The sequence below is a fragment of the Diceros bicornis genome, chromosome 12 (genome assembly GCF_020826845.1).
Source record: "Diceros bicornis minor isolate mBicDic1 chromosome 12, mDicBic1.mat.cur, whole genome shotgun sequence".
NCBI lineage: Eukaryota > Metazoa > Chordata > Mammalia > Perissodactyla > Rhinocerotidae > Diceros > Diceros bicornis.
Window position 1 is genome coordinate 63,515,615 of NC_080751.1, and position 72,089 is coordinate 63,587,703.

Below are 72,089 nucleotides of genomic sequence, written 5' to 3' on the forward strand. Positions count from 1 at the left end.
ACTGAGGCCCCACCCTCACAACCTCATCTAAACCTAATAACCTCCCAAAGGCCCCACCTCCAAGTACCATCACATTGCTGGGGGTTAGGTTTTCAACATATGAATGTTGGAGGAACACAAACATTCAGACCATAACAGGGCTCAACACATTTAATCCACAAAGTGGCAAAAATTATTTTTGTCATCAAAAAAAGTTCTGATGGGGGGGTGGGGTCCGGTGGCGTAGCATTTAAGTTCGCGAGCTCCACTTCCGCCGCCTGGGGTTTGCAGGTTCGTTTCCCGGGCACAGACCAACACACGGCTTGTTAAGCCATGCTGTGGCGGCGTCCCATATAAAGTAGAGGAAGATGGGCATGGATGTTAGCCAGGGCCAATCTCCCTCAGCAAAACAGGGAGGATTGGCAATGAATGTTAGCACAGGGATAATTTTCCTCACAAAAAAAGAAAAAGAAAAAATTCTGATCATTTCGAACAGAAAAGAGGCATTGTACTAATTTTGATTCTTTAAAATGCTTTCAGTTGAGATTGTAAAAGAAGAGAAAAAATCATTTTGAGAAAAGCACATGATTAACCTGAGTCCAAACATCCAGCAGCTGGAGTCAGTGAGTCCCTGGAGAGGCGTCCCGGCAGCTGCACGGTCCTGTCCTCCCAGGCATGGTGTTCTGATCTGCCTTCAGATCTGTGGGTCTCCCTAGTGTTTTCTAATGAACCCCCCCTCCCCATTTTGCTTAAGTTAGCTAGAAACTGTTCCTGTTGTTTGCAACCAAAAGAGTCTTAATAGACACAGGGAGTTTCTAATTCAAGTCCACTAAGGCTGCTGAACCTAAGGAATTCAGCAGAACTGGGGGGAAAAAGCAAGACAGAAACAAGCTCTTATCCCAAGAATGGCAAGTTCAGGTTCTTGCTTTTCCCTTAGAAGTTATGTGATTTTATGGGCTATCCCTTTGTGAGCCTCAATTTCCCCACCTGTAAAATGCTAAATAGTCTCCAAAATGCCTTCCAATTCTGACAGCCTATGAATTTTTGAGAGCCCAGAATGAGCCAATGGACATATCTCTCTGTTTAAAGGCCCCTTACTCATCATTCCACCAATAGCCTGCAATATTGGCAAAGCTTAGTGCCAGCCCCAAGATCCTGCCAGAAACATAGCACAGTGAAACAGGTCAGACATGTTCATTTGTTTATCTGTAAACCAAAATGTCTGGGCTTCCTTGAGACAGGCCTCTGCATCTTGACCCACATAATAAGACAATCTAACTGCAAAGACCTTCAAGAATAACACTGAACTTTAGTGAAGGCTTTTGAAGGAACTTAGAAGAATTACTCTAATAATACACATAGGATGATTTCTTTAAAATCTTTTATAACGCCGTCACTACCAAATGCCCCCCTGTCTCTTCTCTTCTGTATGACACCCCTTGCACCCATGCACCCCAGTATTCCCTCCAGCTCCTCACATATGATTAGGATTTTCACCAGCATGCCCTACGTCCTTTTGTCATCTACTTGCTGCTCTGAGGTTCTTGCAAGATGAGGCTTCCTAGAATTTGGGTGAATAGATTGCCCCTTCATTCTACAAATATTTACTGAGCTCCTCCCACATCCATTTGACTGGGAAGGAAGAGTGCCACAGGAAAAATGAGAGATACATTTCACACTCTGATTCCAGCTCTATTTCACATTTCAGTTCTAAAGTTTAATGATTAAAATTAATTAATTTAGAGACACTAGCCCACTTAGCAGTTAAAAGTGGCCTCATGTAACCCAGGCTGCTCGTGACCCCCAGCTGGGCCACGCATGGAGGTATCAAAGCCTCCATGCAAATAGGACAGCTGCCTCAGGCAGAGGTCTGCCAAGACCAAAGAGGGAGGAGGCCGCCACCACTCCCCAGGGTGCTGGCACTATCTGGCCGCCTTGGCCACAGCGGGTAGGCACTGCTGATCCCCTCTGGACAGAGATCTGAGGGTGCTGCTGATGAGTGACGTCAGCCCCCTGGCTCAGGCAGTCTGTGTGATGGGGGTTCAGCACCCATGGAGGAATCGCTGGGAAACAGCCTTATGTGGCAGCAAAGCAGCTTCCTCGGGAGGATTCAAGTTAAATCATATCAATAAAGTCCCTTGATCTGAGGAGGAAATGGGCCTCACATAACTGAACAGTCAGGTTACACCCCACAGAGAAATGAATTGAGTTATTTCGAGCCAAATTGATAGACTTTTTGTAAAATGACCTATAGCTCTCTGTTCTTGGCAGTTATCATCATACTAACAAGCCACCATCATCTTGCGCCTCTTAACTAGCATCTCCACATCCACACTTTCTCCTCTTGTGTCCATTCTCTTCACTTTAAGACAAAATTTTTAAATGATTATGTCATTGTTATGCTTAAAATCATTAAACAACTTCCCATGTACTTGTAGGATAAAGACCAGAACCCTTGGCTGACCCACCAGACCCTGCGTGGTCAGCTCTGCCAGCTCCCAGCCTCACTCATGACCTGCTGTCTCCTGTGGCAGCCACTCCAGACTGTCTCAGTTCCTTCAGTGCACCAGCTTCATCTCACCAGGGCCTCTGCACCTGCTGTTCCCTCTGCTAACACTCCTGTCCTCTATCCTTTAACTAGTTAGTGTATATTCTTCCTTCAGTATCAATTTAAATCTCACTTCCTATGGGAAAGATTCTTGTTTTATGATCTCATGCCAACTTTTATCCCAAATGCAATGTTCCGTTTATTTTTACAGTTTTTTGATGAAAGTCAGTCTTTCCCACTAGAGTATAAGCTCACGAGAGCACAGGCTGGGACTTCGTTTTTTTGCTTACTTTTTTTTCCCACTAACTAGCACAGGACAGGGGAAATATGGAAAGGAAGGAAGGAAGGAAGGAAGGAAGGAAGGAAGGGGGGAGGGAGGGAGGGAGGGTCATATAATATATGATATATATATATCATATATATCATATATGATGATATGATCTATCATATAAGAAAGATCTGACTTGGGCAGCTCTGGGAGGTGACTTCCAGGCCCCTGGCCGAAGTGACTGGGTGGATGGCACTGCCATTCCCTGAAACAGACAGGACAGAAGGATCATCATCTTGGGAAGACGCTGAGTTCAGTTTGGGACTTGCAGTGGGATATCCTAATGGTGGTGTTCCACAGGAGGCTTCTTTATCTATCCGAAGCTCAGAGGAATGAGTAAATACTGAAATCTATATGTCTGCCTTAGCCTCCTGAGTGGATGGGATCACACAAGGAAGAACGCACAGGGGAAGGAGAGCAGTGGGCCAAAGGGAAGCTCACACAGAACCCACCTTTAAGTACTAGGCAGGGAGTGAACTATCTCTAAAGAAAACAGAAAAAGAAAGGTCAGAATATTACACAAATCCAGGACACCAAGGATAGTTTCCAGAATGAGGAAGGGACCAAAGCTGTCCAATGTGGCTGCGAGGCCCAGTAAGGTGTGGACTAAGAGGTGTGCAGTGGAGGGACTTTGGTAAGGGTAGTTCCAGGAGAATGATGGGGGCAGAAGAAGGGGGTAGCCAGACCGCAGGGATTGGAAGTAAATGTGCAGAAGGGAAGGGAAGGCTGGAATCGTAGCAATTCTTTAGAATCTGGGCTCAGAAGAGGAGAACTAAGGTAATAAAAAGAAGGGAGTGGAAGAGGATGGGGAAGATTCCAGCATTTGTATAGGTTGACTTGGAATGAACCAGCAGGAGAAAGACGGGGCATTAGTGACAGAAAGGGGGCAATGGATGGATGGAAGTCCTGAAGGAAGGCAGAGGGACCAGCGTCAAAGGACAAGCAAGTGTTCTTCCCAATGCCTGGCGCCGTGTCTGGCACCCGGTGGATGATCAATTAACATTAAGCGGATGAATGTTGAATGAATAATCAAATGGATAGACAAAGGTGAAGACTCTGGCTTTGAGAAAGACTGACTTCCTTCGACTGGAAAGCAGGCAGAATGGGTGCAGATATAAATAAATTGCCATGGATTATAACTAGTATTGCAGCAAAAGCTTTCACTTTGAATGAACACTTCCCTCAGTAGCTATTTGGAGGTAGAAGAGTGTCAAGAGGTTGAGGTACCTGTCACCCAGGCACCCCAGATGAGACTCCTCCAATTTTTCCAGGCAGCTGTCCCTTGGCTGCAGTGGATGCTGCTGAGTGAACCAGAAGGTGCAGTGGCATGGGGAAAGCTGGCCTTCGGAGTCAGGAAGACACAGTTTTTAATCCTGTTTAAAAATTAGTACTTATTTGACCTTGGGAAAATCCTCTAACCTCTGTGTACCTAAGTTTGATCTCTGTAGAATAGTACTAAAAATTATTCTTAACTCATGGGACTCTTTGAGAATGCGTGCAAAGAGTCTAAAGTGCCCAAAACAGAAGTGCCCAAAAATTGAAGATGTTATTGTTGTTATTGTTGCTTGTGTTGTTATGTTGCTGTTGTTTTGCAGCTGAGAAGCAAGCCCTCCTGCACCTAAATATTTTATTTAGCAGAAACCTGAGAATTCTTTTATAAGTGAGTGCTCTGAGTATGCTTGCACAGTGTCCCATCAGCAAATTGACAAGCCAGTCAGTGACTTACGGAAACCACCAACCGTGCACAAAGTAGTCCAAGGCCTGATACACAGCCAGGAGAGGTGAAAGGCCCCAAGTCCAGGCTCCACACCAGAGGCAGCTGAGTGGGTGAAACAGACACTTTGCAAATGAAACAGCCAGACAGGATAGTCAATTAGCATGGATGTGGGACCAACAGCTGGTGCAGTGTGTCCCATTCTCCCAGACAGCACTTGTCCATATGGGGATCGGGATTCCACAAACCCAAGATGGGGCAGCCAGGAACAGAGTGCCAGAGGGATCCTGAGCCAAAGTTGTGAGAGACATTTTGCTGAGGTCTAGAGGGGAGGACAGGGTTTGGGTCATAAGCCAGAGGGCAGGAGCAGAACTAGAAAGAAGAATCAAAGCCGAGAGTCAGGACAGAGGCAGAGGGGAGCTGATCGGAAGCAAAGCAGGGCAAGCCAGATGATTGCAGAAAACCATGTTCAAGGTCTCAAGTTTGCCCTCACTAGCATTCGTGCACGTGAGATAAAGGGTTAGGATGGATACTAGGGCCCACTCACTGCACGCAGAACCCAGATGCTCAGCATCTCAATTCTATTCAATTTTTCTTCTGCTAACTCATTTTTGTTCTTTTCTATTTTCATTAATTTCCTGGAATTTGTTTGTTTTAAGTTTAAAACCTTTGGGGAAGCCATCAGGGCATGAAGGCATATACTGTAGTTATTTTCATTCTATCATGTCGGATGGGCATATCTTCGCAAACTAGTTTAAAACCCTCCTCCAACAGGTTAGAGTACAGGTAATTAAATAATACATATTTTTTAAGTGGATAGCTATGCATACTTTCCAATTTATTTTACATTTGCCACCTTTTTGTCATCTAATTCATTCTTCTTGTTTCTCTTCTCTCTATTCCAGAGTCCTGATCAGAGTTGGTAGCTAGGTTTGGAGCATGTTTGGGGAACTAATGCTTTTTAACTATCTGTAAGCTACCCCCTTTTTTTTTTGCAATGAGTTGGAGTGTTAGCAAGTAAGTAAACAAACAAATAAATACAGCCTGTTCCTATAGTAACAATTGATACCATTTACTGAGCACTTGCTATTTGCTAAGTACTATGCCAAGTGCTCTTCATATTTTATTTCACAAAACCCTCACGATAACTAAATTGTATGGATTTCTCCACTTTACTGATAGGGAAACTGAATGTGGAAGTAGTTGCATAGATCACTCAGCTAGTAAGAGATCTGAATCCAAGATTATTGGACCGCTGTATTCTGGCTCTTTCCTCTAACATGCACACACATATGAAAATGTGCACACAGGCACACACAGACACCCCACAGAACATCAAATAGTGGAAAGGGCTGGAATGTGCCGCCAAAGGCAACCAGTTATCCTGACTTGTCCAAGGATGTCCCCAAGGTCTAAGTCTCCCTCCTGGAATTCATACATGGAGAAATGGCTTTCTGCTGCTCTGTGGTCCATCTCAAGGCCATTCCCCAACTCAGACCCACCAATGCACTGAATTGCTTATCTCTTGAGAATTCACAGACACTAGTGATAAAGGCCCATTATTCCCTCATGCACACTTCCTGCCTCAGAAAGGGGTGGTAGTCACAGCTCATGTTCTCTCTGTCTTCAAATTCGTGGAAGCTGGGCCCCAAACTGCTATTAAGAAGCCAAAGGAAAATGAACTTGTCTGTAGCTTTCCCTGGTAATGTTTGTTCTCTCAAAATTGACTCTAAGCTTGCATACATGGATATTTTCCTTCACTGGGGCCGTGAAAGCTGGATGGGAGTAACAGAGAGCAGAGCCCCATTTTCATTCCTGTGGACAGACCAGAGAGAGATGGAGCTGCAACATAAAGAGACTATGTTCTTCTCTGGCCCACTGCCTGGAATTCCACCATTCAGGATTCTTTCAAGGGAGGAAGTCTAAAGACTCTTGCATCTTTATGAGGCCTCTCTGTAAACCAAAATGCCCTTGGAAAGAGGGAGGGTTAGACTAAATGGGTCTTAGTTCCCTCAAATTCCTTCTAATCCTGATTTTCAGCTTTGAATAGTCTCCTATGAGAGAGGGATAGGTAACAGGAATGGAAGTGTAAGGGGTAAGAAAGTGAGGAAGAGCTGGAGAGGAAGACAGGCTGTGCCCAGAGTCAGCCCTGCCCTCTGCCTTCCTATTCAAGCCCACTTGCAGTAAAAGCTATGAGGCCACGATTTGTTGTGAACTTACCATGAAGATCTTGACTTAGAGATAGAGAACATTCGTGTTTGTTCACAAAACCATTCCATTGTTTTCACTCACTCATTGGACAAATATCTACTGAGGACCTATTATCCACTCTTTAAAAGCCCACAGTCTAATGAAGAAAGAGACACTTGTATACTTATTTTATAATACAGTGGAAGTAAATACATCAAGATAGAGGTAAATGATGGGTGGATGGCTGGATGGATGGGAGGGAGGGAAGGAGGGGGGGAAATTATTTAGCATTAAGTTTAGTTGTTTTATTTACAAGGGAGGAAGAGGTATTCTTGAGCTGATTTATAAAGGATGAATAGGGGTGAGCTCATGAGACAGTAGGGGAGAAAGCTTTCCAGAGAGAGAGATCAGTATAAGCAAAGGCATGAAAAATCAGTATTATGTGTGTGTGTGCATGTGTGTGCAAACAACGCCACTTTCAGTATGGCTGGTTAGTAGAGTATAAGGGGCAGGGAGGGCAAGTGAAGCAGAAGTGGCAGTTCTGAGCTGGTTCACAGAGGCTGTGTAAGCAGAGCTATGGAGTCACACCTTCACCCCCAGATAGTGGGTACGATTGGTGGATTGAGAGCAATAGTGACATGACCAGAGAGAGAAAAGTCAGCGTGGGCTAGGATAATTAAAGAAAACTTCCTGGAGAAGGCAGATCATGTGCCTGTGTCTTGGTGGTAAAGATAGGCGGAATCAACAATTATTCAAAGAATTTGGTTAAGTTGGGGCCATATCACTAATTTTCCTCAATAAGAAGAAAATCCAACTCATTTTCTCAACTCTCCATTAAGGGTGTAGATAAGAAAAGATCTTGCCATTTTTTCACTATGATATTGACCAAAATTCTGATGTCTATATCTGCAGGCAATAAATATTCGTATCCTGTGGAAAAAGAAGGAAAAAGTCAATAAACAACAACCAGAAGGTTCAGAGAGGTTGCCTAGGGCACATACCTAATAAAGAACTGAGCCATGATTGGAACCCAAGTCTGATCCCGCGTCAAACTGAGTAGCTAGCCTCGGCTGTGACACAACATAAAATGTTCACCTTTTTTTCACTTTCTGATTTCTTCTGACTTAGTGAAATCTCTCCTCATCGAAGAACACTTCTACACCCACCCTAGCTCACAATGACTTTTCCCTCCAAGAAGTCCTTTTTATTTGCAGTATAGGTGATACAATCCGCATAGATTAGTCTGATATTGTTTCATGTCTACACATTGAAATTCTAGATTCTTGGGAGTAGAAGGACCTATTGGGATATGATTCATGCTCACAAGAGGGGAAGAAAGACAAGAGACCCATGAACTGCCTTTGCTCTGATCTACTTTTTCAAGAATATTTGTAGAACAGCCTCAGAAGATAGACGGAGTGTCTCCAGATAACGCCGTCCAGAACAAAGGGCAAGGTTGCTTACTGTCCAGAACAACAAAGGTAATGTCACCTCTAGAGCAAAGGACAGACATGCTTACTTCCCATTATAAAAGATTTGAGTTGCCTCAGCTCAAGTGACCTCTTCAACCCCACTTTGCATCACCCTAAGGAAAGGGGCTCAGGGAACAGACATAAACGCTGATACCTGGTTACTGCCATTGCTGTGACTAATGAACTGCCTTTTGTCTCTGACCCAGGAATTGTGTGTCCACTGCCAGCATCCATGAAGCTATGGCAGACTAACTTGTTCATGCAAGCAGGGAGAAATTTCAGACTCTTCACAATTCTCGACAGGATCGTGTCTAACAATCCTCCAGTCTTCTCCTCCATAGCCAAGAAAGTCTTCGTTACATGGCAGGGCCTCAACAATAACAGAAATGACAAGAATAATGAGCAATGAATTCTCAGCATTCAAATTTGGAAGTTGTACTACTAGTAAATTTTAAAAACTCAGCCTCTTGTGATAGCCAAAATCCTCTCAATTAAATTTCTAAACAACCATTAGTCATATGACTTAAATCAGTATTAAGCCAGTATATTGTAGTGGTTGAGAGTGAATTCTAAGGTCAAACCAGGTGCCTGGGTTCAAATCCCAGCTCCCTAATTACTAGCTGCATGACTTTGGGCAGGTATTATAATCCCCCTGCTCTTTAGTTTTCTCAATGGTAAAATGAGGATAATAGCAGTACCTTACTTCGTGGGGTTGTTGTAAGGATTAAATAAGTTAATTTATACAAAGCACTTAAACTATCCGAGCACATATGTAATATTATTGTTGTATAGCTGCCATTCCAAATGCAGCAGAATATTTCAGTGGCGACAAAACTATTTTAAAAACTCCAGCTGTATTAGATCTGCTGACTGTAGATGATTTTCTGAGATGGATTGAAACATTTAACTATCAGAAATGAAGGATGCTTGTCCTAGGACAAACCCGTGCAGCTTTATTGTAGAAATCTGGTGCTCAGTAAGGGATGGAAACACTTGCCAAAACTTTTATGGACCATAGATACTATTGTCAGCACTCAAACACCATGTTCACAAGGCAGTTATTTCGGGCCCACGCTGTTTTTAGAATCCCTCATTGTTTGACAAGGCAATATTGGATTCACAAATGTCAGCGAGTCTATGGCTGCTCAAGGAAGCTCCCAGGGCTCGGGATCTCCTGTCTCATGATGCAAGTGATCATCAGGGGAAGAGGGAAAGGTCTGCACCAGCAATCAGTCAGAGCAGAGGAGGCTGCTCTTGACCTCAGAGCACACTGGCATTCATACCACATTGATGAAGCAACAGGAGTTTATCAGCCAAAGGATGAGGTGGAGAGTAAGGAGATTGTAAGTCTGAAGCATCCGGCTTACTGTCCACGCTATTCAGATTCGCGAAATACACGTCAAGGCTTCAGTTCACCTTATGAAATCTTAGCCAAGAGTGCAATATTAGCTAACAAAAAGAGGAGGAAAGTCATGTTTACTGAGGACCCGCTACGTGTCCTTAATGTGCATTACCTAAACCTTGTAAGATGGGCTGTATTAGCCCCTGTTGAATAGTTGAACAGGCTTCAGAGAGCTAAAGTACTCTGACCATGATCGCAGAGAATTAAGTGGTGAAGCCAGACCCTGAATCAAGCTCTACACTCCAAGGCCTGTGTTCTTTTCCTGCTCTGCCTCAGGCACCACAGCCCCAGATGCCCATTCCATCACACCACAAGCTTCTTGTAAGCAGGAGCTGTGTCCTTTTCACCAGTATATCAACATCAGTGTCAGAGTATATATATATATGTGTGTGTATATATGTATATATATGAAGTGGAGCATAACATACAGTAGCCTTTAATAAGTGTTTATGGAACAAATCAAATTGGATATCAGGGAAAATCATAATAAATAATCCAAGTCCTTGAAGGCAATCACCTAGAATAAGAGCTCTTGGGTCCTTTCCTATCACCCTGGGAAGCTGCCACAAATAACCACACAACTCTACAAAGTCCCTTATAGACAACCATCAAGAGCCACTGGGGCTGGCTGGTTAGAAGAGGGGACAATTCTACTGGAGGTCCTAGGAATATGTGAGAGAAGAGTGGTCCATTTACAATCCTATTAGAAATCATGCAATATCTTAGGTTCGATCCTGGTCTCCCAGTATTAGTTGATAACTCTTGCCATGAAATCTGGAGTAAAGTCTGACCAGGCCTGTATCAGGCAGATGAGCTCATGGACACCAAGAGGCTGAAATATCTGGGTGTCTCCCTGCAGGGCTGTCAGCAGACTGGGCTGAACCCTGGCTGGTTGGGGCTTGGAGTTTTCCTCAGAGGCTGGCTGGAGTAGGCTCATATTGAAAATGGTCTGAAATGAGGAGACAAATAGACTGAGGATGTGGGGGCAAACTGAAGCAAGCAACAGAGAAATCATTTGCCAAGACCCAAGGGCAGATGGTAAACAAAAGTCAAAGCTGAGAGTCAGGAGCCACATCACACCTGGATCCATCGGAAGCTGGAGGGGACCAGTGAAGAGGGCCTGGGTCTATTGCTGCAGCTTGCAAGCTCAATTCCATGGACCAGGCAGTCAGGTTGGCCCAGAGGCAGAGACATAACAAAAATGAACCACTCTTTCCCTCCAGCCCTAACAAAGCCAACCCCCTTGAGAGCCTGGAAAGGATTCAGAAGTCCTGGTCTATACAGAACCCCCCAGCAGCTGGGATGAGATGTATCTGAGATGGCTCTGAAAGCTTTTTCTTGCTAGGCAGTGGGAGAGATGAAGGTGAGGACTGTGAATGCGCTGACCTCCCATGATTCATCTCCTCTATGACACCAGGGACTGTACACCATGACTCTTTCCTCACTCCTGGAATCTGTTGGGGTTTGGCCCAGGGAAGGATGGGAGAAGTGTCTGACTTGGGCCTTACACTCTATTCAGTCCACAATTAGATCTGCACATTTTGGAGTCATCATCATCTGTGGAGAGAAACCCTTGCAGCAATAGATTTGCTGACAGATTTTATGAATCCATCATTAGCTCTTCAGAAACAATGAGGCTATTTCTCGCCAGTGCTCAGGGATGAATGCATGTGCTGTGCATGCTGACAAACATCTTTTACAGTTTATAAATACCATGGCACGTGCTCCCTACTCCAATGGGAATATATCCAGTTTGCCTGCTGCAGACAAGGCACAATTTCATCAGATAATTGCTCTTGGAAAAAGAGCTCTGCATGTGCTTCGTACATCTGGCCTTACAGCACCATGGAACTTTTCGATAAAATGTATGCTTGCATTGGTAGCTGGTAGCGGGATTCATTTGGAAAGAAAGCTGTGTTCAAATAAAGCTACAATGCTTTAGGAACCAAATGTTCTGTTCATTGATTTTTTTTTTTTAATGATGCAACAAAGTCCATCATAGACACACGTGTAGTTGCTTGTGTAGTTGCTGCTTCTCTTTGTTTTACTTATCAGGGAAAGAGGGCCTCATGGTAGCTTCTAACTATGAAATGTTTGTAGAACGTAATGAAGCATTTTTAAATCCTCATTACCATGATATTGTTTTTCCCCTTTCATACATTAAGATGCTGAGAGGTGAAGCGGCTTCCCCAAGCCTATTCAGAGAGAAATAAACAGACCGGAGTGCAAACAAAAGGTATTTGACTCCAGGTCCAGTGTTCTTTCCCATCTTCAAATCCATTGCAGCTCAGTGGCATTTTCTGTTTTCCAAAAACCCTTACAATCCACTTAAGTGTTGCTCTAACATTAAATGTGATTGATTCTTTTACTTTAGATTTATATTTCTTAATTTTAAATTAGCTTCAGTGTCTTTTCACACAATAATATTTCAAAAATAACATTTCTATTGACACCTGTAAATGTCTTACAGTCAAATTGTGTTTTAGTTCATTAATGTACTACAATCAGAGAGAAAGTACCCAATCCTGCATGGGTACCACTTGAGATGAGCCAAAAGAAGTCTTGCATTAAAATAATATGGAAGACCATTTATGGAGTACATACTATATGCCAAGCACTACACCCAATATGTTATATTGACTAGCCAATTTAATCCTTACATTATCCCTGTGAGAAGGTTGGTATCAACCCCATCCACAGATGAGAAGACTGAGACTCCAAGAGATTAAAGAGCTTGTCTGTGATTACACACAAAGCCAGGACTAGAACTCAAGTTTGTCTGACACCAAAACCCATGCTCTGATCCACTGTTCCTTTTTCCCAATCAATAAGATGCATTATATTAGCACACCATTAAAATTAGGCTTCTTAGTAGCTGTGTAACCTTGGTGTAGTAGGCTGAGTATCAGCCCCCAAAGCTATCCAGGTCCTAATCCCTGGAACCTGTGAATGTTGCCTTATACGGCAAAGGGACTTTGCAGATGTGATTAAATTGGGGAGCTTGACATGCGGAGATTACCCTGGATTATTCGAGTGGATCATAAATGTAATCACAAGTGTCCTTATAAGAGGGAGGCAGAGAGAAGTGTGACACAGAAGAGGAGAAGGCAACGTGACCACAGAGGCAGAGATTGGAATGATGCATTCACAAGGTAAGGAGCACCAGCAGCCATCAGAAACTGGAAGAAGCACAAAAATGACTCTCATCCTAGAGCTTCCAGAAAGAACCAGCCCTGCCAACATGTTAATTTTAGCCCCTAAGACTCAGTTCAAACTTCTGGCCTCCAAAACTGAGAGAAATAATTTTTGGGTTTTTTTTTGGTTTTGTTTTTGTTTTTTGAGGACGATTGGCCCTGAGCTAACATCTGTTGCCAATCCTCCTCTTTTTCTCTCCCCAAAGCCCCAGTACACAGTTGTGTATCATAGCTGTAGAGTTGTAGCTCTTCTATATGGGATGCTACCTCAGCATGGCTTGATGAGTGGTGAGTAGGTCCACGCCCAGGATCCAAATTGGTGAACCCTGGGCCGCTGAAGCAGAATGTGCAAACTTAACCACTAAGCCACTGGGCCGGCCCCCAATTTCTGTTGTTTGAAGCCACCAAGTTTGTAATAACGTCACAGTACCCATAGGAAACTAATGATCTTAGAAAAGATTTTAAGCTCTCTACTAAAACACACACCCCATTTGGATGTTGGTCAAATTGGGTAACACCTAATAAATATTTCTCTTCTCTTACCTTCCTGAAAGAAAAAGCAAGTAAAGCTTTCAAAACTGAGATTCTTTGTAGCAGGAGAAGATAGCTCAGGATGGAAACTGAATAGCTTGAGACACAAGGGCCATTGTAGTTGGTTCCACCTTCAGTGAGTGAGAAACGAGGACAGATAAACTTTCACTGCTGTTGGCAACACTGAGGTTAAGTGTAAGCTGTGCGATGTGTTCTCTCAGCCTCTGGAGATCTTTAAAAACTGAGAAAATAGTTATCCATCTCAGATAATTTGGGGGTCTAAGCAGAAATCATTTGAATGATCTCTTGAGGATCCCTGCTTTCCTGTGACTCTTGAACACACGATTCATAGAAATTCTTACCTAAACTGGGTGTTCAGAAATGCCAAGTAACTGGAAATTGATGGTTCTGCAGTACCTTCTAAGACTGGATATTTGACAGTACAAAGAAATTATTGTTAATTTTTAGTTCTATTAATGGCATTGCAATCCTGTTTAGAAAAAGATTACGCTTTGAAAGATACTTACAGAAATACTTACAGATTAAATGATGTGACTGAGACTTGCTTCCAAATAAACTGGGGAGTAGAGGAAGTGAGTCAGGGAGATGAAAGATGTTTCTCACGAGTTGATAATTGTTGAAACTGGGTGATAGGCCCAGGGAGGTATCTCATACTATTGTTGCAACTTTCATTTATCTTTGAAATGTTTCATAATAAAAAGCAGGTAGGGGGCAGGCCTGTGGCTTAGTGGTTAAGTGCACGCGCTCTGCTACTGGCGGCCCGGGTTCGGATCCCGGGCGCGCACCGAGGCACCGCTTCTCCGGCCATGCTAAGGCCGCGTCCCACATACAGCAACTAGAAGGATGTGCAACTATGACGGACAACTATCTACTGGGGCTTTGGGGGTGGGGGAGGAAGGAGGAGGATTGGCAATAGATGTTAGCTCAGAGCCGGTCTTCCTCAGCAAAAAGAGGAGGATTAGCATGGATGTTAGCTCAGGGCTGATCTTCCTCACAAAAAAAAAAAAAAAAAAGCAGGTAGGAAAGAGGGAGAGAGGAATGAATGCACTGTGGTTGTGTTCCAGCCCAGATCTAGTCTCTAGGGAGCTGCATGGCCTTGGGTGAGTGGCTCCTTTTCCTCATCTGTAAACTAGGGAGGTGGGCCAGATGACCTCTCAGGTCCCTCTGAGCTGTCGCATCTCACGGCTTTAAGCAGTGCTTAGCCATCCTGTGTGCCCTCTCTTTCTCAGCTCACCCCTCCTCTCCACTGTGTTCCTAAATGCTTTGGCATTCTTCCTGGGAAGGACAAAGTAACAGATGCTGAAAATGACCAAAGGTTAAACCACTGAGTGATTTTCAAGCACATCAAAATCACATATCTATTGAGGTTCAAGAGACCTTGTACCCACATCGCCCACCAGCATTTGAGGGGCCTTCACTCCTCACTGCCAGACAAAGGGAAAAAAATAAGTCTTTGCAAATGTTTTTAGTAACCTAAGTTTTAAGGCAAGCCAATTCCCTGTGCCCCCAATAACAAGAAATAAAACCTCATTAGTTAGGACTCTACTAAGAGAGAATAAAAAAAAATTAGATGGCAGGTTAAAATCGGTTTTTGCTATGCAAATTTATAACATAAAGCCAGAGGAGAACTACCTAATTTGTAGAAAGAAAGTAGATTACGTAAGTGTCAGAGATAGAAAGGATTCTGGCGATTATTACACTCATCTCTAACTGGAGAAAACAAGCTCAGAGAGGGGCCTCCTGGCCTCCTGATCACACAGCTAGTGAGCCCCGGTGCTCATATTAAATCCCCAGGCTTCCCAATGCCCACTTCTTCCTTAAACTAGACACGCAGACGGGATCAGTCCCAAGTTTGTCTAAGAACTTGAGAAACACCTTTCTGCTAACATGAGGCAAACCCTTAACACTAAATGGAACCATATTGAAACTGCTGTTATTCTGGGTCAAAAACGATAGAATGATGACAATTTCATATGATGCAAATCAACCTTTTCTGAATGTTAAAAAAGCTCCTTCAGTAACATTAATCAACCTCTATAAAATGGAACAGGGGGTCTCAAAGCATAGAAGTCTCAAAGCAATGGCCCTCCATGATCCTCTAGATGGGACAATACAAGTGCTCCCAAAACTCTAAGTTATATTTAATTCTAAGTTAAATATAAAATCAACACATGGGGATGACCTCAGGCATGTACAAAAGCAACTGCAACCAAACTTTCTGGCAAGAAAAAAACAGTAAGAACAAGCAAAGTCACAAAATCTACCTGTATGGGCAAAGCTAAACCTCCACAGGAAACAAATGGGATCAGCACATCTAAAGGTGGAAGATCCTTTAGTAAAGAAGGGTGGTTAGCAGAGAAGGAGAAAAGAGAAGCCCAAAAGGCAGAGATTAGCAGTGTCTGTGGCTGGGACCAGTGTCATTGAAGGTTTTATTCCTAAAACTGAGCTGAACTCACCAGGATCTCAGACACTAATGTTACCAAATAGCTCAGGTGTCACTTCCTCCAGGAAGCCTTCTGGCACTCACACACACACACACACACACACACACAGATAAGTCAGTAGACTGATCTATCTCCCGTTAGCCTAAGGGCTCTCTGAGGGCAAGGACCGTATCTCATTCTTTGATTCCCAGTGCCTGCCCTGAGCAAACACCACAATAAGCACTCAGGAAATGCTGGGTGGAAACAGGGGCAAGCTGCAACAACCTCGGGCGGAGGAGGACTGGGAAGGAGGAAATCAAGCCTGGCGGGATAGGTCCTCGGGTGATTCAATGGCCTTCCAAACCACCATAAAGAACTGCTGCTGAAGAAGAGACAATAAATCTGAGGAAATGGAAGAAGTCACAGGCTAGGGACAAGGAATTTGAAATAATTAAAAGACAAAATCCCCCGAAGTGGCCTGGTCTCACTCGAATGGACTCCAGTGCCCAGGACTGCTCAACACGGAAAAAGGTAGTGCCAGGGTAAAGTCGAGTTGCCTGGCTCCCTCCTCTGCCCCTCAGTGCCCCACTCCACCGCCAGCGTCCCCATGCAGGGTATGACTAGCCATGGACTCAACCCTTCCCGCAAGAAGGAACCCACCTTCTGGATTGTGGACTATGGGAAAGCTGAGAGCAGCATAAACACAAGAAGCCACTGCAGCTTTGTGTCCCCAAAGGCTTAACGATGCAGCAGGGATTCTGACTGAAGATCAGCAGGGACTGAGGTGAGAAGATTCTGGGGTCGGGGGGAGATTTCCAGCCGCCCAAGCCCAGAGTGAGGCTGCCACCACCACTCACTCCAAACGCTGCTGAGCGCTCTGGCAAGCTACCTCCGGGAATTAACACACACGATACAGACAGAAACACGATTCCTATAGGGCTCTGATCATAAAAACTCACAGGAAAAGGATCTAGGTGTGGAAACTCTCCTTCAAGACCCACCAACTGAGAGACACTCCTGAATTCTTGTAGAACCACAGGTTTCCCACTGCGTCTGCCACTCAGGGTCAAGGAAGAACCTGAGAGACTGCTCCAGCTTCAAGGGCAACCTAGAAAACTCTGCTCTGTAAACAAATGTGTCTGCTTTGTGGGTCAGAAGAGGAAAGGTACATAAGCCAGCATTTTCCTCTTTCAACTCACGTACTGGAAAAATCAAAGTCTGACAGAGTTTCTTGCTCTTTGTCTCTTCAGATGATGTATCCTTAAATTCACTCCCAAACACAGCAGAGCAGGAGGCAGTGCGATGCAGTGTTCAAAGCACAGGCTCTGGAATCTGGGTCCTGGGGTTCTAAGCCCAATTCCATTACTCACTGTGTGAACATAAGCAAGTCACTTTTCCCATGAGCCTCAGTTTCCTCACCTTAGAACGGAGACAGTAATAAGCCCTTGCTGCCAGGGATGTTGTAAGGAATAAATGAGATTGTATAGGTAAAGCACTTACATAGTAGCTTATTAGTATTATTGTTGCTATTACTACTACTGCTACCATCACCATTACTATTACTACATAAGCAGTCTTCAGTTACTTCACTACGAAGTGGGAAATCTTTAATAAAACCAGATCCCAAATTCTACCATTATACTTCAAAGCTATATTTATGCCAACATCAAAGGCACTTTGGGGAAGAGAAAGATTTTTTTAAATGGGCAGGGGATGATATATGCATGTAATAAACCTCCAGATTTAAAAGTGACTATAAACCCTGTTTAGTTATATCCATCTCAGAAATCATGGAAATGTTAAGAGGAGTGATGACTCGAAGAGTTACCTTCATCAAACAACCTACAGACAATGTCCTTCTTTCAATGAAATGCATCTGCAAACATAAAAAGTTGGATAATAAATCCATGTGGCTCTTCCATTCAAAAGATCTCAGGGAGAGAACCCCGCCTGACAGCATGAGTTAGAGCTGCTGAACATCTCTAAAATCAAGATTTTAGCTAAATTCTCTCTGCATGGGATAGAATTGGTCTGTCACTGCTCTGGAAATGGGTATGTATGTCTTCTTTTGTTGTGAGAGCTTTCTACATAAGATGCAGACATTACTGTCTCTGAGGCGATTTAAAAATACTGGCTCATTTTATAGCTGCTGGCACAGCTTTTCTCAGTGATTTAAGTTTCGCTCCTCTGGCATAATGAATCACAGCTGTCTGTACATTTCTCCTTGCTTCCATTCACTGAGTGTATCTCTGCCTGCAAGTGTGTAGGTTTACTCTACTCTGCATGATTTTCAGGTGATGAGGTTTTATCTTAGTAGTAGAAATTATAAAATACATCATATATACTGGAAACATATCTGTAAGGGCACATGTTTCGTTGATATACTTCAATCTGAGTATGTCCTAAACATGTACGTGTTTAATCAGTGTACACTGGACAGTATGGTTAAACCATGAACATGATTTTTCTACCTGCCAACCACTACCAAGTCTACTGGACAAAAGAACTAACCCATTGTTGGTATATATCCAAAATTTGAAAACATAGAAAGGACTCTCAATCCTCCAAAAGGAGCATTTCCCTTCCAAGCCAATTTTGAACATATTGAAATGTACTTACTTGACATAAAACACACAACTAAGACATTTTCCATACTGAAGTAGGCAGTTTATTAGGCTCCTAGTTTCCATGTAACATGAACATGGATTTACATGCATTGTCTCATTTTGTGGATCTTACATGCATGTAGTCTTCAGTCAGCTGGGCCTTTGATTCTACTTGTCAGTAATTTATAGTTAGCTCAATGTGAGTAAATGACAAATACAGAATGATATATAAGCCGTAGCAAGAAATCCCACCCATTACCATTCACTATTTTTTCCAAAATCATATCACAACTCTGTCTTATAAAAAATAAATTTCAGAACAAGGCATTTTATTCACCTCACTGAAAAAAATAAAGACGATTCTATCATTTCAGAGCAATGACTGTCCAACTATGGCTGAAAGGTACACCCTGAGAATTAAATGATTTTAACGAATCCGTTGAAGTTTATAAAGCTGTGTTAACCTAACATCGGGAAGGGACACAAGACACAGGCACAAACATCCCTGCTCATTTTGCTGTGCAATTCTCCAAGGATGCCATGTTATAAACATCCTCGTTGTCTTCAATGCTTGAAGCGTCTGTGGAATCGGGATTGCTCACCACAGTTCCCACAGAAGATAGACTGGTAATGAAGGCGTGCATCCGCTGTGCATAAATGTCCCTAATGTTAAAGTAAGGTAGCTCATGACACTTCTCTGGTGGGTCCTCACTGCACTGGTCCACATCAATGTCCTTTTGCTTCTGGTAGTACTTGGAAAACTTGTTGAAGATAATGGTGATGGGAAGGGCCACCACCAAGATGCCACAGATGATGCACGTGCTGGCGATAAGCTTCCCAGCCAAGGTGACGGGGTGAGTGTCTCCATAGCCCACAGTCGTCATGCTGATGGTGGCCCACCACCAGCAGACCGGGATGCTGGTGAGGCTGGATGTGCGTTCATCTTTCTCCACAGAGTAGATAAGCACAGAAAAGATAGAAACGCCCACAGACAGGAAGAGAAGGAGCAGTCCAACTTCATGGTAGCTGTGTCTCAGTGTGGCACCTAGAGACCGAAGTCCTACCGAGTGCCGGGCAAGCTTGAGAATTCGGAAAATCCTCATGAGCCTGAGGATCTGGACCACTTTTCCCATGTTCTCAATGTCCTCACTCTCTTCCTCCTTGGTGTCTACAGCCAACGTGGCATAGAAGGGAATAATGGAGACAAAGTCGATTATGTTCAGAGGGTTCTTCCAGAACTTCTTTTGACAGGGAGCAGCAACCAGCCGGATGACAAGCTCGCCAGTGAACCAAGCAATGCACGCGATCTCCACACCTTCCAGCACAGGGTCATCCACGTCTCCATCCTCATTCTGGAACTCCGACATGCTGTGAACACACATGGCCACAATGGAGGCCAGTACCACACTCAAGGAAGAGATGGCGATGAGCTTGGCAGACAGGCAGTAGGCTGGGTTTTCCATTCGAATCCAGATCTTCTTCCGGAGCTGACCAAATCGCAGCTTGTCAAACTTCTCCAGCTCCTTCTCAAACAGAGATGACTCTTCAAAGGAGGAGTCGCTACTCACATCATTGCTTTTCTGGTCCCAGTCCTTCTCGTGGTTTTCCTCCTTGCGTTCCTGGTAGCGATTACTGCAGCAGGAATCGATGAAGAGCTCGTTGATGCCCCAGTACTCAATCTCCTGGCAGAATGAGAACACGCACAGCTCCTCCATGACATGCAGCTTCCCCGTGTAATAAAAATTCAAAACATATCTGAACAAGGAGGGGTTCCGATCAAAATAGTACTCTTTATCAGCCACACTGTAGTCATCGCACAGCTCCAGAATGGCCTCTTCTGAGTGGCAGGTGAGCAGCTTCCCGAGTCTGGTGTGGGGAAAGCGCAGGAGGGTGCTTTGGTCGACGGACTGCTTAAAGCCCCCCACATTCAAGTTGACAAGTTCCTCGTCTTGTCCAGGGCGATGGAAAAACTCACCAAACACCATGGTGGATACACGGGGCAGAGAGCTGGCTGGGAAGGGAGACGAGGAAGTTCACGCTGCACCTGGAAAGAGCACAAGACGGCATTAGCACTGTCCCATTGTGCCTTGCCAAGCTTATTTTTAATCTGCCCTTTCCAGGATGATCGACTACATTAAAAGCAAAGCAGGAAATGGAATAAAAAGGAATACAGTACTGCACATTTTGACTAAAAGAAAATCAACACAAAACAGATGTTTTTTTTCAAAAACTGGGGTCGATAGAGCCATTTTTTAGGAAAAAGAAAAGACTGCCATATAATTTTTATGAACACTAATTCCTATTTCTCTATTTATTAAGCATCCAAAATTCACTTCCCACTTCCCAAAAAACAAGGCATTTTGTATCACTTACACAATACTCCAGTCTCAACCATAAGGCTCTGGCATTTGGAAATGCTCCATTCAGACATGACAGGTTAGTTGCTGCCTGGCTTGTAGCTCATCCCTCCCTGTTCCCAGGGCTCGGTCATGCACCCTCAGAAACAGCTCTCTCCTCTGCTCTGCACCTTGCCCCCAACCCACACATCACTGGGGGCTCAGCTCAGCTCTTACAAAAGATGTGGGTTTCTCCTTATGCTCTAGTGTTTCACTCCTTCAAGAGAAAGCCCTATTCCCTATGTCTGCTGTGGACAATCAAGAGAATATAATTATCTCCCTGGCCTTCAGTACCGTATATCTTCAAGATACAGTTACACTTCATGGGATGGGGTTTCAGGCACATCCACAAGGGGAGAAACTGACTTGGGGAAACCTTTTTAAGTTAATCGCACTATCAGTTTCCTGACACAAAAACGCTCCTCTCCCACCTCCTCTCTCCCCTCATAGACAGTCTCCCAACACACGCCCAAGTCTATACTGGCCCAGCACATATACCCTGTTCTTAGTCCTAACACTAACCAGGATGTACCAGACCCATTTCTCAGAGAGAAAATAACAAATTTTGACTATCATCCAATAGAATGATGCTTCCTCAGAGCAGATGGTGTAGATAAAAGAAGGATAGGAGACTGTCACATACTGAGTTCCTACTAGGTACTATTAGATACTTTGTACATATTATGTCATTTAATCCTTCCAACACTGTGAAGTAGGTGTATAGGACAATGGATACTCAGAGAGGCTAAATCCAAGATCACAGGATAGATAAATGGTAGAGCCAGAATTTAAACTCAAGTGGGATTAACTCCAAAGCCTGTGCTATTTCCACTACATACCACCCCCTGCCATTTTCTTCCTTATTACAATCCAATAATTCAATGTGGGAAACACTATAACAGAGGTGAGTCAGGCATCTTTGGGATTATTGAGAAAAGAACAATGACCTCTGTCTGGAGAAGCTTCATAGCAGAGGTTTTACCTTCAGCTCAAACATTAAAGGTTCAAGCAGAGCTGACCAAGCAAGGGAAATAGGCCATCCCAACAGTGGGCATCAAAGGGTGTGCAGAAGCAAGATTGTGAAGAACCTTGTATATCAGTCTAAAGGGTCTGGACTTTATCCTGTAGGCAAGACCACTAAACGATCTTAATCAGTGAGTGGACATGGTTGTAACTGTGACTTAGAAAGACTCCACTGACAGCAGGGTGGAAGACTGCTGGGAGGAAAGGCTGGGGCCAAGAGACAGGGCTGCAATAGAGCAAGTGAGAGAAGGTGAGAGGACCCAACTTCATACAGCAGTGGTGTGTAGAAGAGGAAGTGACAAATTCAAGGGCAGTTTATAAAGCAGAATTAACAGTACTTGACGATTGACTGGAAAGAAGGGACAAGTAAGCAGAAAGGCTGAAGGAGGATATGTGTTCTACTTTGCATAAGTGGGTGGATGGTGACATCATTAAAGGAGGCAGAAATGTCAGAAAGGAATTTCTTTCTCCTTGTGTTTATGGAAAGCCAAGGCTGTCAGTGAGACAGAGATTCTTCCTCTGAAAAGGACACACCAGATGACACAGCCTTAAAGTGCAGCCCCTGCCATCCACCCCAGGAGGAAGCCTGTGGTCATAAAGAATGCATGGGCATTTGCTCTCAAGACATCAACGCTGAATGTGTTCTCATGAAACCAGAGGGCACATTATGGCTTGACACACCATTTAATAGATTTGTTGACCTCTTCAAAAGGTTTGATTTTTTCTGCCTCTGCTTTCTACTTTTAGTTAGATATCTTCTTTGAAGGGCCTAAATCAGAGCTCATAGCTTGGTCCAAATAGTTATGGAACTTCAGATCTCTGAAAGCAGGCTAATGCTCACAGCAAGTGTAGTAGTAAAACGTTCCAAGGAGTTAGTTTCAGCTAAGCTGGCACTAAGACTTTAATGGAAGTTATCTTCTGGTGGCTTATTTTTCATCTCCTTGGCTGTCCTGGAAAGCCACATGATAGAAAGCCAGTGTCTGTCTTCATGATACTATCTGCATAAGTCAGTCTCATAATAAGAGGGTATGTATCCATTTCCCAACAGTTCTGCAGTCATTTCTCTGAAGAATACTGTTATCACCCATAATATCAGTCTTTCCGCTCTGTTCTCCTTGCTTTTTACTCATTCTGTGCCAGTGAAAGAGCCCATTATGAGGTCCAGTCATCCCACAAGGTCTAATCATAAAAGCAACACACATCATAAAATAGAGGCTTCTTGTTGTGGAGCTTTCATAAAAGAGAAAAGAGAAAGCATCTCTGGATCAGATCAAATGCCTGATGTCAAAGTATATACCTATATATAGGTATACACATGTGTGTGTATAAAGTCAACCATACACATACTAAATAAAAATGAGTCAATTCCTCTATAAGTGGGAAAAACTTTCCTAATTCTGACACAAAATATATAAAAAATAATAAAATAAATAAATTTTATTGCATAAAAGTAAAATTTTTTTGTATGAAAAAAACATGCCATAAGCAACATTAAAAAGAGAATATGGGAAAAAATATTTGCCACTAATATCACAGACTAGAAGTTAATATACCTAACATATAAAGAACTTTAGATAGAAAGAATGAGAGCAACAACAATAAAAATGGACAATAGAAACAATAACAACAATAGGAAAATGGACAATAGATATGAACAGACAGTTCACAGGAAAAAAATTAAATGGGCCTTAAAAAAGGAAAAAAATAATGCTCTACCTTGCTCATAATAAGATAAATGCATATTAAAATTACGCTGAAGCATCATATCTAATCTGTCTAATCAGAAAAATATCCAAAACTTGGACTACGTACTCTATTAATGAGTCTGTGGGGAAGCAGGCACTCTCGCACATGGCAGGGGGGAATGCAAAATAAAGGACAACCCTTTTGGAGGGGAATTTGTCAAGATCTAGCAAACCTGCACAGGCATTTACTCTTTGACCCAGCAATCCTTCTTCTAGAAATTTCTCCCAAAGAGAAACAAGTAAAAATTGAAAACATTTGGATAACTGGAAACAACCCAAAAATCCATCAGTAGAGGATTGGCTGAATAAACTATGGTCTATCTCTCTACGTATATGCAATAGAGTGATTTCTAGAATATATTAGTTAAGTAGGAGGGAAAAAGTTAGTTAGAGAAAAATGTACACAGCATGCTATAATTTATCTAAGAAGGGAGAGTTATGACTATACACACATATATACATACATACATGTACACATGCATATGCACATATATGTATGTAAATGTACATATATGTGCATATATATAAATACACACACATCTGCTTATGTAAAGAAAAAGAAACAGTGAAAGGATAAACCAAAAATGAATAAAATGCTTCCCTATATGGGGAGAGAGGGAATGGGTATACGGGACAGTGTTGGAAGCTGGACTTGAGAACCATGTAAATGTTTTACATAATTATGACAGAAAATTAAATAAAAATGAAAAAGACAATCCCTAAAATTTAACCTTACTGTGTATCAAGTTTGTCATTAACCTCAGAGAGATGAAGTATTTCAAGGTTTTTTATTTATTTATTTATTTATTTATTTATTTATTTTGTGTGAGGAAGATCAGCCCTGAGCTAACATCCATGCTAATCCTCCTCTTTTTGCTGAGGAAGACCGGCTCTGAGCTAACATCTATTGTCAATCCTCCTCCTTTTTTTTTCCCCAAAGCCCCAGGAGATAGTTGTATGTCATAGTTGCACACCCTTCTAGTTGCTGTATGTGGGACGCCGCCTCAGCACGGCCGGAGAAGCGGTGCGTCGGTGCGCGCCCGGGATCCAAACCCCGGGCCGCCAGTAGCAGAGCGCGCGCATTTACCACTAAGCCACGGGCCGGCCTTCAAGGTTTTTTAAAACATAATAATTTGACTGTACATCGCTAGTGGTATACACCCTAGGACAAATAAACTGTAGAAACATTAAAATCTTTTTAGTATTCATATTCATATAATTATTCTGAAACTTTCATACACACAAAGAAAGGGTAAAGCAAGTAAGTGATTATGTTAATGTCACTAGGAACCACCAAGATTTTGGGTGCAGAGTGAAAGAAGCACAAATATAAAAATCAAAGAAATTAAGTAAAAATCCAATGATGCTAAATTTGAATTGGAAATATCAGTATGAACTCATGATTGATCTTCTGTTAAAAGAAAATCTTATTTCCAATGAAAAAGCCTAGAAGAAAATGACCAACTATCGTGGTTGCTGTGAAGCATCACCCCTATCTCCTGATAGGAGCTGAGGAACGCATTCTCTCACCTGCTGGGAGTGTTAATAGCTAAGGGCTCTCAGCTAAGTCCCTCTTTGGGAATCATTCTCAGCCAAGGAGAACTGCCCAAGGTCACACTCCCTCCCTAGACCAGCTCACATCCAATGACTTATCTATGAGGGGCTATAATGACCCAGCATCCTTTTCTCAAGGTAAGCAACCCAGCTCCCGAGCTCCCCGTAGGATCAGCTGAGGTTTCTGTCGCAACATCATCACAGTTCAACTCCTCCCTTTGCCCAATCCTCCTTCCTTCACTTCCCACAGATATTTATCCCAAAGGTACCTCCCGACAAACTTCCTGCACACAACTCTCTGTCTCATTCTATTTCTTGGAGAACCCAACTGAAGACACTACTTCAGAAGCAACGAACATCCCGAGTTTGTGCAGGTTGAGGCATCAAAATACAATTTCTCACCAAAAGAACAAGAGCTCCTTGAAGAAATAGCTAATCCCTGGTCTAGGGCAAGAAATGTATAAGATAAGCCTGGAATATCTTGTTATATCAGAAAGCAAGGAAGCTATCAACAAGGACAGGCAAAGAGTCAAAAGGACTCAGGCCCGACTGAAGGAGACTCCCACTGGTCAAAGACGGGAAATTTGTGCATCAAAAAGAAAAAAGTCTCCAGTGGACTGAAACACACCAAATGTGTTAAAATTCTTGAGTTCATAATATTTTTTAAAAGGAAAGAAATGCATTGGTCACCTTTAGAAGGTGCTAGAGTACTAACCCATTATTTTGGAACGTGAGAAATTAAGAGAAAAATCAAACATTTATCCAACCTTCCTGAATGAATCATATTTTAGAAGAACTATATAGCAGTTAATGAGGAAAATTTTTTCCCTTTACAAATATTCCAATAACTCAAAAACAATAGTAACAGAAACAATTAAAATGATACACTAGAAAATATTTATTTAGATTTAAAAACACAAACAGGTTGAAAGTAAAAGGATGACAATAGTAACTGAAAGATAGCAGGAGTGGCTATACAGCTATCATGCAAAATAAAATTTAAGACAAAAATTGTTACTAGAGATAAACAGCATTTTATTATAATGCTGACCGTTAAAATGGTCAATCCATCAAGAAGGCATAAGAATTATAAATATAGATGAACCTAACAATAGAGCCCCAAAATACTATTTGCAGATGACATGATCGTGTATCTAGAAAATCCTATGGGATACACACACACAAATTATTAGAAGCAATAAATAATTTCAGCAATGTTGCAGAATACAAAATCAATATACAAAAATCAATTGTATTTCTACATATTAGCAATGAGAAAACACAAATACAAAATTAAAAAAAGGATTCCGTTTAGGTTCAACATAATCCTTCTCAAAATAATTAGCCGCCTTTTTTCAGAGATTGACAAGCTGATTTTAAAATTCATGTGGAAATGCAAGAGACCCAGAATAGCCAAACAAGCTTGAAAAAGAACAGAGTTGGAAGACTACTACTTCATGATTTCAAAACTTGCTATAAAGCTACAGTAATTAAGACAGGGTGGTACTGACACAGGATAGACAGGGAAGATCAAGGTTAATAGAACTGAGAATCCGCAAATAAGCCCTATCTCTGGTCAACTGAATTTCTACAACTGTGTCAAGGTAATTCAATGGAAGAAAAAGTCTTTTCAATAAATGGTATTGGGACAACCAGACAGCCACATGCAAAAGAATGAAATTGGATGCCTACCTCATATCATATACAAAAACTAACTTAAAATGGATCAAAGACCTAAATGTAGTGCTAAAACTATAAAATTCTTGTAAGAAAATAGAAGCATAAGTTTTCATGACCTTGGATTAGGCAATGGCTTCTTAGTTAAGACTCCAAAATCACAATAAAATAAAAGGAAAAATAAATAAATTGACTTCATCCAAATTGAAAATTTTGTGCTCCAAAGAATATGATCAAGTCAGAGGACAAGTATCAACAAAGTTAAAAGACAACCCACAAAATGGGAGGAAATATTTGCAAATCATATATCTGGTAGGAGTCTAGTATCCAGAATAGATAAAGAACTCTCACAACTCAACAATAAAAAAGACAACCCCTGGGGCCGGCCCGGTGGCACAAGTGGTTAGGTGCACACGCTCTGCTGCGGCGGCCCGGGGTTCGCTGGTTCGGATCCCGGGCGTGCACCGACGCACCGCTTGGCAAGCCGTGCTGTGGCAGCGTCCCATATAAAGTAGAGGAAGACGGGCATGGTGTTAGCCCACGGCCAGTCTTCCTCAGCAAAAAGAGGAGGATTGGCAGATGTTAGCTCAGGGCCGATCTTTCTCACAAAACAAAACAAAAAAAAAAGACAACCTATTTGAAAATGGGCAAAGGATTTTAATAGACATTTCTCTGAAGATATACAAATGGCCAAAAAGTACATGAAAAGATGCTCGACATCATTGTCATCACAGAAAGGCAAATCAAAAATTTTTTTTCTCAAATGCAATCACGTGAGATATCACTTCACACCACTAGAATGGCTCTCAACAAAATGTAATAATAATCCAAGTGTTGTATTATAACACTATAAATGTTAGTGAGCATATGGAGAAATTGGAAGCCTCATGTATTACTGGCGGTAATTTAAAATGGTGCAGCCATCTTGGAAAACAATTTAGTCCCGTTTCTCAAAAAGTTAAACATAGACTTACGATAGGATCCAGCAATTCCACTCCTAGGTATATTTCCAAGAGAATTGAAAACATATGTTCAAACAAAAACATGTATATCAATATTCATAGTAGCATTATTCATAATAGCCAAAAAGAGGAAACAACCCAAATGTCCATCAATTGATGAATGGGTAAATAAAATGGTATATCCATACAATAGAATATTATTTGGCCATAAAAAGGAACAAAGTACTGATTCATGCTATAACATGGATGAACTTTGAAAACCTTGAGCTAATGAAAGAAGTCAGACCAAAACGGCCACATATTGTATGATTCCATTTATATGAAATATCCAGAATAAGCAAACCCATACAGACAGAAAGTAGATTAGTGGCTAGGCACTGGGAGGAAAGGAGAATGAAATGTGACTGCTAACGGGTATGTGTTTCTTTTAGAGGTGATAAAAAAAAGTCTGGAATTAGACGGTTGTACAACCTTATGAATATACTAAGAACCACTGAATTATACATTTTAAAAAGGTGAATTTTATTTTAAGCAAAGTATATCACAATAAAACCATTATTTAAAAAAGTATTCCAGCTAATGAAGAAGGAATAATAGAATTAAAATCTAACTATTTTGCGACTGATAATGAAATAATGGATCTAGGCAATGATCATGGATAGCTGCTAAAATGCAGATAAAAAGCTGATGGAGGGGCCGGCCCGGTGGCGCAAGCGGTTAAGTGCGCGCGCTCCGCTGCGGCGGCCCGGGGTTCGCTGGTTCGGATCCCGGGCGCGCACCGACGCACTGCTTGGTGGGCCATGCTGTGGCGGCGTCCCATATAAAGTGGAGGAAGATGGGCACCGATGTTAGCCCGGGGCCGTCTTCCTCAGCAAAAAAGGAGGAGGATTGGCGGATGTTAGCTCAGGGCTGATCTCCTCACCAAAAAAAAAAAAAAAAAAAAAAAAAAAAGCTGATGGAGAACAGGTAGATCAAAATAACAATACCTGAACTCATTGATCAAGCCTGATATAACAGAAAGGTACAACAGGATATATGCGCCTCTTCATGGAAATACATACACAATTCTACAGCACTACAACCAAAAAAAAAAAAAAAATCAGGGCTGAATTTGATGGAGACTCTAGATCTACCAGTTGAAATCAAATAGAGATTTTAGAGGAACATGTTCAATGATACTATAGGGATACAATCAACAAAATCCACACTGGAAAATCGTACAGGACAAATGACATGGCTCAAATAAGGGACATATCAGATAGATCCAATGTGTGGGCTTTGTACAGATCCTGATTCTAACTAGCCAAATGCTTAAAAAGTATATGAAAATTAGGGACATTAGAACACCAACTAAACACTTGATAATATAAAAGAATTATTGTTATTGTTTTCAATGTGCTAAAGGTGGTATAATTATGTTCTTAAAAAGAATCCTTATCTTTTGGAAATGTATACTAAAATTTTATGGATAAACTTATACCACATTTGAGATTCATTTCAAAATAATCCATGGAGGGCAATGGAGGATGGGGGGAAGGGAGGTTGACATTGATCGTACAAGACATTGATCATGCCATAAACTGATAATTCTTGCAGCTGAGTGATGAGTACAGAGGACTTTAATGTATCATTCTCTCTATTTTTGTATATGTTAAAATTCTCCATCAAAAATATTTTAAGAAAAATTTACTAAGCACCTTTTTTGGCCATTCATTGTGGTAAGTGCCTTCATATACATTATTCACCCTTTAATTCCTAGCAGCTTGGGCAGTACCTGGACACTAGTAGGCAATGAGTATCACTGAGTGAACGAGTCATTTCCTTTAACTCTCCAATAATCCTAAGTGGTAGATCTTATATCCCCATGTTGCAAATAGAAAAACTTGAGGCTCAGAGTTTGGCCAACATTATTCAGCTTTTATGGGGCAGACACTTACCACTATGCCTCACGTGAGTATTTAAATTTTTTTTTAAAGTAGGGGGGAGGAGGGATTGGTTGATCTTCAAAGTTACATATTTTATCAGTCATCCTTATTAAAGAATGCCATACTCTTCGATAGGGGATTTGGTACAGCATGCTGAGAGCAGATGGGGTCTCCAATCAGACACATCTGTGGGTACAAAAGGCCACAAGGGTAGAAAAATCAATTGCTATTTTCATTCTCTTCCTCAACAAGAGCTTAGGCTCACTGTACCAATGCCTTTACCTACTATCAACACAAACCACTCGTGGTGAGAACACTATACACTGTATTTGGCCACCCTGAGCCTCTTGGTGTTTGAAAAGAAAAAAATGATGTCAAAAGTCCAAGGTATTCACTGGTAGCTTAAAAGAAAAACCACATTGATCCACTTCTCTCCAAGTGGCACCCTGTAAAGCCTTTTCAAAGCTATTAACCTCTTACTCACCTCTTCCTAGTCCACTTCCCTCTCTCTGCTTCGTGCTCTCAGACTCACTGAAAAAATACTCTCAAAACTGTCTTTTCAAGGCTGGCACATACACATGCACACGCGTGCATGAGTGGCTTGCTTTGCTCAGAAAAGTAACAGAAGTATAACAAATACAAATCAGTATTTTTATGGGGAAGAATCACTTTTTAAAATCAATTCATCAAAAGTAAACAAAAATCTAGCTTCTTTTTTCCTTCCCACTTGCCCAAAATCTACATTGGTCCTTTCATCAAAGAAAAAAATAGGGCATTTTTCAGCATTAATGTCGCCATCTTTTTGGAACATTCTTCTAAGAGCTGAACTTTATTCTATTAAATTTAAAAGAAAAAAATCATTTATGTTTTTAAAAAGGGTAGATGATGCTAAATTCTATGGCTGGCCATGCCATGTAAGAATATTCCAAATAGAACCAAACAAACATAAACGCAATTGAAAATCTAAACTCACTCCATACCCATGGATGAGCACCCTCCCACCAGGTGCCTTCCCCAGTGATCGTCTTCTCTTACAGCAAGCTCCCTGTGCACTGGTGTGAGCAACGCGTAAAAAGAAAATCAGAAATCAATGATAGGGGCCGGCCCAGTGGCTTAGCGGTTAAGTGTGCGCGCTCCGCTATTGGCAGCCCGGGTTCGGATCCTGGGCGAGCACCAACGCACCACTTCTCCGGCCATGCTGAGGCCACGTCCCACATACAGCAACTAGAAGGATGTGCAACTATGACATACGACTATCCACTGGGGCTTTGAGGACAAAAAAAAAGAAAGGAGGAGGATTGTCAATAGATGTTAGCTTAGAGCCGGTCTTCCTCAGCAAACAAAAAGAGGATGATTAGCATGGATGTTAGCTCAGGGCTGATCTTCCTCACAAAAGAAAAAAAGAAAAGAAAAAAGAAATCAATGATAGGCCAGAGAAGAGCAGACAGTATGATGAAATGTCAATGGCATTGAATAGTCCACTATGTGGATTTGGAAATGGAGACTCAGGTGGTCCTTAGTCTGGGCCTTCGTGAATCAGAATGTTTTCACGGCAGCTAAAATAGTGCAATTCTCAGAACAAATAGCTGCTTAGGGGACATCTAGAAGGACACGCCCAGAGCCAGAGTGCAGAACACAAAATTTCAAAGAGCCTTCTGAATTTGAGTCTTTGTTTCCAGGGATCAGCATTCGCTGGGCATCCTGAGGCTCCTACATGGAGTCATTCCCTCCAGTAGCCTTCCCAATGGTTAAGCCCAGCCAGTGAGGAAGCCTGGACATAACATGTGAGTCCCACTGGCCAAGTAGACAGCAAGGAAACTCCCCACTAGGTCTGTTCCACATCTGACATGTTCTGACAGCATGGGGCATAGCTGACCATACATCAATGGCACAGCTCCGAGTAGTCTGCAGGGTCCCAGGTTGCCCTAGTTCAGAACATTCATAACGTGAACCCAACTTTTAAATGTTGAACTGAAAGAAATGAACCCACCAGGTCCCTTATCCATGCTGAGTTTTCAGAAGCAATTAAAGAAAAGAGAAAACGCCTAGGACTCCAAAAATTTGTGTTTGAGCTGCCACTTCCCAGCTACATGCCCTTGGGTGGGTAGATCCTTGATCTATAAAAGATGATAAGGGGCCAGCCCAGTGGTGTAGTGGTTAAGTTTGGCTGTTCCACTTCAGCGGCCCAGGGTTTGTGGGTTCATATCCCAGGCACAGACCTACACCACTCATCAAGCCATGCTGTGGAGGCATCCCACATACAAAATGGAGGAAGACTGGCATAGATGTTAGCTCAGCAACAATCTTCCTCAAGCAAAAAGAGAAAGATTGGCAACAGATGTTAGCCCGAGCCAGTATTCCTCACCAAAAAAAAAAAAAAAGATGATAAACCCATCTTGATGGTAAATTAACAAATGCAAAAGTCTTGAAAACACAAAGCACAAGACACATGTAAAACCATATTCCAAAATAAGAGATTGAGGTAACAGGACCTCTAACTCCCCCTTTGTGCCCCTACTCCTTTCCCTCTCTTGCTCTCTCCACGTGGGACAGTTATATTAGAGTTGTCTTCATTCCCTCTGGACTTCTATTTAGTGTGGCTGCTCCCCTCTGGAAACTCCAGTGATCCCCGTTAGTCACACAGCTCATCTCTGAGCAGAGGGCTGCTCAGAGGGCTGAGTGATTTAGTGAGCCAAATAGCCAGAAATCTGTCCTATTTGTAAAAAGCAAAGAATCACAGACAAAAGATTTTCAACAAGAAATAGGAAAAATGTGGACTTTGCCACAAGAGGGGAGCCTTAACTCTGAGGTAGGTACCCATCACATCTCCAACAGAGTCACGTTACGTAGAGGAAGCCACGTAAATGGCTGTAACAGTGAAGCCTTGCTGTCCTGAGGCGGGGGGGCAGGGGGGAAGTTTTGGAGAATTTGAATGAACCTAGGCCAAATTAATAGTTCTCTCCCCCAGTTCCCCACTCTACTCACCTTCTCCCACAGTTCTTCAGGTGCACTTTTATCTTAGCACCCACACAAGATACCATAATTTTTTTACAGTTCTCCTTACCCCTACAAGTCTGACCATTGCTGTCTCTAGACTCTAAGCTCTTCCATGGAAGGGATCAAGTATTGTCATCTCCACAGCCCAGCCCCTTCTGCTAGCTGCTGCCCATACTCTAGTGAAAGATATTCACTTTTATCTAAGAATTAACAAAAGCTATCACTGTTTTTGTCAAAGAGCTAGCAGAATGATCTAGACCAGGCAAAGTAAAATGAAATGCTTCCGGTGGCCAAACAGGTAAGTTAAACAAATGAAGTGGGTTGGCTGGGTACTATAGTGAACTATCCAGATGCAGAGGCTACTCAGCACCCGAGTCCTTCATGGGAATAGAGGGCCAGTACAGGTGTATCTTACAGTGTTCCAGGAGAACCTGGGAATCCTGATTTTTATGTGGGATATCTCAAGTTTAATTAGAATTGATCCAACATGTATTCAACATTATGTGGCTCAAACAAAAATCTGTCTCTGGACCAGGTACTCCTGATAAGCCCCCAGTCTGGGACCTGAGGCAGACTCTTACCAACCCCAGCTCCACAGTACCCATTTTAAGCCAGACTGACTCAAATGAACACAAATGGAATCTTGTCACAACAACAGTAGTGTTACTCCCTCAAGTCTGAACTACAAATGTCAAAAGGGGGTGTGGGCAATGTAGACTATGGAATCTTTCAAAGTTGGCCTGCTGTGTCTCCCAGTACAACCCCAACCTAATCCTTCCAGGCTGGCACTCTCTCTTTCTCCTTTAGACATCTGCCCCAACTGCCCAGTGGATTTTACAATTAGAATAGTCTCCCTAGTGTCTGACCTTCATTTTGTCACTATACTCTAAGGTTCGTTCTCCCCTTCCTTTGATAAATATTAGTGCCAGAGAAAATGCCAGAGAGGCAGCTCTTACCCTTGTGGTGTCGATGTCGCACACTCTCCCCTCATCCTGCCCTGTAGACTGTCCATCGTCATCCAAGAAGCTCCGCCCTTCTTCTCTCACTGGAATGTGTGGTGCACATAGGCATTTAGTGGCCAAAAAGAAGAGAAGAATCCTGTTCTCTGCCTGTGCTGGCCAAATCAATCGCTGGAAAATCACTCTCACCTGCAGAAGAAACCATCAGTCAAGTTGTAGCTCCAAGGAAGAAACACACCCAAGACATTCTCTCTCAGACTCGGCGCTCTGGGCACCTTACTGATTAGACCCATATCTCAGAGCCCCATCCAACTTTCAGGGAGAGGCCAGTCTTTTCCTCCCACAGAACCATCAATCCGACTGGACATGTGGATAGAGAGACATCACGAAGCCCCAGGACCTGATTCACAACGACTGCCGGCTTAAGGACTCTCAGATCTTGACCGTAGTAGACATTTGGGACATCCCCACTGGCCCTGAGGCCAACAAAACGTTCAAAGATAAAACAAGGCACTAGCATTAGGATGCAGTCACTCACCTCCCACATAGTTTCTTATAGGAGTATTATTTTCCTAGCTAATTCATCAAAGATATACTTATAAACTTCTAAATGAGTACCTTTTAATCCATTCCAGAGACCAAGTTCTGAGTGTGACTGCCCTAATAGAATTAACGCTGCTGCTCTAATTTGAAATGAATAGGTTTCAAAGGCTGGCCAAATTCAATTTTGCTTTATTAGTCCCTTGTTGTATTTCACAGATCAGAAATTATACACGTGCTACATCAGAGTCCTTTGGTTAATGCATGTGTGTGCGTAGTGTGGGTGTGCATGTGTGTGTGGTGTGTATATGGAGGAGAGTTAAGTTTGTATCAAAACAAATAAAAGGACAAATTTCAATTTCTCTCTCAGAATAAATTAAAGAAAGCAAAAAAAAACCCAATTCCCAATGAGGTAAGCCTTGCCTCATGTTGATGCATTCCTATAGATTTATGCTGGTATCTAAGCATCCATCCATTGATTTTCATGTTTTGCAGTCAATGCTAGATCAAAAAGGGGGGGTTGGGGGTGGGGGAGAGAAGAAAAGATTGATTGTGAGCTTCAGAAAAGAAGTAAGAGAAGTGTCTCTGGCTCTCTCAGTCATTAAACAAACACTCATTCTAGTTTGAGATCTGTCTAGAATTATCCTATGCACTGAGATTACAAATAAGATGCAGCGCCTGCCCCTTTCTCCTCTCAGGAGCTCACAGGCTGAAAAGCAAATAACCAGCAATGGTGTCCTATCAACATCAAGGGGGCAATGCAGAGGGAACAGGAAGAGAGGTTCCGACAATTGCCAGAGCAATCCTTCAGTGAATTTCCACCTCTAATGGAGATGATAACAAGGAAAGATCCAGAAAAAAATGCAGCTCTACCTAAACTGAACTTCTGAGACGGGGTTCTTGGCAGAAGAGGCAGAGAAATCTCAACAGGGGTAAAGAAAATAAATACAGGAGCTAAAATCCTCCTCCTCCCCTTTCCTTTCCCCCTCCTGCCCCTCCTCCTCCCCCTCCCCCTCCTCCTCCTCCTCCACAGCCTCCCAGCAGCACACTATTGGGTCAGCCTCAGATATTTGCCTTCCACTGAAATGCAGAAATGCTGCTGTGTCTTTTTTGAAGGATATAGCACACGTGTATAGTCTTCCTTTCCCTGTGAGACACCTTTCCAAATGTAACACATTTTAAGGTAAGGTAAGATTAATTTGGTTGGGGCACATTTAATTAACTGGGAACAGTTTTGATATGACTATATTAATTACTGAAGAAAAAAATTAACAAAGTACTTAGACTATTCAGCACTTCCAAGAAACCCCAAGCACTACGGGCACTGGCTCATCACAGAAGGACAGGGCTGGCCCAGTGACAGACTGTGAGGTTAGCCAAGTGTATCTTTTTTTACAGAAATTGGTGCCCAGTGGGCCTTCCATCAATGTCTGATGAATGAATAACATCCCAGGCTGTTCCTTTCTCTCTCCTTCCCCCCAAAACTCAGAATTCTTGTGCCTTGCCTCATTTTCCATCACCATGACTCCTGTCCAAAAAACTAGATTTTTGGAAGAGATATACCAGTCTATACCTCTCGGTATGAATTTACATCAATTCACACCCCTCTTAGGGCATTCATGTGCTAAGTGTGACCTCTCCACATAAAATGATAGCTAGCATTTTCTGAGTCCCTCCAACGCGCCAAGAACCTTCTTAGGAGTTTCACACACATCACCTCTATCCTCAACCCCTCTAAGTGGTAAGTGCTGTCATTTTCAGTTTATAGGTTGAACATGGAGGCTCAGAGAAGCTATTTACACAAAGTCCCACACCCAATGTGTGCCAGACCCCAGATTCAAACTCAGGTAGGTCTGTCTGATTTCAATTAGTGCAGAAAATCAAGATCCACTTTTAGCAGTTGGGGGAAGTTAAGGAAGGATCAGGAGACATGGGCAGAACATGGCCCAAACTAGCTGGCTTTGGTGAATAAAAATGTGTATATCCAGCACATTCTCCCCTTCCTGCTTAGCAATCCCACTAAATGTTTCTATTTCTCTATGTTCCTAATATCCCTATCAGTGTATAACTAAGAAGAGAGTATTGCTTGTGATTCTGCACTTAAGCAGGTTTCTGACTTTGCTGAGTGATTCAGCAGGATCCTGGCAAAACCCCTCAAGCTCACTCAAGCATTGCTGGCCTTTGCAGAATTCCTCTCTTCACAATAAAAAGGGAGACCCTCTGCTGCATCCTTGGACCTCCCTCCAGCCGGGCTATATTTCCTGGTGGGTTGACTACAACATTCAAAAATGTACAGAATGACTGCCTCCATTATTGAGAGGGAAAAGGTGAATATTTAAGTGGCGTATTGCACTCTTCCATCATCCAGAGAGCTGACATCCAACCTTGAAACAGAACAAGGAAAATTAAATGGACAAGCCGACAGTACACAGGAGCGATCACAGCTCCTTACACTCTTCTCCCAGGATTCAGAATCACAGGAATTAAGGTTGCCCTCCAAAACCTAAACTACCAAATCAGTGCCTGAGAGATAAAAACAGACAGTCCAAGTGACATTGCAGCATATTCTGCAATGTCACATTCTGTGTCCTCTGCACTTGCACAGAATCCTGAGTATACCTGTCACTGCCCTGCTCACATTCTTCTGAAATGTTGTCACCTCAGTGCCACTCACTAGATTGAGAAGCCTCCAGTTAGGGACAGTGCCCTAATGTCAATCTTCATATTAATTATCCCTGTTATACAATGGTGTTTGACATTTTTATTGAACCAATTCCTCTCCTCTAAGCCAATGAGACTTGAGAGTAAATTAATTAAAAGAATCAATAATGGGTAATGGAAGGCAGTTGGTCAGCAAGGGAAGCAGAGGAGGAAAGTGTGAAAGATCAAAGTTAGTTGCCAAGACCCATCCCAGCACTTTCTAAAGGAGAAGAGTGTTGTCCTGAAGATGCAGCGTCTCCAACCCTGATATGATGCACCTTGAGTGGAGTTGTAAGCCTCCAGACCTCAGAGTTTCAGGTACCATTAGATACTCAAAAATCTCCCCTTGTTTTGCTTCCAAGCTCCCCAAGGCACCTCCTGGCAATTTCAATTTCCAGGCACCTGGCCAACAGGAAACCTATGAGCTCTGCAGCCAACACAAGCATCACTCTGACACCAGTTCTATTTATTGGTGGAATTTAGTAAGGCAGGAAGAAGTAATTTACTCAGTTTCCTGTGAGTTTCTATGCAAGTTTCATCAGCTCTGGGACACCTGAAAATGAGTATCTGAAGTTGCAAGGCTGAGAGAGAGCCTGACCCTGACCTGTGACAAGGTTACCAGGCGAATGGCAACTTTGAGTACTCTCCTGGCAGCCAGCCAGCTTCCCTGGAGACATCCTGATCTTGCTAACTTCTACATCAGGGTTTCTCAGCCTCAGCAGTATTTTGAGGCCAGATAATTCTTTTTTGTGGAGGCTATCCTGTGTACAGTAATATATTTAGCAGCATCCCTGGCCTCTACCCACTAGATGCCAGCAACACATCTCTTTCCGGCCCCTAATGGTGGTGACACCAAAATGTCTCCAGATATTGCCAAATGTCCCTGGAGAGCAAAATCATCCCCAGTTGTGAACCACCACTCTACAAGTAGAGTAGAAAGACCTCAGACACCCGTTTGGGAGCTGGAAGTTCAGAAAGCTCAGAATGACAGATTGTACTAATGACAACTCACATCATCCGCTGAGAGGGCTGGGGATAGTCCCCCCAGGACTCATTCTTTTAGAATTCAGACATGGCATTTCTGGGGTCAGACAAGTAAAACTTTGCAAATGAGGAGAGGTAAAAGTAAAGTTAACATTTTATTGAAACTCAAAGCCTGCTTCATGCAATTTGAATCCAGAGGAAAGGTTAGCGACTTTCTCTGAGAGTCTGTCTTATATTTGCTAACATTTTTGGTGCCAGAATGACACACGCGCACGTGCACTAGTGTAGTTTCAGACATGGCCGGCTACAGCTTTCTGCAGGAAGTGGCGCGCCTGCTGACCACACCCACTCCCGACCAGAGCTCCACTCTTGTGGAAACTCATTGATGTCCCAGGAAAAATTCAATTGTATGTCATTTTTGTAGTGTTGCCACTATTCATCAATTACAGACCAATTTTCAATAAAATCTGAGAGTAACAAAATAACAGGAAAAATAGCAAAATGTGAAATTCGACCCTACCTCTATTTTACTTAACTAAGGAGAATTGTGGCCCAAGGTTTTGCTTAAATAAAATGAAAATATCACAACCTACCACCATAATTGGATTTAGTGAGCCAGAAGGATTATATTTAAATTCTATAATCCAAAGCAATCGGAATAATACAACACCTTCCAGTTGATTCAGACAGTAGATTACTAGGAACATCCCCACACTACTGACTTTTTTGAAATTATCAATTTTCAAGAAGTACCTTAAGTTAATAGGAGAAATCCTTGAATTAACAATTATTTTTTTCTTTATTTTGCTCTCTCCCAAGAAGATAATGAAAACTTCTCAGGGTCTAATATATTCGAGGATTAAAAATAAATTTATGGAAGTTCTGGTCTTCAGAGAGAAAATCAGTAAGTGCTTTCCAAAGCAAAGCCTCTAAATTATATTTGAAAGGTTAATATAAATTATCTTTCTCTTGGCCATCCAGAAGGAGTAAACACAATACTGTCTCCAGAAATCCCTAAGGGTAACTAAACACCACTTCCCTCTCCTCGGGTTCTGTGTTCCTAGACAACCTCCCCTGTGGAGCAGAAGGAGGCAGCACGCTGCTGCTGAGTCACCTCAAAGGGCGATCTACAAAAGGAAAGCAAGGAAAAGCCCCATGGAGGGGTGTGCATCTCATAAGACGAAGCAGAACCACATGGCCACTGACCCCAGCATGGGCAACCTCACATGTTGACAGGACGCTGGGCCCACCCTGAGTGGCCGACGTGACTGCTGCCATTCCATTGACCCCAGGAAGGAATTACCCTGGACCCTCCACCTTGCAGGAGTCCCCCTGCAGTGTGGCTGACTAAGAGCAGGGGCTCAGGGTGCAGCCAGGAAACAGGTAAATCAGCCCACCTGGGGGCTTTCGAGCCTGTTCTCGGCCTCATCTGTCCCCATGTTTTCAATGGCTGATGCATCACGCATCTGCACTAACACAGGGATAAAATGAGAACAAAGGCAAGCGGTTTCGAAGGATGTAGAGGTTGAAAAACATTATACAATGATAATAGTATCATTGTATCAGAAGGAAACCTTCTGGACAACAGTATAGCAACGTGCATCACAAAATCCCACAGTCTCACATTTTGGAATATATCCTGAGGAAATAAATCAGACAAGTGTGCAAGGAGGTATGTACAAGGATATTCACTGCATCATGAATTATTCATAAGAGTGAAAAGTCAAAGGCAACATGATGCCCATAATAGGGGAATGGTTAAATAGATTTGGAGGTAGCCATGCAATGGAAGACTCTGCAGTCATAACAAATGCTGAAATAATAACAGAAAGATCTCCTGTGTACTGAGTCAGGCCCTAAGTGTCTGCATGTCTGAACCCATTTAATCCTCACAACACTCCTATAAGTAGTATTTGTATTGGATTCATCTTATAGATAGAGAAACGGGTAAACAGAGAAATTAACTGACTCTCCAGGGTCAACAGCTATTAAGTGATAGCTTCAAGTTTAAATTCAAACAATAATGCTCTAAAGCCATTCTCTTAACCACTGCCTGTAGATTCATGAAAAGACAGTCACAATGCTAAGTAAAAAAGAATAATAATTATAATACAATGTATGGTATGATCTGACCTTTATAAAACGTGTATGACTTTATAAAGTGGAAAAAAAAATCTGTAAAAAAATACACCAATCGGGGCCGTCCCAGTGGCACAGGCAGTTAAGTGCGCGCACTCTGCTGTGGCAGTCCGGGGTTCGCCAGTTCGGATCCCAGGCGCGCAGCGATGCACTTCTTATCAGGCCATGCTGTGGCAGCGTCCCATATAAAGTGGAGGAAGATGGGCACGGATGTTAGCCCAGGGCAAGTCTTCCTCAGCAGAAAAAGAGGAGGATTGGCAGATGTTAGCACAACATCTGGTCTCCTCACACACACACAAAAAAGAATATACACCAAAATGTTAAATACATTCCGTCTGGATGATGAAATTTGGGGGGATTTTTGCTGTCTACTCTGGACCTCTCAACAGTGTGTGAATTTCTTAACAAGTATTACAAAACACTTATGAAAATGGTTATTTCCACTTGGGAAATAAAAGGTCCTAAGTAGCCTTGGTCACTATTTGGGAAGGGAGGAGGGCAAGTGGGATAGACGTGAAGCAAACTTACAGATTTCGTTGAGACCGAATGCTCTGCCAACAGGCTCCTGTGTCATTTGCAGCTTCCGCTTCCCCCGTTCATTCACGCCTGCTTTCCGGCAGGCACCATCCTGGGAACTACGGAGACAAAAGACAGCACCACTCTTGCCCTCAGAGCTTATAGGAGCTTAGAAGAGCGTAGGAGGGTAAATAGGTGTATAAATAGCTGCACTACAAGGCAGAGTGTGGCGGGTACCATGAGGAAAAGAACCAAGAAAGTGCCACGAAAGTTCAGAGGAGGTAATGGGGCCCCGCGGGAAGTAGGGACAACCACATGAACAGGTGGCATTTGAGCTGAGCCCTGAGGGTCAGGTCAGATAAGAACAAGTAAAGGAGACAAGAGTAAGAAGGCCATTCTCCAAGGAAACGCAAGAACACGCGCAGAGACATGGGGGCTAGAAAGCTGTGGTATGTACAGAGAGCAGAAAATAGGTGAGTTTGGCCAGGATGTAGCCTTGTGACCTAGAGATATTTATATAGATTATTTCTTCTTAGAATATAAAGAACTCTGCCGGTACTATCCACACCTGTGTGAGCTAGGAATAACCAAGGGGAGAGATGACACTAGGAAAGGAAAACGGATCGCCTGTGCCATACGGAGAATCCACTGAAACTAAGGGACTGTACCCCAGGTCTCCTGAACTATATGGCCACAAGAACAAGTCAGAGAAATATAAAAAACCTCTTGGAGTTTTTGCTTTTCCTAGAGCCTTTAAAAATTTAGAGGCTGTCACTGGGTTCCACACTGCACCAGGAACTGCAGTGATCTGAAATGCAAGCAGTGAATTCCAGCGGTGCCTGCTGAAATGCAGACAGGGACAAGACCAGAGACCCGGCAACATGTCCTTAGATCACCCAAGCCTCTTTGTATCCCATTTAATCTATACCCGCCTAGCAGAGGAGGGGTCTGTAGAGAGAATTCAGTAGATCCTTGAACTTAGATGGGAAAAAAATCTTGATTTTCACTAATCTCTAACTGAAATTTAGCAATTCCTCCCATTAAAAATGCAGGCAGTGGTCCGGGGCAGTATTAGCAGTACCTGTGACTTCGCCCCAACGGAAATCCCAGATAATTTCATATCAGATCAGAGCTGTTGCAGATCTCTCAAAATATCATGTATGTTCATTATTTCTTTGAAATCACAGTAGTTACAGACCTACTGCTAGGTTTACTTTAATGAGTTAATAAAGAAGCATATATATTGCTAACCCACAAATTGGTGTAAATATTTTGATAACTGTATTTCCATACAATTGGATTACTTTATATCTTGTGGCTTTTATTTTTGCACTTAAAAACACTATTCTGAAAAGTGGTCCATAGGTTTCCCCAGACTGCCAAAGGAGTCCATGGCACAAAAAGGGTGAAGAATCCCTTAACTAGAGATCCTGTTAAAATGTAAGTCACATCGTGTCACTCCTATGGTCAACCCTTCAGTGGCTTCCATCTTACTTAGAGTAAAAGCTCCCTCCCCTACTTTACTTATCTAATTTAATCTCCTACTCCTCTCACTCTCTTTCATTGCCATCTGGCATACTGATCTCCACACTATTCCTTAATCATGCCAAGTAAGGCACATTTCTGCCTCAGGGTCTTTGCACTGGCTGATTTCTGTGCCTGGAATGCTCTATCCCCAGGGGATTGCATGGCTTGCTTCCTCACTTCCTTCAGGTCTTAACTCAAATGGTATATTCCAAATGAGGCCTTCCTTGGTTACCCTATCTAAAATACCCCCAAACAAAATTCCTATCCCCCTTGCTTGCTTTATTTTTTTCTCCTTAGCATTTATCACTCCCTAAAATACACTTAGAGACACATACTCTAGATATGTCTATCAAGAAATATTTTATCTTATTTATTGTTTGTGTCCCCACTCAGAAATGAGCTCCCTGAAGGCAGGAATGTGTGTCTGTGGTATACACAACCATATCCCAAGTGCCTAGAACCCCACCTGACACACAGCAGGTTCTTAAAAATTATTTGTTGAATTAATTGATGAATCAATTAGTTGGTTGACATGTATCACATAGCTTGACTACTGGCTGCTTCCATTCCATGTCGAATTTTTTTTTTTCTTTTTGGCAGGGGAAGATTCTCCCTAAGCTAACGTCTGTTGACAATCTTCCTCCTTCTTTTCTTCTCCTCCCACCCCCACAAAGCCCCAGTACATACTTGTGTATAATTGTAAATTCTTCTGGTTCTTCTATGTGAGCCTCCGTCACAGCATGGCTACTGACAGATGAGTGGGTGGTTCTGCGCCGCGGGAACTGAACCCGGGCAGCTGAAGCAGAGCGTGCCGAACCTTAACTGCTAGGCCATCAGGGCTGGCTCTCCATGTCGAATTTTAAAGCCTCTCTTGCCCATTGCATTACCGAGAGAAAAGAAAAATCACAGCAAATGTGCTTTTGAAATAGTGGTCCCCACAGAAGCAAAGTAGTTTATTTATCAGCTGCTGCAGAAGTGAGATACATTTTTTTTTCCTTAATAAAAAGAGTGTTCATCAAAGACAAGATAGATAAGTTCTAACATATACACACAAGATAAGTTTTTGGATCAAGTTATATCATAAAACAAATACAAAAAAGTAAATGGAAAAATTGGCATATGGCATAAAACCAATAAAAGCACACTAGCCCAGATGGCACAGAAGTGATGCTGGTTAGGATCCTCACACAGATTCCACCTGCAATTGATCAAAGGAAGTGGAAGCGTACAGACGCCTGAGTGAATACAGGCAACGAATCACCCCGTGGGCACTGCTCGACTTAACCCGCTGCTGTTCAAATGCAGCATTACCCACTTTAAGGCACTGCGGCTTACATATTAAATGAGCAAAAATGCATTTAACACTGGTAAGATCTGAAGTTGGCAGGGCTGTCTTCACAGACATATAAAGCACTTCACTCCATTCTATACCCTGGGAGCGCTCTGTTTCAGTAACAACCAAGGCTAACACCGGACTCCTTGTAGCTATAAAACGTTAAGTGAAGGACAAATAAAGGAAGTGCTATTTTATGTCACATACGTCCTTATACAGATACTCTCAAGTCACACACATATTAAAAAGCAGCATAAAATAAAATCTCCCAACCCCAAATTCCTCTTTGCAATGAGCTTTTTGAAATCATTTTTTTTTTTTTTTTTTTTTTTTTTTTTTTTTTTGTGAGGAGATCAGCCCTGAGCTAACATCCGCCAATCCTCCTCTTTTTTCGCTGAGGAAGACGGCCCTGGGCTAACATCGGTGCCCATCTTCCTCCACTTTATATGGGACGCCGCCACAGCATGGCTTACCAAGCAGTGCGTCGGTGCGCGCCCGGGACCCGAACCAGCGAACCCCGGGCCGCCGCGGCGGAGCGCGCGCACTTAACCGCTTGCGCCACCGGGCCGGCCCCTGAAATCATTTTTTAACATTCATCCTTCCTTCTTCCCCCACACATCTTGCCCTAGGGTTCTACTAAGTGTTTTTGCTAAAGGCACCTCCAGGTGACCAAACCCAAAGGACACTACTCATCGGCATGTGACTTATCTGCCCCAGGCATTTGTCACTGCCGCCTTCATGGCCCTTGCGGTTCACTGATGCCACTTGTCTGACTACCCATTGGTTTCCTGTGGAACTCTGCTTCCTTTTCCCAAACCTTAAATCTGGGCTCATACAATAAAATACCTGCAGGGGCCAGGCAGGTACCCAAATATGAAAAAGGAGGACAGCTGGCCACTGTGACAAGCTGGAGAGCACTAGCCCTACCAAAAGGAGACTGCCGTCCCTTATCCGCGGGCATCAGGTTGCCGGATTGTCCACGTTGTCAAGAACACCCACGAATCTTATTTTTATGGGAACTTTCTCAATTTTTTAAATGTTGGCAACTATTGTTTTTAATGTTTTAATACTGGAAGCCAAATCAACATGTAGCCTGGATACAATCTGCAGGCCTCAAGTTTGCGTCATCTCCTCACTCCACTGCACCCGCCATGGGTTCCTCCTGACCTCCTGCTCTTCTCTCTGGGAATTTCATGTAACTAGGAGCCCAGATGTATCTCCAGCCCAGATCTGACTCCTCCATTTCGGACTCACATAACTGACTACTGGGCGTGTCCTTTTGAATATCCCATCGGGACCTTAAAATAAACACGTCCACATTGTCCCTTCGTCCTCTACTCCTGAACATCTCTCAAATCCCTTTCCTTTCCCTGTTCCTCCTGCCTCTGCTTTAGTTCAGACACTCAGTATTTTCCCATGGTTTACTACAGTAGACTTCTAACTGTCCTCCCTGCTTCAGGCCCATCCCTATTCTCCACCCTCAAATTCATTCTAAAATGCACAGGCACAAAGTCGTCTTGGTCTTCACGTTAAGCTCTGGCTCCAGACTGCCTGAGTCTGAATCCCAGCTTCACCACTCACTAGCTGTGAGTGACTCACAAGTCATTTAAGTTCTCTGAGCCTCAGTTTCCTCATTTGTTAAATATGAATACTAAATATCACATATCACATAAAATACTTAGGAAGATTAAAACTGAAATAATACAAATAGAGCCCTCTATGCTTGGTACACAGTAAATGCTCAATTAAATGTTAGTTGTCAGTATTATTCTTCATCCATTATCCTCGCCGGCTACAATCCAACTCAAACTCTAGAACTATAAATAATTACTTGAAATTCTCCAAAAGTGCCCCAACTTCTCACTTTTTGTCTACTCGGAATGCCCTTCAAGATTCAGCTCTATCATATTCTCCAGAACCAAGCCCTGAACCCAGACCTCTCCCTACTCCAAAACCAGGTCCCCCCACCACCACATCCACCAGTGCCTGCCTCCATCCAAGTATTTAACTTGCTGAACTGCAGTAGAACAATTTCCTCGAAGCCTCTGCCATGGTGGCGTGGGCTCCCCAAATGCAGGGCCTATTTTTCCTTAATCTTTGTACCCTTAATGCCCAGCAAAAATACTGAATGAATGAATGATCTTCTTTAATCCCCAGATCAGCCCAAAGAGGCAGGCATTCTTATGATCCACTGTTTATGGATGAGGAAATTGAGGTTCAGAAAGGTTAAGTACAGAGGGGAGGTGGCAGCCCAGAGCCCAAGCCCGGCTGTCCCAGCGAGGCCCATGCCGGGGACACTGGTCACACTTTGCTCCTGTTGGTGGTGGTTTGCTGTCTGTCCTTACACACCAGGCTCATGTCCTTAAAACAAAATTTACTTTTTTCTTCTCTCCCTAAATGACTGTGGGAAGAATACAAATGACTTTTTATCATCTCATGCTCTTTCTATGAAGAGCTACAAAGTATCTACAAGGGTCATTGTATAGAGCACAGATGACCAGTAGAATAGTCACAATTTTTTCTGCACTCACCTCTATAAAGAATGTACACCCAGTCATCTTTATAGTGTCTATTACAAAATAATTTTTTGAGCAAACCCTTAGATAGTACTTACTCTGGACCAGGCACCTTATTTTATCTACCTTCAGGTAGATGCTATTATTATCCCTATTCTGCAGATGAAGAAACTGAGGCCAGAGAGGTTAAACAACTTTCCCAGACAGTAAGTGGTGGAGCAAAGATTCAAAGTCATAGGTAGGAGCACAGACTCTGTACTTGATTTGAATCCCAGTTCTGCCACTTTCTAGTTCTATGACTTGGGTAAATTATTCAAATCTCTCCTTGATGTTTCCTCGTCTGTTGATTGATAGATAGAACACGTAATATAATAATTTAATAAAAAGATAAATATTGTTATGAGAATTAAATCAGTTAATATGTATATCACATTTATAACAGTGCCCAGCACATAATATAAGTGCTGTATAGACATTTATTATTGTTACTTTTATCATTAAGCATGGCCAGAGCCCTGAGTGGCACTGAGTAAGAAGTAGAATTCCAGGCACACAGAAATTTCCCCATCTATTTGATGCTATTTTGACCCCTCCAGGTAGACACACCTGCAGCAGGACCACCTGCAGCAACACTGGGAAGCCAGCAAAGCTTGTCTGCAGGGCCTTAGCCTCCTGTGTCCTTTTCAGAACATCCCTCGCTCTCTTTCAGCAAACATCACCCTTGTGTTCGCTCCCTGTTCCCCTTTCAAAACCAGCATAAGACCATGAGATTAGTCTTTATGATCTAGTGTGAAGTAAGGCCTTCGAGTACTTCACCCATCTATTAGGGTTCTTTGGATACAAGCAAGAGCAACTGGTGTTGGCTCACTAAACAAGTCCAGTTTACGTCAGAAGGCTATGTGAAGCTCTTAGGGTCAAACAGAAGTTTGAAGAGCCACACCTGGGAACAGGCAGGAGCCAGGGCACTTCAGAAGGATGTGGAAGCAGAAACAACTCATAGAAGAAGAGGTTTGGTCAGGGTGCTGCCACAGGAAGGAACACACTCAATGTCCCCTTCCATCCTTGAGTCACTCCATTGACAGAGTGTCTGATAAGCTGGGCCTACACCACCTGCCCACCCAAGGGCTGGACTGAGGCAGAAGGAAGCTCTGGGGACATCCTTATCATGTAGCATTCCACCAAGACAACATTCAACAGGGAGAGATAATTACCTATAGGAAATTAGGGGGCTTCAAGAAGAGGAAACAGATGTGTGGCCAAAAATTCCATTCAATCTTCCCAGAAAGTTCTCCATTCTTGACCTTAAAATATATATATAAACTTATACAGAGAATGTAGAAGGTTAAAGAATTTCAGGCATCAAGGAACAGCCAAATTAACTACCTGGGTGACAGAGGCCCTTATCCAGTGTCCCCAAATCACATTAGTAGACACGTCAGGGACATTATCTTGCCTCCACTTCTCACTAGCATCCCTTTCCTCTCCACAGGCGGCCAGAGGGATTTTTCTAAACTACTAGTCAGAACGTGTCTATACCCTACATAAACCTTGGTGGTTCCCCAGCATCTTCAGGAGAGAGTCCAAACTACCCCTTGGATGTCAAGCAAGAATATCCACGCCCGTCTCTCTGGCCTCAGCGTCCACCAACCTACTTCAAACCCCTCTGCCTTAGCCCCATCAAGTTATTTACCATCCTCAACCTTATGGTACACTTTCGTTTCCAAACCTCACTGAAGCTGTTCCCTCTGTTCCCTTCTTTTTCAGTTAATTCCAGTTTTGTCTTCAAGAAATCAGCCCAAATGTCACCTCTTCCAGGACACTTTCCTTTGATGTACCACACACGCACATGTACACCCACACACACATCTAATGCTAAATAGGCACCTGTCTCTTGTGTCTGCAGAACCCTATTTCTTAGCAATATTCCTGATACACAGTGATATCAGTGTCTGACACACAGCAGACAAGGGGGAGACATCTGGTGGATGTGTGACTAAATGATTTTTCTCCTTAAGGGTAGAAGACAAGGATTTTCCTCCTCAAATAGAGTGAAGAAGGCTGCTTGGGAGGTCCCTTCACACCACACAACCTTTCCCAGGGGCTCCAGGACGGTGGGATGAGAATGCCTGACCAAGCGATTGTTTCTCTGTACCCAGTCTGAGCACCTGACATGTCATGGAATTTCTAAAGGATTGTAGCAGCATTTATTGCTGCTAGAAAGTAACAGAGTGCTTTTGCCAAATCATAAATCCTCAGCATTTTTAACAACAAAACTCTCATAGTGCCAAGTATCTATTGCTGTAGTAAGTTGCCACAGTGACTATTTATTTCACGGGATGAAAAAAAAGTTTCACTTAAATTTTTAAAAGATAGAGTAAAATAAATGTGATGGTTTATATAGCATCTTATCCATTATTTGGAAGGTAGAAAAAAATGTTTTTATGCTTCAGAAACATCCACATCCAGCTCCTGGAAGCCATCCTGGGAGGATTTTTTTTTAATGCTTTGCTCAGAACTATCTGCTATGACTAATGCCACATTTCATCAAGATGAAAAAAATTATGAAATAATGAGATCCCACGGCAACGCAAGTCAAAAGAGTTTTCAGTTTGACTTATTAAAATTAATTCTCCCTCTGCTCCTTTCTCCAATCCGCTTCCTAAGTGCTCTCTCTAAGTTTCCAAGTTCTCCATACAAAGAAAAACAAAGTGGGATAGAGCAGGCAGGAAGAAAAGTAGATCCTCTGAGGAACACCCACGCCCTCCAGTGAGCACAGCGGTGACATCTGACAGCTCAGGACTGAGCCCCGGGAGACAGACAGCTGTAGGCATGGTCTCTGGACAGGTGCAGGTTCTCCTCCTGAGACGCAGAAAGTCCTCACTGCACAGTGAGTAGGAGTGCACTCGTAAAAAACAACAAGCTTTGTGTACTCTGGAGTAAAACGTGGCTTTCTTTACCTGTTTTCACACTTGAAGTCTCCATGTCTAAGAGTTTTCTCCTCAAGTTAGTTTAGCAAGAAAAGTTCAAAATAATTCCACTCTTGGGGCTGGCCCCTTGGCCTAGTGGATAAGTTCGGCGCACTCCGCTTTGGCAGCCCAGGTTCGGTTCCCCGGCGTGGACCTACACTACGTCTCAGCACCATGCTGTGGTGGTGACCCACATACAAAATAGAGGAAAATTGGCACAGATTTAGCTCATGGCAAATCTTCCTCAAGCAAAAAGAGAAAGATTGGCAACAGATGTTAGCTCAGGGCAAATCGTCCTCAGGAAAAAGAAAAAAAAATCTGCACTTGACTAATTGGCTAGCTTCTGAAGAAGCTCACAATAGAATGGTTCAAACAGGGTTTGGGGGGATTGTTGTTGTTTGTTACATAAACTCATAAAAAAATAAGGTGGTACTTTTTTTTAAGGAGTCACCTAGTTCTTTTATTTGAAATCATAGGTAAGCAATATATTGAATTGCTAAAGTTCAAATTCAGATAACATTAGGGGAAAAGAAGCTAAAACATATAACATAAGAAAAATTTAACTTGGCAGCAAATTTATTCTATAGTAGTAGTTCTCCAAGTGCGGTCAGGGAACCCCTGGGGTTCCTAAGACCCTTTAAAGGGCCCATGTGGTCAAAATTATTTTCACAATAAACTCAGATGTTATTTTCCTGCTTCACTCTTATTCTCTTACAAGTGTCCAGTGGAGTTGTCCAGAGGGTATATGTTGTGTGAGAACATAACATATTAAATGGAGAAGCAAATTTAAGAATCCCACTGTCTTCTAGTAAACCAGACAATAAATAAATTTGTAAAAATGTAAAACAATGCCACTCAATTTTTTTGTTTTGAAAAAGATATCTTTCATAAAAATATGCCATTTATGTTAACATGTAAGGAGATTATTATTGTTATTTTAAATGAATTAACAAGTAAATACTTTAAAATATATCTATTTTAGTTTCTAATATAAATATTGACAGATATAATCCACATTAACAAAAGCTTTTTGAAGGTTCATAATAATTTTTAAGCATATAGAGGTTCTGAGACCAAAACACTTGAGAGTACTATTCCATAGCATTGGAATCTCAATTTCCTTTTTTCCCATTTTTTTTATTATGGTAAAATACACATGACATAAAATTTACCATCTTAATCATTTTTAAGTGTACAGTGGGTGGTATTAAATGCATTCATAATGTTGTGCAGCCATCACCACCATCTATTTCAAGAACACTTTTCATCTTGTAAAACTGAAACTCTCTACCCAGTATGGTCTTTTTTGTGGTTTGTCTGCTTCTGTCCAATCACTAAGCAGCCACACTAATGAGCACTAGGTCTCAAGAGTGTGTGTCTGTGTGTACGGGTGTGTGGAGCAGGGCCCTATTCCTAGGAGAGAGAACTCCATCTCCTCCTTCTACACCACACAGCCCTGGAGTTCCATGACTCAAAACCATCTAATGCAATGCATTTGTGGGGGATTCTGAAACCTAACCCCAATGTCTAATAATGCTTAAATTGGAATTATTTCTGAGTTGCTGACACTAACTTACAGATGAAGGGTTGTGAAACAGGGCTTGTTGTGGTTGTGTGTTAACTGCTGACGTGGGCGATAGCAGTGATGGGTAAAAAAGCAACTAAAAGCAAACCCATTCGAGTTTAGGGCCACATTACATAACTGTGCATCCTGTACCCTTCACTTCAAAGCCTCATATAAAAGACACTAGATAAGAAGACAAAGTGTGATGCGGCTTCCACATTCTAAGTCTGGAGGAGCTGGGAGAAGAAAACTCAGTGCTCATCACCAAAAAGATGCCTCATGCTGACATTTGATTTCTAATTAGATCAAGAAGTCTGGGGAATGCTTAAAAGGTGAAGTTCTCAGGCAACATATGAACTTTCATGAGATTCCTAATTTTGCACATCCAGAGAGCCTACACTGCAGGATTTGTGATTTAAGGAGATGCTGAGAAGGTATGGGGATATCAATACCTTTTTACACTTTGGCAAAGATAGATAGGTAGATAGACAGATAGATAGATAGATAGATAGATAGATAGACAGACAGACAGACAGATAGATAGGACACTGCCACATAATGACACTTTTCATTTACACTTTTAGCCCAGAGGAGACAAGCTTCACCAAGAAGGCTCAACCCTGAAACAGCCTGGGAGCTAAGTCTTGGCCAGGCAATGTCTCATCACCAAAGGGAAGTAGGCGGGCAGAGGTCTTATCTCAGTGACCTCATGAGGGGACCACACTTAGAAAACTGGGATCTTAAAAACCCACAAGAAAAACACTGCCCAGAAGGTATGATTTATTGACCTCAAAGACAAAAATGCTGAAATACTCTTTCCAGAACCCAGGCGTCTCCTCTCAATCCAAATCTACAAACCACAGTCTTTAACCATGGAGTTCTCCCATCTCTTTGGCCAATTGAATGCTCTACCTTAAGTAAATCATAGGAAATACTTTCAGGTTCACCTGGGCATGTCAACCACGGCTTAGGAAAGCCAAACCAGTCCATAGAAGAATGAAAGTGAAAACATGTATGCATGTTCAAGCCCGCAATTTCAGTCTGCCAGCATTCTTTTATCTCAAACATTAATTACTTGTCAGGATATAAGTCAGCATTCCTGAAAGAAGTCAAGAGGCATCAAACGTATTAACTGATTTTTGGAGGAACTTTCAACTCTATGGTCCTATTTACACTCTCATTCCCTACAACTATGAACTGATCATTGGGTACTCAATCACTTCTTCATGGCCCCTTAAGGCTGTCTGGGGTGTTCACTACTGATTCTTAGGCCAGCATTTTCTGCTAAACATGGGTTGCCAGATGACAGACCAGATGTACCTTTTTTGTATCTTTTCATAAGATACCCATGGGTACAGAGGAAGAGCCTCACGTGATGAGGAAGACCAGGTAAAGAAGGACTCCACTGAGACGCAGAAAATTGGCTTATAGCCACGCTCGGAGCTCTCCATTGGGCCTCGCCCCCATATGTATCTTGGAGAGGCTTGGCATCTCCTCACCACCAGGTGCATCACTGATGTCTCTCCATTTAAACCAATCTGAAAGCAGCTTATTGTGATCACCAAATGCTTAGAAGCTCACCACAAATGTTCCCACATACCCACTCATAGTTCTCCTGACTCAATTTAGAAAAATGATTCAAATTAACACATATAAATGATGCTATTGAAAAAGAATATTCATAAAAAGGTTATCTATTTTTTTAATCATAAAATCACCAGTTTGTGGGGAAAAAAAACAGGGAAGGACAAGTGATATGCTCAAACTTAGCAATTGGAGACAAAGCCAGAGATAGGATTCACATTTCTAATGTTCTAGAAGTACTAGTACCATAAAAGTCTACCTACAGAGAAGTGCATGTGTTGATTTATTGAGGAGCTGGACTCAGCTTGCTAACCTCGGCCAAGGTTGCCTTCCCTGTAGACACGCATATATGCGAACCCCCACACCCACCCTGTATCTATTCCCTTTCATAACTGACCTATACATGTATAGTCTTCACTTCTTCACCTCCCATTCATTTTTCACTCAGTCCAATCTGGCTTCAGGTCCCACCTCTCCCACACATCTCTTGACTAGGCTCCCATCTGCCACACTTGAACCTCTCTAATCTTCTTTTCTCTAATCTAGTCTTCATAGCCTTCACAGGTGATCTTGTAGAAATATAAACTGGCTCCTGACAGTCCTCTGCTACAAATCCATGAATTCCTTCCCACAGCCCTCGAGATAAACTCGAAGATCCTGAACTTGGCCCAAAGGGCACAGCATGATCTGGCCCTCCTCTCTAACCCCCTCCCAGACACCTCTTCTCCTGGAGTTCCTCTGACACTCAATGCTCATTCCTGCCTTAGAATCCTCACACCCCTTCCACAGTCAAGAATTCCCTTTCTCCCACTTTTCACTTCATAAACTACCCACACCTCAGAATGAAAAATCTCTTCCTCAGAAAGGTCTCCCCAGCTCCCCCATCTAAACTAGTGCCCTCCCCACCCTTGCTATTGTTTCCCATGAAGTGCTCTAGAGCACTTGCCACTACTTAAATATTTGCATTTATTTGTTTAAGGTCTGTCTCCTCGCCCACCTCCCACCCCATAACGGTTTCCTTTACCCTGGGTGCCCAGCCCCTAGCATAGTACATAACACTGGGTAAGTACTTGACTACTTGTTGAATGAATGCTTGTACATGTTTGTATTTGTAAAGAGGATGTATATGACTACATAGTTATTAAGTCAACATTGGTAAGCATTTGGTGGGTGCTTAGGTGAACTCAGTTGATCTGCTCAGGGTGATCAGCGGGATGCCTCATTCACTAGGGACTTCAGCAAGCACACTGAAGCCAGCTGCTGTCAACATTAACTGCTTATCTGTAACATTATTGGCTAAAAGCAGATCTTGAGCCTTTGTCATTCAATACTTGTGCAATTAAACACAATTTTGGGGGTATCTACTCTGAGAAAACTATGGTGCAAGGCTCTGCAGGATTCCAAAGAGAGCGAGACCCCATGCCCACAAAGAAAAATAGTACAACCTAATCTACTAACTCTTCATAGCTTAGAAAAAGGAGTTTGCTTTTACAAGGGGTAGGTGTGCATGTGTTTCCAAGCTGCAAAATGTGCTCTAGAGAAATGATAAAGGAAAACAGGGATGGAAATTCTTCTAAGTCAGCTTCTATATTTGATTGCACATTCTACACGTTGTTATTGTGTTCATCATCATTGAGATTTCTCCCAATGATGCTTCACATACCAGGTCCCTGAATGCAAAAATAAAACAACAGCAGAAAGTACTTCCTCCTCCTCTCCAGCCCCTACTAAGCACCCTGGCAAGCCAAGAGCAGTAACCAAAAGCCAGATTCAGGATAAAATTCAAACTCTGCCACCTCTAAGGACCCTCCACATCCACTGCCCTTGTTGTGAGGCAGAAGGATGATGGACTTGGAGTCAGAAGACGCCTTGGCTATAGCCAAGTCCAAGTCTCACTTTGCCTTATTTTCTTCATCTGCAATGTGGGCTTCCTACCCTCCATCCTGCCTATTGCTTATCACACTCAGTTACTGTGAGAACTGAAATGAGATAACCCTGTGAAAGTTTCTGCAAACTACAATAGGCTACACAAATGTGACAGAGACATGGCGATTTTTATCAGGACTCATATGTAGCATCTTGTATTGTCCTGTCTTGTGCTTTTTCATCTTTTTTCCTTTGTCAGTCACCACTATGATAAAACATAGGTTACATAATAATGAAATTTAATATTGAAATGCAAATAACAAAATGTTGTCCTATTTATATTTTATAGCTATTTGCTGTTTTTATTGAGGTAACATTGGTTTATAACATTATATAAATTTCAGGTATACATCATTATATTTCAATTTCTGTGTAGACTACCTCATGTTCACCACCCAAGGCAAATTACCACCCATCACCATACACACATGCCCACACATGTGTGAGTCTCCAGGTCCACTGTAAGTTCAAGCTTGGAGGACATGTCTTTGATTCTGCCTGCCCTTGCTGCCTGCAATACTGGACACACAGCACTCACACAATAAATTTTTGTGGATTGGTTACTGGTTGGCTTTTTTGATGAATTTGACTCAGAGTGCAGTATGCTGTGATTTTTCTGGGTTTCTGATTGATATTTTCTGGAAATAGCCATAATGTTTACCTAGCCCGTGATCTTTATGGTCTGTCTTCCTTTTTCCCAACCAGCTGGGTAGAATTCCATTGAAAAGAAGACTATTTTGACAAAAGCAAAAAGAACATTTTTGTAGCGCAGTTTTCAAGGTTCCTTTTAAGGATGAGATGGGGGGGACAAAAAGTCACTTGGTGACAGCAAGCAACCTCTACCTGTCACCGTTCAATGAAGCCAGTCTGAATTGTACTAAGCACAAGTCTCAGTGTTGAGGCTGTAGGGATAAACAAGGAGGAGAGACGCTCACAATGCCTCTGCAGCCAAACAGCCAGCGATAGATTCCTGGCTTCACATTGTCCTACTTGTGTGACTTTGCACAAGTTACTCAGCTTGTCTCTTTTCTCATCTAAAATAGGGTCATAATAGAGTTCCTCTCCTAAGGCTGTCGTCAGGATGAAATGAGTTAATATATTAAGAGCTTTTAACGCAGTGCCTAGTATGGGGTAATGACAAATATTAAACATCTGGATCCTTGTAGCTAAACAGACTGAGACTCAGAGAAGCAAAGAGACTTATGTCAAGTCAAGGAGCCATACACAGACAACAGGGCTAGAACCCAGGTCCCCAGCCTTAGTGTGTTCTCTATGACCTCTCCTTGTAGGTAATTCACACAGTGAAAATACTCTGGAAGTACTTCCTGGCACCTGATAAGCAGGGACAAAAAACACACCAACCTTCCCTTCTGCCTCAACCTACCCTAGATAGCTATCCTCTCCTGCCAGTGAGACCTCAGTCCCAGCCCTATGCTGTTGGTCTCCCACCCCATCAGAATGCACCTAGAGGGACACCAGCTACTGCTGGCTCCCACAGAAACACTTCGATGAAGAAGGAAAGCCTCATTTCCTAATAGGATTGTTCTGAGGATTAAATGACATAATGCCTGGAAAAGTGCCGAGCAGAGTAGCTGGCATACAGTATGCAGCCAACAAATGGTATCTATTAAGAAATAAAAAGAGGAGGAGGAAAATCCTGTGGTGCCTGCTCTCTCAAAGCTGACACACATTCCAACCCCAAATGCCAGACACAGGGCAGACTGAGATCTGTGGCAGAACAGAGGGATGCAGAGTCTGCGAAGGATTACAGTGAAGGGCAAAATCCACTGAAGACAGAGCGGGTGGGTGGAGTTCCCATTCTTCCCCTTCTTTATTAAAAAAAAAAAAAACAATAATAAAGAAGAAGAAAAAACTTAGCTGGTGCTTTGCTGGCAAACCCAAGTATCAGAGCATTGGATTTTTTAAATTTTAACATTTCTGAACAGAACAAAGACTGCTTCCAACCTCCCGATTTGTTCTCATACACTTGACCAGCAAAAGCTTAGCTTTGCTGCATCCATTAACGGCTTTATCCAGGCTGATTTTCCAGGTAATAATGGCTCAGACACAGGACTGAATTAAAACAGATCCACAAATCTCCTTAGAATATTCACAACATGCTTTGGATTCAGAGTTCTTAAGCACTTCAGCATCACCTTCTCCTCCCTACCCCAATATTGACAATTTCTAGTGCTGAAATAAATTTAATGTTAGAACAGGAGAAGGAAGGAATCTGGTGAGAAAAAAAGAACTGGACTAGACTGGGAGCAGAAGCTTCATCTTGCACCGGGTTTTAGCGAGCAGCGCACAAGACCTGGCCCACCCACGCTGCGCTGGTTGTAAACACAGACTGAACGAATCAATGTCCTCAAGGAGCTGACAACCCAGGTAAGGAGTGAGACCCACACGTCACACCAAGTTCCAGCACGGAATCAATGCCGCCCTCCTTCAGCCTGAGATGTGTGGGGAGGAGAAGCACTGGAGCATCCGCCTTTAGCAGGGGGGCAGGTGCTCAGGAAAATGTTTGCTTCCTGTTTGCTTTGGCAGGTATTTGCAAGTAGTCCAAAAGGGGGGCAGCTAGGGGTAACTTATACAGTTCTAAGCGAATGGTTATGCAAATCACTTAAGCAAATACATGAAAAGGGAGGGGAAGGTTTCTGATCTGGTTTTCCTCACCTGCCCCACTCTTCAGAGGGTAAGATGAAATGCAAAAACCAAGAGTCGGGAGAACCAAAAGCCTACCCTCTATGAGGACAAGGAACGGCCCCCGCCCCTCACTCTGGCATCAAACCGGCGCCCAAGGGTTATTCTGGCGGGTGGAGGTAGTTGTTTGCTGTCTCCCCTCCTGCCGAAAGCTGCCTGAGTTAGACTCCGGCTCAGTCTCCCCAGCCGAGCTGGAGGAGACACCAAGGGCGCAAAAGGTGCTCCTTTCCCAAAAGAGACGAGGAGAGACAGAGCTGGGGGCGATGCGGGGGGTTGGGGGGGGGGGGGGTTGGTGTTCAGAAGGAGCCCTGCAATGCGAAAGGCGCCCAGCCCGGCTCGCCGCGGCCCCTGCCGGCAGGTCTGGCTCGCTCGCCAGCCCATTCACCTCAAGAAGTCGGGCAGCCACCCAGAGGGGCGCGGGAAAGGGAAGTTCCCGACCCAGGGACACCCACTCCTACCACCACCACTGATCCAAACGCGGGGAGTCTGCAGGCGACTCGACATGGGCCCTGCAAACCCCAAGCTGCTCCCACCCCGAGCGCGCCGGCAGTCCCTGGGCGCAGCGCTGCACCAGGACAAGGGCCCTGGGTGCGCTCTTCCCTGCAACTGTCGCGGGGCGCCTTGCACCGCTGCAGGGCAAAGGGGAGGGGAGGAATGACAGGGAAGAAGGCGGAGCAGGCGGCCTGGAGAGCACTTACATTCGTCAGGAAAGCGCCTCCTCTCGAGGAAGGGAAGGAACGGCTTCCCAGCTAAGGAAACGCCCCAGGGATGCCCCTCTGCGAAGTGCCGCCTTTCCCAGGCTCATCGATTCTCCCGCCTCCAGCCGGTCCTCTAACCCACCCCAACCACCCCACCCTCAAGAGCGGCTTTCCGAGGGACCCAGACACCGTCTCGACTGCCCGCAGCTCGAGCAACAGGCGGATCCTTAAGGCTCCAGAGATGACTCCCGGCTCTAAGGACCGGAGGACGGGGAGCGCCGCGAGACAGGCACCCAGCAAGATGCCAAGTCCCCTGCGGGCGTAGACTTGCGGGGTCGTGCACCCGTGACCTGGGCCACGGGAGGGACTGGGACAGCAAAAGGTGGGGAAAGTTGTGGGGTGGCACAGAGAAGTCTCCGGAGCGCGCTCGGAGGTGGGGACACAAGCAGGTACCTGCAGGAGTCCGGGTGTTTCAGGCTGGCTCCGCTCTGCGACGCCGCCCGCCCGCGCTGCAGTCATCAGGCCTGGCCGCGCGGCCCGGCGCCCGCCGCGGCGGCGGCGAGGAGAGCCGGGTAGCCCGCGTCGGTCCGTCGGTCGGTCCCGCCTAGCAGGAGCGCGGCGCCCGGGAGCCGCGGGCGGGGCGGGGCGGGGCCAGACGCTCGGCCGCCGCCCCATTGGTCCCAGTTCCGCCCGCTGCCTCGCTTCGGGCCCGCAGCCTGTGCTCCCCCAGCTGAGGGCGCGGCGCACAGCCTCCGGCGGTTGCTGCCTGCGGGGGTCAGGCCCCGCGACAGGCAGAAGGATGGATGGACAGAGAGGCGGCCCTGCGGGGCACGCGCCCCGGCCCAGACTCAAGTGCAGAGTCACCCGTGGAGCGGCGCGCCCTGTCCGGGTGGGAGCAGGAGCGCGGCCCGCGCCTCCCACCTGCGCGCCTTCCCGGGCTGGGAGCATCACGACCCCGCGGCCCGGGCAACTGCCTCTCGAAAGTCCCGGCCCCAGCGACACTCTGCAGATTTGCCGGGATTTTCTTAGGAAGTCTCGAGGCCCCAACTTCTTTTAAAACAAAGTGCGAAGGAGGAAACAGCCTCCGGTCCTGCCTGTTTACCACCAGCCCAGCTGCCTGAAGACTCATGCACAGTGCAGAAGGACGTTGTTTTACACGCTCCATTCCTCGACTTACCAATTCAGAAGAGGTGGCGGACATATGCACTGAACGGAGCGAGGACGAGTCGGGTCCCTTGCCAAAGGATGGAAGAGGCCGTCCGAGGCAGATGCCTTAGGGTGTGGTTGAGGGACAATTCACGACCTCAGCGAGGGCAGCGTGTGGTCCAGAAGGCATCTCTGGCCCCTCTGCAGTGAGCGAGAACGCTCAGTGAACCGCCCCGAGGAGAAATGGGACGCTCGGGGACCCACCCCCGCGCTCCCCCTCCCGCCCCCAAACTGCAGATTTTTAAGTTGTGCAGACTTGCAATAATTCTTCAGAGCCAGCTGCTCCAAGCTGTAGGCACCCAGTGTTCCCTGGGTTCCCGACCCACATCCCGCGATCCGCCAGCTGCCCCCAACCCAGCACCCGCTGACCACTCGCCTCAGAGAAGCACCTCGAAAGACCATATGTAGTTCAGTTCCAGGCCCTGAGCCAGGCACAGGGGAGGACATTCGCCAAAGGGAGGTATGGAAAAGGTGAAAGATACTTTCTCTGACCTCATCGAAGTACCCAATGGTTTTCTCATCGTTTTTGTTTGATCAAAACCCACAGTGGGAGTCAGAGAAAAGGAGCCATATTTACACTGTCTGGTAGGCTTCTAATAGGAGGTGAAACCTGCGCCTTACAGGGAGGTTTGGCGAGAGGAGAGGGTAGTGGCAAGCAGGAATGGCAGAGGAGAAGGGAAAGCACAAGACGGTCTTCCCTCAGACTCCAGAAAATTCATCTGGCTCATGGAAGGCAAGGTGGGGATGCAGGTGGCTGGGGAACAGGTGTTGGGGGCCCTCTATCCCTCATCCCATGGTTCTTGGGCTCCCTAAGCCTACCCTCTCTCTTGTAGCAGAGGATCCAAAGCATTTGTCTACACTGCTGTTTGCAAGCTTCTGAAGAAGGTAATTTTCATACACAATTCATCATCTTTAGCATAAGATCTAAGGTTAGTCTAAAAATATGTTTACATTTTATCAGCACCTGAGAAGAATGCTCCCACATCTCTCCCAGCAGTTGGTTATTTAATCATTTTTAAATCACTAAGTGTATCCAAAAAGTCCAGCACTGTTTACTCAGGAGTGAAATATGTTCAGAATCTCTAAGCACTGCAGGAGGCATCTGCAGTGCAGAAGAGTCAGGGAGTGAGGTCCTTCTCACTGGGTCTGGATGACACATGTGCACTTGGAGGGAAGGCACACACAGTGGGGACCAGAAAGGGCCCCCACTTGGCATCTGTGAAAACTGAAGACAGAAAGGATGGGCCTCCACTGTGGGCATATGGGGGGGTGGATGTAGAAGGGCTGCAGATTTGAGAGACAGACAGACGGGTTCTCATTCTGCTGTACCCCGTGGGGAGATCTGTGAGCGAGTCGCTTAGCCTTTCAGCCCTGGTCTCTTCATCTGTAAGAAAAGTTCCTCCCTCAAGGGGGATCATGTGAAGCAAATGAAATGATAAACAGGAAAGCATTGTGTGCACCGTAAAAAGCATGCCTGTTCCCTGAAAGTTCACCCCTGAAAGTCTACCCAGGTTGAGCCAGGCAAAGCGGTGAATGCACACTTATACACACACACACACACACACACACACGCACATGCCACGTTCTCACTCCCTGTGTCTATAGCCCCTTCCACTGACCTCAGTCTCCATCACCACAGCGCATGCTCTGACCTGTCTAACTGCCTCTTTGGTCCCACACGCCCACTTCCTATGCCATCAAAACATCTTTGTGCCACATGCTATGACATCCCATCCCCCCTTCATTAACCACGCCCCTGGGAAAGCATCTAGACAAGCCATGCACTAACCTGTAAGGGGTTAACCATCAGCTGACAATGGTACTCACTCCTCCACGGTCTCAGAGAGGACTCCCAGAGTCAGTGGAGACACCTCAAGCACATGTGGGGTGTGTGCAGTCTGTCTCGCAGGCCTCCATAGTCTCCTTGCTCTGGCCACTTCCCCCTCTTGAAGTCTCCCTCTCTGACCAACTTACCCATACATCCGTGTACTCCCTTCCCTCTGCCCTCCCAAACCTGTCCTTGACTTTTCATTCTCACTAAAGTCCAAATGACAGAGAAGCAGCTGGGTGTCACACCTGGAGGTAAGTTAAGTACTAATTTGCTTTTTAAATTGGGACAGGTGTACCTGTGAAAATGAAGATGCTCTCATCCCTGGGAGGAAAGTGGAGAGTGAGGGGGTATTAGTAACAAATGGTTAACATTTATTCAGTTGGTGCCTCTTACTCACTACTGTTGAGCCAGCAGGCTGAATGTCACCCCAGTCCATCTGAGCACATGAAATACTTGCAAATTTCCCAAACCCACCAGGCTTTTTCAAGTCTCCCTGCATTCACAGCGGTGCTCCCTCTGCTTGGAATACCCTTCCCAACCATCAAGCCCTTTTTTGCTCAACTAACTCCTTTTCCCTCAATTAATAATCACTACCCTCTGGAAAGCCCACCTCCAGGGCCGGCCCAGTGGCATAGTGGTTAAGTTCATGCACTTCAGCAGCCCAGGGTTTGCAGGTTCAAATCCTGGGCGTGGACCTAGGCACCACTCATCAAGCCATACTGTGGTGGCATCCCATATACAAAATAGAGGAAGATGGGCACAGATGTTAGCCCAGGGCTAATCTTCCTCAGCAAAAAGAAGAGGATTGGCAAGGGATGTTGGCTCAGGGCCGATCTTCCTCACCAAAAAAAAAAGAAAGAAAGAAAGAAAGCCCCCCTCCTATCCTGGATTATGTCTCTCCTCTCCATGCTCCCTCAGCACCCTCTGCTTCTCTCTTTCATAGCACCTACCATATTGGATTTTAATTGTTTATCTTCAACCAGACAATGAGCTCCATGAAGACTGAATTTCCAGGACCTTTTATAGGCTCTGCACATTTGTAAAGTGAATTACTGAAGGCTCTGTCATAAGGCTGCTCTGCTCCGTCTGCTCCTGATAGGAACTGACATTCTTTATTTTTATGTTACCTTCTATCAGGTAAAAAGAAAACATATAAACCATCACATCAATCTCTTTGCTTGGATGCCAGGCAGCTCAAGACTGAATCTAGTTACTTAGCTAGCATACTTTTATTCCAGATTATTGCTACATTGATCATTCTTCTTTCACAAAATTATTTGTATGCTAACTTTAAATGCCCTGTTATATTATTTTTACATTGAAAGTATCTTAAATATTTATGGTCTTAAAGTCCAAAGACTTGAATTCTAGTCTGCCTCTGCCCCTGACCAGCTCAGTGATATCTCTCTCTGGCTCTCTATTGAGGTTTGGATTAGATGATCTCCAAGGTCCTTGCCAGCTCTAAAACCTTTACAATTCTACAGATAAAAGGACATAGTTTATAAATTATTAAAGAAAGAAAACCCTGTGACAGAATACAGCCTTAATCTCCAGGCACAAAGGAATGCTCTCCTCAGGTACTTGGAGGTGTCCTCCGAGGACCCTTGAGCATTTCCCAAGGTGAGTTCCATAGAACACCTGTGCCATGGTCAAAAGCCTTTGGGCAAGTGTGTATTACATTCCACTTGTCAATACTCATAATACACTTTAGCATAGTAAAGGTTCTGCATGAGAAGTCAGGTCATAAAAATACTCCAAGGGGTGGACTTCCAGATTGCTCATAATCTGGCCAAAACTTACCTTTTCAGCCATGTTTTAAACTCTTCACACCTTTCTCTCTGCCTGACTCATTCCCATACATCCTCCCCCAACCTCAACACACACACTCTCCACTCTTACATTCCAGCCTGACACGTGAGACCCATCTTTCCACTGTGCTCATGGGTGCTCTCTGAGCCTTGGCCTTGCGTGGACCCTGCTACTATAATCCCCTTCTCTATCAGGCAAATGCCAATTTAACCTCCAATATCATCACCCATTCTCTGAAGCTTCCTCTAACCCAAATCATATTTAGTTGTTCCTTCTACTGGACCCCATTATACTTTGTACAAACCTCCAGTTTTGCTCATATACAGTTATACTCCTGTACTATTGTTGCCTGATTGGATTGAGTCTCCTGCATTAAACTGTGAACTCCTTGAGGGCTGGCCCTATGTGGTGTTATTAATCTCAGTATCTTCAGAGCCTGGCCCATTATAGATGCTCAGTGCCTTTAAGAATAAAAGGAAGGGTGGATGGATGGATGGATGGGTGGGTGGATGGGTGGATGAACTAAGGCCTTCAGACTTCAGGGAGGGTGCAGGAAAGCAAACCTAGAGGCACCAAAGACCAGATGTGTCAACCTATAGTTTTTCCTCCAGGGGAAATTCTGCACCTATTTTAATAATCCTTCATTTGTGTGATAGAACTTAGGGTCTAGCCTTCACTGCCAACTAGAAGAGTGAAAAGTGGCAGAGACTGCTAGGCACAACCCCATGATCTTTTCTCTTCTGCTTCCCCAGTAATAGTATCCCCAATGGTTACCTGGGTAGTAGGGTGACCAGTTCTTCCCAGTCTGCCTGGAATTGTCTCAGTTTTAAAACTGAAAGTCCAGTGTCCCAGGAACCTCCTCAGTCCAAGACAAACCAGGACAGTTGGTCATCCTAGTAGGTTCACTGCTGCCCAGGATAAACTGTACATATCACAGCCTCCCATGCCACTAGGCGAGAGCTTACAACTGAGTTCTTTCCAATGGGATGTCAGTGAAAGTGGCCCGTTCAGTCTTTGGGACAGAAGAAATTTTCTATTAAAGTTTCTTTTGAAAAAAATCACAACTTCTTGCTACAATAATGAGGAAATTCTACCATATCAAGATATGGTTATGAGAGGGAACCAAAAGAGCTTTCTGGAGGAGTAAGGTAGAAAGCAAGTGCTCTGATCTCGACTGATAGTAACTGGCAGGTCACTCTCGAATGCACCCCACTCTTCCTCTTTCAATGCAGCTGCAAATACCTATGAGCATTGGTCAGCTGCACTGACTTCTTCTTCTTTCTTTCCTTTTTCTTTTTTTTTCCCTTGGTTGCAGAGGGTTAAATTATACTTCTCAGTTGTGGCGTATTATCATCGTTAGCATACACAAGTCCTTTCTCCTATTTTTATTATTTATTTATCCTTTTATTCCCCATTCCACACTTGCATTGCCATCCCACCCTCCACAGGAAGCCTTTCTAACGTGTTTATTGACAGCCTTCCATTTCCATCTGTACTTGTGAAACGTGTAGGGTTGTTTTGAATGCATACATTTTAATTTATACAAATAGTCATTTGTCTTTTATCTCAATCTTCTCATGTTTCATTCCACACAGTGAGATGGTTTTTAGCTCCATCCCTGTTGCTCTGTGCTCATCTGGTCTGCTCCTCTTCATTACTGTGTACATCTTCCACTCCCCAAAGATGGGTGCCCAGAATGCCCCAAATTCCCCACCACTACAAACAGCACTGGGATGGACATCCTCGCACGTGTCACCTTATGGACCTGGGAAGAATTTCAGGGGGGTATATATACCCAGCAGCAGGATTGCTGGCCATAGGGTAAGGCCAGGGCTGATATAGAAATATTGAAATACTTCTATGCTGGTTGGTAAATAGCCTTGGCCCCAAGATCTCTGAGTATCCTTCCCATTGCCCCAGCCCCTTCTCCAGGATCCCCCAGGACTTTCCACCATCTACCAACTAAAGGGTTAGTTGGCCCAGCTAGAACTGACAGTCTTTCCAACAGTTGTTCAATATTTTGAATAATACCCCTGAATATGCATATACTTAATCTGATGGTCTCAGTCCTTATTTCTCCACGGAGCAAACGAAAAAAAAAATTGCCTAAAGAAGTTAGTCCAGTCTCTTGTCCTGTCTTTAAGAAATTCTCAGAGCTACAGAAACCCTGCTGATGTTCCCATCTGCATCACCAAGGTCATGTCCTACCCAGTGCTAAGCAGAGATGTTGGAGCCAGCAGGCTGTGACCACTCTCCTCTTATCAGGTCCCACACCCCAGGCAGCTGTGCCAGCAGGTGAAAGCCCTGGAATCAACACCCTGAGTTTTAACTTAGCTCTGTCCCTCTCTCTATCCACTGTGTGGCTTGAAGCATTTCACCTCTCTCTCTGAGCCTCAGTCTCCCATTGGCAAGACGCTCTCCCACAGGGTGGGAGTGGGGTCCAAATAAGATGGTGATGAGATACAGAACAATATCAAGGAAAGAAAAAGCCTTTTGGTGTCAAACTCAGCATCATACTGGCTGTGTCACGTTGGCCTCCCCCCGGCTCTCAGTTCCTCCCATGTGAAATGGGGATAATTAGGCTGTACCACATCCCCCAATTATTATGAGATTCCATGCGCTGCCTTGACATCTTTGAGCCTCGCAGGGTCCCAGAGGCTTAGCCATGAGTTCCCCTGCTCTGGACAGATATGCCCCCCACCCAATGGGAATTCTCCCCTCCTGGCTAGTTCCTCTAACAGCTGGACCAGCTGCACCCCACTTGGTCTTCAACCTCATGGGTTTCACCTCCCTGCTAGTCCACAAAACTACTCAAACTAGCCAGTCACATCCTCCTGCAAGAACCAAGAGTCACTTCACCCTCTTGTCACTACAAAGCCTGCGTCCTGCAGCCCCTGCTAGTTCACTCTGCTCCAGAGTGCAGCCCCGGGTGGCCCTGCATGGCATGTGGTGTCCTCGTCCCCAGGGCTGTGAGTCTATGTGACCAGCAAACTGCTGTCAGTCTCATCTATCCAGTGCCAGGGGTTGTGTGTTCAGCCATCTCATACTATTCAGAGTGAGGGAATCCCTCCTTCACCAGCAGGGTGAACAGGAGGTGATCAGGACAGACACCTATCTCAAAGAGTTGTAAAATTAAACTGAATGATATATATAAAGCACTCAGCATCATGCCTGGTCTGGTAAAAGTTCATCCAAACAAAGAGAAAAAATAGAACTTAGCCACAGCAGGATGTTGGTGAGAGCCAGAGGGTGAGGCACTGCTAGAACCTGGGTGGGAATGAACAAAGAGCTTCTTAAATGCTGTTGAAAGACCCACCTCATGCTTACTGACTTCATGTTGTCCTTGCCAAAGGGGAAATACATAGAGAAAAATGATTTCTCTTTTTCTTAGTGTAACAAGAAACGTTGTCATTCATAATTGAAGTGGCATTATAAGTCACCTCATCTCTCTTTGGTTCAGTTTCTCACCTGTAAAATGGGGATTTTGTGCTAATAATACACCAGATACCAAGCGAAAGAAGGGAGCTGAAGGGACAGGATGGAAAAGACTGATAACAGGGTTCCTCCCTGAAAGAGCTCACAACTCAATGGGATGATTCCACCTGCCTTACCCACAGTCAGGAGGGAAGATGACATAGCAGGATAATACAGTTGAGAGATAAGAGCACTACAGAATGTGACAGGGACAGCCACTTGTCACTGAATCTCCCTTCTTCCCTTTTATCTTAGGAACAGAACTCCAGTGTTTACAGGACAGTCATGTGCCCAAGTAAACACATTACCTTTCCCAGCCTCTCTTGCGACTAGTGCGGCCATATCAACTTTTAACAGTCAGATGTAAGCCCAAGGGTTCTCAGAGAGTCTCTTTAAAAAGGGGAGGTATGCCCTTTTCCTTCCTTCCTCCAACTTCTGCCTAGAATATGGATAAGATGACTGAAGCTCTGGCAGCCATTTTGGACCACGAGAACAAGAAGTAGACTCCAGGGATGGTGGAGTGTGAGCTCAATGAAATCTGGGGCCCTCGCCACTTCACGGAGCTATTCCATCAATGCTGTTTACTGCCAGTCACTGTATGTCTCTCACCTGAGAGAAAAATAAACAATGCATTTGTGTGCCTGTGTGTATTAATGCAACCAATCCCAATCTCAACTGATACAATACATATTTAACACTAATAAATATTATTCATAGTCACTATTTTATTTAGCTCTTAAAGATCTCATGAGATTTTTTGAAAGGTAAGACTCTTCAAGAATTTTTTTTACCTTCTGAAATGTCAAGTTTTATGGCGGCGCAGCATTGCATTGCAGGCATTTTCACAACTACTTTTAGGAGATTCAAATCAATGTTTGGGCTCAGGTTGTTTTATGACTGAAAAGCCTAGAAAATTCTACCTTCTTCTGAACTAGCAGGTAGACTTCCAGGAGAGTAAATCTGCTGTACATGACTTAGGCCCACATGCACCCTCATTCACATACATACACACTCAAATGCACACACTTGCATGGGTGTGCACATACTCCCAGGAAGTTACATATGCATCACACGCACACACAGGTACACCCTGGTCCCCGTACCCAATGGCAGGCTCCAGTGGTTCCTGTGATTGCGAAGGCCCTGGATTTCCCCTTCACTAGAACACTATGCTATTATGAGTTATTATTTTCAATAACCTTGTGTCCTGGCTGGAAGTGGGTGCTGAGTCCTAAATAGCAAGAGTAAGAAAGCTCCGTAGTCAGTCTTTGACCATGCAGGTGGCCTCAGGGAGAAGCAGGAAGAGGACGAGCCCCTCCCACACACTGATTCTGGGTCAGAAGGAGAATCCCGGTGAGCCAGGAGCAATCTGGACTTCACGAGGCCTCACCTTCATGGAGGATACTCCAGGAGAGTGTGAATTAGGCTCCCACCCAGCCTCTGTCCTTCTCCCTCCAGGGCTGCTCCTCTAGACAAGCTTATCAGTTGATTCAGTCCCTGCTTCTATATTTTGATGTCTCTTGGAGCTCTGCCACTGGCTCTGATCCCAGTCTTTGAGAGCCTGCTCAGGCTGCAGGTTGTGATAAAGACCTTGGAAAACACAAAGATGAAGAAACTTAGTCCCCTCTCTCAAGAAGTGAGCACTCTATCAAATAATCAATTGAGAAATTAATATTGAGAGCCAACTCCATAAAAATGTATGGATAATTACCAGAGTTGACACAGAACTAAAATGCCACATACTACCTGTAGAACCTTGGGAAATTCTCGGTTTTCTCATCCACAACTTGGGAATAATAACTCTGCCCTCAGAGACCTGTGAGCTGAGTAACCGGCCTCACAAATTATTTAGGGATCCCCCTCTGATGCTCAGCAAATCTTTTATTCAACTCTAATTTGTTCAACATTTCCCATAGAACCCCATCCAAATCTTCTCCACTCTAAGCCCTGGAATGTCTCCATCCCAACCCAATTGCCACGTCTCATCCTTAGTAAATACTCTGGCCACCTACTTAGTGAAAATACAGAGGCTGCAGGAGATGTGGTCCCTCAACTTCCACCTTGTCCACCTTGAAGTCTGAGGCTTCACGCATCTTTCCTTTTTCTCCTGCTTTGAGGAAGGATGCTTATACCCAAGTACTTTGGAGAGTCAAAATAATGACGACCAAGAGATTCAAGACAGAGAGAAAGAAGGTTTTAATAAATGATCACCAAGGAACTAATTACAGTCCTAGAATGCACATCATAGCGTAGTGGAAATATATAGGTTTCAGGATTGTTTCTAGGCTCCACCACTTACCATCTGTGTATCCCTGAACATGTGACTCAACTTTCATTCATTAATTCCTTCAACCAACATTTAAAGGTCTACTGAGTACCAAGTGTATTAACCACAGCTACCATTTAACCACTATAAAATGGGCATAATAATACTAACTTAAAAGTTTATCTTGAGGCTTTGGTGCCCTACCAAGCACAAGAGGGAGTAATAAACATGAATTATCTTCCACTTTCCTTCCTGGGCCCTTGGTACTCAGGCTCCTTTTCTATATATAAAGAGGAATTTCTCATAAATGAAATAAATTCCTAGTTGGATAGTGAGAAGCATCAATATAAATCCCCCACAGATTTCAAAGCACACCCTTCCATTCCGCATTCCCATTATATGTAAACCATTCCAGGGCAGAGTCTGCAAGTCCTGCCAAATGATGACAGGCAGGACCCCTTAGGTAGCAGGCTGGCAGCGTGGCTTCCAAATATGCTCTCCCTGATCATCAGAAGAGCCACATTTTCATTCATTCATTTCCCCAGTCAACAAATGTTTTCTGAACATTAAGATTATACCAGGCTCAGTGCAAAAAACTGGGATTATTGAATGTGCATTTCAAGGACTCAGATTCAGAGGTGCAAATTTTTTATTTTCTTTATTTCTATATCACTGACTCAGCTCTTAAGAACGCAGTTCTGCACAGCACCAGAAAACAATCTTGGTAAATCTGGTGATTTCTAGAGCTAAATTCTATAAATTCAGGCTCCTCCCCCGCCCCTTTGCTTCTCTTATCCTCTGAGGTATCTATGATCTGTGGAGGGCTGTGTATCACCCCAACAGTGGGGGTAAGTGGAGTAAAGTCTCCACAATGGGCCCCCACTGGGATGGGCTACCCACTGATACTCACACTACACCATCACTCATCACTGATATCCACGTTTTCGCTGGGCCCTCAGTTGCTTGTTGAATTCACTCTATCCCCTCATGGACCTGACCCTACTGCTTTTGGGCCATCACCCCACTTACAACACTTCTGCAATACCTCTGCAGGATTTAGAAACTATTAGCTCCTTTCCCTGCTCCCCATGGGGTATGAGGCACCCCTAAGGTACCTTTATTCCCAGACAGCTCACTCAGCTGCCGCTACTCGTTGGCTTGAACGCCATGCTGGGAGCAGATAACGCTATATAGTTTGCAAACATGGGTACTGGTATCTTTTGCTCTGGGATCCTTTTCATCTTCCTCTCCATCTTAGGGCCTCCACCAACTATCTCAGATCTAAGTTCCAAAGGTCTTCCCATCATCTCAGAGTTGCTCTATCAACTCTGTGTTGGAAAACTGATTCTTCATTTATTCCCTTTCCCATTTATTGTTTATGCCAGAACCTCAGCTCTTGAGCCTCTATAATTAATTTCTGTCTCTCAATGTCATTGTTATGGGTTTCAAGAGTCTATTTTGCAAGTCAAAAATGAAACCGGTATTTCTTTCTCTTTGCATTCCTATAACAACCATCCTAATCCTAGCCTCTGACTAAATAAAGGAAAGATTGTGCACAAAAAATGTGGACGGAGGAAACACTCTGATTAATATTTTAAAATATTATCTCACTACATATTAACCACATATGGTCCCTGCCATCAAAAAGCTCACAGTCAATGGAAAATTTTCACCAAATGGCAAGTTAGGCCAATTGAACAGATCCAATATAAACTCCAAAGACTGGCTGTGTTTAGCAAAAACTGGTTTGTAAAGTAATCCATAGATTCAGCTCTGTCACCAATATTTGTGGGGCCAGGATAAGAGAACAGATAAAGCTTCTCAGCTCCTTATCAGATATTGCCTTCTTCAGATATCAGAATTGCCTTCCCATTCCAATTCCTTCGAACAGCATAAGGGAACCTCACACTCATCCTAATTAACACATGAACCCCCTCACCCAAGATGTCTGTAAGGCCTGCTTTCAGGCTATGTTCTTCCCAAAGGCTTTTATTTTCTCAGATATATTATTATCCGGACACCATATTTAGGTTAATGTCTTCGCTTGGTAGTTCTACAGACCATAAGATAGCGTAATACAAATCCCACACCTGATTGTGAGAGTAGAAAAAATTATTCCACTCAGAATTCAAACTTTCTTATCAGCATCATTTGCCAACAGGAGGAGTTTTTTTCCTATTCTAGCCTTTTCCTAAGTCCTTAGTCCTCTGTGAGTCCAGGTTTTAGGTAAGGAGAGTAGTTACTTTCCACATTCATTGAATTTACAAGGTTGTTCAGAGCAAAAGACGAGTGGGTCTTGGAGAATGCTGGGGTGATTACCTTTCCTCAGGAAAAGGGAGCAATTTAACCCCATAGGAATGGAGATGCATGTTTGGCCAGTCAGCCACTCTCTCTCAGGGCTTTGTGTCGTGAGCAGGTGATGCAAACACGGGCGAGCGGTGGAGCTGGTCTGTCAGAGAGGTGGTGGCGGTGGATGTGTCAGCAGTTTGGTATTGTTGCTATGTTTCTGCTTTTTGATTCTTGACTGTCCAGATGGCCATTACTTCTTGCCCATTCCCAAGCATGATCTTCTGGACTTTCAAGAACTCTATGAGCCCCCAGGAAATTACCCTTTAATTAAATTTTTCAGTCATTTTTTTAGTTACTTGTAGCCAGGAATTCAACTGAATTCACCACCAGAAATGCCTGTTTCTTTCCCCAGGTTGCTACCTGGAATTTTCTCAATGAGCAATTTGCCAATCTTTCTCTCTTCTCTATCTTGGGCAGGTCTGAGTGACATAATTTGTGACTGATGTATGCCTAGTTTCCTGCCTCTGTGATATTCCCGGCCTGCCAGCCGTGCCACCTTCTTTAGGAGACCAGTCTTTTTGCCATTCCAGATGGCCCATGGTCTCTCATTGGAAGTGATGCCAATGGTCTGAGTTTGGGACAGGACGGGAGACCTAAATCCCTGTGCCTCCACCTGACTGATGATAAATACTAACACTAACGTTCACTAGAGCAGGCACCAGGGCTGCCCCACAGCACCCAGCTTAGCCTTGAAATGGACACAACAACCGACTTTAGTATGAAAAGCTCCGCAGTATGGACGGGGTATTGGACTTTGCCTTTAGGTGAGCTCCACAAATTTTGCAAATACCACAAATGCTTTTCTTCATCTTTCTCCTGATAGAACAGCATCCGAGCCTTTGAGGCAGGTACCAGTATATAACATGAAAGGCTTGTGAAGGTCAGCGAAACTCAAGGCAGAATCCTTGTCTAGCCATTCCATCAGAGTTCAGACTGCTTCTCACAGACCTCAGTCTATCTCCTTCCTGAGCAAGGGCAGAGGCTGATGTTCCCATCCATCCAGCGGTCTGTTTGCTGTTGAGAAACCTGTAATCCCAGTTTACTCTTTTCAAACTGGCCAAACTATCCTCTGAACACCACTCCCAATTGATTTGGTTCTCTCCGTCAGTGAGCACAATTCGCTTGGTGTTGAAAGAAACCTTTCCCAATCAGAGCTTAGTCCCAGTTGGAAAACTGTCTGCCACTTATTTCTCAGAGAGGCTGGAGAATTCACACTTGTCAGGAAGTTCCCTCGCTGCCTCTTGGGGGAAGGCTAGCACTCAGAGAACCATTGCTAATGTAAGCCTCCAACCCCTCTCTATAAAATAAAATATGCAAGCTCCACCAATCAGTTCATATTCCCAAACATTCTCTCAACTAGCTGCTAGAACAGGGTGAGCACTCTGGAGAAGACCAAAATGAAAAAAATCATCATCATCATCATCATCATCATCATCCTAAAAAAAAAAATTAACACTGTTCTTCCCTTTTCTTCTTCAACCACAAATTCATCTAGTAACATTCACATCTAAAACCTAACCCTGAAAACCACTGACCCACTGCCAAACAAACCAGGGTATTCCAAACCTGGAGATATTTTTAATCCATTTATTTGGTGTCCAGTAATTCATACATATTTTAATTTTTCAGATTTTTTTGTGTTCTAATATGAGTGGGGATACGTATGAATCTTAAGACTAACATATAATGTCACTGATTTCTTTACTATGCCTCCTTAAATCATTGCTCTCTGACAGAATGATTCTTTTAAAACATTCTCCAAATATTGCATGGGATGTATTTATACTAAAAAAATTTAACTGGAATATATAT

General features: G+C 43.7%; 1 protein-coding gene across 2 annotated transcripts; it reads right to left on the reverse strand.

The window, feature by feature from the left end:
* Positions 1-18,456: 18,456 nt before the first annotated feature.
* KCNS3 (potassium voltage-gated channel modifier subfamily S member 3) lies at positions 18,457-57,881 on the reverse strand. Of its 2 annotated transcripts, XM_058550684.1 has the most exons (4): positions 57,796-57,881; positions 40,538-40,644; positions 33,644-33,835; positions 18,457-20,452 (listed from the first exon to the last, which is right to left on the reverse strand). In XM_058550684.1, the coding sequence occupies exon 4, from the start codon at positions 20,391-20,393 to the stop codon at positions 18,918-18,920; it is 1,476 nt and encodes a 491-aa protein (XP_058406667.1). In that variant the 5' UTR covers positions 20,394-20,452; positions 33,644-33,835; positions 40,538-40,644; positions 57,796-57,881; the 3' UTR covers positions 18,457-18,917. The 2 variants fall into 2 exon arrangements, with proteins under 2 accessions (XP_058406667.1, XP_058406668.1); XM_058550685.1 differs by lacking the exon at positions 40,538-40,644.
* Between the last annotated feature and the right edge of the window lie 14,208 nt (positions 57,882-72,089).

Excerpts from the sequence above, each read along its gene's own strand:
- KCNS3 (XM_058550685.1), bottom strand. The coding sequence starts at position 20,393 with ATGGTGTTTGGTGAGTTTTTCCATCGCCCTGGACAAGACGAGGAACTT.